Genomic DNA, 54,587 nt, shown 5'->3' on the forward strand with positions numbered 1-54,587 from the left:
TTGTGGTGTACCATACAAAAATTGGACAGCTCTACATTGCTCCAATGAAACGGTGGCAACGTGTCCAGTTATTCCGAAAAAACAGGCGACCATTTGCTTCGAAGTGCTTCGTGCGCGAACAACTTTTGTTGGATTTGTCGTCTGTCACGATCTCATAGACGTCTTTTAAAGTACCGCGATTGAATTTTTTAAACATTTATTTGCACCAATCGACACGAGCTTTTTTTGAGCGATTTTCAAATTATGCGGTATCTAACGCGAACAAATATTTTTGACTACAAAATGTTTATGCAATATTGAATGTATGCAAATGGAAATAATGCCCAACCATGCCTTAATCTCTCGGTATATCACATTTATTTTTATTTGTAGGGTTACTAGCAAATTTATAAATATCACACCAATCAATTCACTTTATTGCCCCTGGGTTAGAAGTCTTTAAGAATATATTTCTCCTGTCTAGTCGCCCCATTACAGTGTACATTCTGATTCAATCGAGCGCGTTCAGAAGAAATTTCTTAAATACATTAATTTTAAACAACATATTCCAGCTGCTTTATTTAATTATAATCAATTGTTATCTTTACCATTTTTTTTTTAATTTTCCAAAAGAAGAATCCTAATGGACCTCATATTACTTTATAAAGTAATCAATTCATTCATTGACTGTCGAGATTTGCTAGAGTTGGTGTGTTTCCGTGTACCTGGTCGACATACCCGCCACAGATCTCTTTTTGTTCTGCAAGTTCTAGGACCAACTATCGCATGCACTTGCCTAACCTAGGCTCCACAAATATGGTAATCAGTATGAGGATACGACTGATATTTAAATTCTGGACTTAAAAGTTATAAAACGAGTCTGATTTTTTTTTTCTCTCGCAATACAATTTTGAAACTTTTCTTAATATTCCTTTTTTGCTTTTTAACAAAGTGCGAACACGATTGAATTTAAAAAACGAGCGAAACACGGTGGCATAACATAGAATTTCATTACCAAATGTCGCAGCAAGTTGATCGACACACTGTTGTTGGTTTATCAATGTCGAAAGTCATAGAAAATCATCGCACGAAAATGTTCACAATTTAGTTGCATTTTTCCAACAAAATTAATTTTTCAAGTATCTGTAAACAACACAAATATCACTCGTATGAGAAAACGTTCTGAGTACGTTTACCATAAAAAATGACAAACTTTACGATGAAAATATTAGATTTGACATATTCACACTGGTGTTGCCATATCTCAAAACTAAAGTCGCAACCCTCGTATAGTAGTAGATGCTGAAGTTTTTGAATATCCACTCCTTATTTAACTATTTTGTAACATGTTTCAATGTATTAATTTTGTAATAGAGAAATACCACGTGTTACGGAAACCGTTTAAAATATATGAATTGGATTTAGAATAATTAATAATTAAATATTTTACTAGAAAAAACGCGAAACGTTTGGCATTGACAGTTGTGATAGTTGTGATTGATAGTGTTGAAGATTTGTGACGATGTTCTGTAAAAAATTTGAATGCTTATAAACAAAGTTAAAAATCAATTCAGTTCAGTTCAGTGCCGAAAATCGGCATTTAATATGAACAAACTATTATCTATATTATCTTTGCAAAACAGTGAAGTAGGTAAAAAATATATAAATAAGCTAAATTAAAATATAAACAAAGCACTGTCTATTCTCACTTAGTATTGTAAATACCTGTTCTGACGTAGAGAACATTTTTTCATTATTATTATAAAATACAACATATTTTTTTTATTACAGATGTCTAAAGAAAATTAATACTTTATTGTATTAATATATAAAAATACGACAATCTTTAGAAAATTATGGAACTAAAAATTGTACTTTGACGAGTTACCGACTTTTTTGGGTGGTGAACGGTGGTTTTAATACTAATGACTAGTAACAGAGGTGCAGCAGATACCGTGGGGTTAATCGTTTTAGCAAAAAAAAAAATTGTCGATACAAGTTTCTTTTTTATATGTCACTCTTGTTGGTACCTTAATTAATGATATAAAACCCATAGATCATCTTAAAATTAGTGTATTAAATTACAACAGATTTTTCGCTTCGAATACTTATGTCGATATCCTTGGCTAAGATAATTTGTTGTGAATGTTTGTTTTCTTCAAGGATCTACTTGAGAGATTGTAAAAAAGGTGGAATTATTTGCATAATGAACGCGAATCGTGACATATTAGGGGCGTGTCCAATGCAATGACTGCTTTTGCGGGAATTAAAAATAACTAATTAAAAAATATTTAATACGCTACTAACAAGTACTAAAAATATTTTTTTTTTACGGGACAGTATTTCATAGACCCTTATTATTTTAAAATGTAAATAAAAAGTTATATTCTTCCTACCTTCCGGATTCCATCTACGCGACACGCATACGCGGAGCGAGTGACTATTGTCCTACTGACATGTCCGTGCGCGTTCACACGAGGACAATGCGGCCGCGCGCGGTTGTGGGGGTTATCCACAGTCCGGTCCTCCAAATTTCTGTTCACATTTGGACAATAATAGGTCAATGAAAGCTTCCACCCCTTCCCGAAACTGTTTATAAAGACTTGTGTCTTTCTTCAGTTTCGCATTTCAATATCAATTTTTTTCAAACTAATTTGACGAAAATTTAATATTTCTTTACAATCAAACCGCGAAAATAACAAAACAAAGAAACTTAAAAAGCTTTCATTGTATCCCTCACTGCAGTATTGTCGATTTGTGATCAATCAAATACACATGGTCAGCACAATCACCTTTTTCAAATGTCCCAGTATAACAGTGAAGGAATACAGTGTTAGTTCCAAATTGAGACCGCGGATGATCCAGATCCCGCCTCGGAAAGGAAGAAGAACGTAGTAATACAAAGAAATGAAAGAAGAACGTAGTAAAAAAATGGTCTCCCTGGTGTAGTGGTCAAGACGCTTGACTCACAGACGGAAGGTTCCGGGTTCGATTCCCGGTGGGAACACAAAAATTAAATGTGATTTTTCTCAAGCCTGGTGTTCTGTGATGTAATTCACCACTGTAATTGGGCCTCCTGGCCTGTTGTGGTGCAAAAATAAAATGAAAATAAAAATAAAATAAAATCAAACAACGACACGTAACCCAAATACATGTAGGAAACATTAAAATAATTTGCCCTATACAACATGCACTCAAGCAACAGAAGAAAAACAATACGTATCTATACCAAATCACAGAGGAACATCAAATTATCAAGACACTACTAGCAAACCCTAACACAGATCCTAACATGATCCCAATCGAACTCAGGCGAAATGACTTCTCGTCATAATACTGCATCCTAGGTTAATCTTTCGGCGCAACTGCATCTAGCTGAAATGCAAGTGAAATTCGTAGTTGAGTAATGTGTCGTGTGCGCGTGTAGGTGTGGCCAGCCGGTGGGGTCCCTGGTCGGATTGGTCGCGCTGCGGGCGGGACTGTCAGCAGAGCCGGACCCGCGAGTGCCTGTCCGGCGGGGAGGGGGCGGGCTGCCCGGGGAGGGACTTTCAGGCGGCGTCGTGCAGCGGAGGCGTCTGCAAGGACGGGCGCACTGAAGCAGGTAGGACGATTTGATTTCCCTTCCGAGTAATATAATTATCACATCAAGGTCATACAAATAATAAAATTAAATGAACAACAAATAATAAAATAAAATTATATTTAAAAAATATATTTTTCTTACTCAAGGGCGCTTCACACAATCCACGTAACACAGTATTCGTCGGTTTATTGCGAGATATTTTTTTTTACACAGTATTTGTCGGTTTTTTGCGAGATATTTTTTTTTATTTTTTTTATAGAGGAGTTGCTTTATTATTTACCTTGCTTATATAATATACAAGGTTTATATTTCAAAAGTGGATTTTTCTGCAATTAAATTTCTTTAAATTTATCTAAAATGTTGGGATCAGGAGGGATATACTAATGTGGGATATACTATTGCAAGATATTATTAAAGTTATGTTTTCATACATAAATGTAAAAAAGTAATTCAATAAAAATATGTTCGTAGAAAAACGAGACGTGGTTGGCCTCGGTTGTTGTGACGTCAAGATTTGTGATAATGTTCTAAACAAATTTCAATGGCAGGAATAAATAAACATGAATCATGACGTACTAGAGGCGTAGCCAATGGAATGACCATTTTTGTGAGAGCTCAAAATTACAAATCTAAAATTGTTTTTCAAGCTTCTAATAATTAACAAAAACAATTATTTTTACTGGACAGTATTTCGTAGATCTTTATTACTTTAAAATTGTGAAAAAAGTTATGTTTCCCAATTGTGTAGTGGCATTCCAAAATATTGATTGAAATTCTACGAGTACAATTTCTTGTATTAGTAGGCTGAGAGGATAAACCGTCTCACACGTCTATCCTGGCATACATTCCTAGCTTCCTCCACATTCATGAAGTAATAGAAATAACTCAAGGGCGCTTCACACAATTTATGTAACACAGTATTTGTCGGCTTATTGCAAGATATTATTTAAGTCCAGTTGAATAAAAAAAATTGTTGGGTTCCCGTCAAATTTGACAGAATGCATTGAATGAAAAGGGTAATATAAAATCACCCATTTTGTCGAAAACATAACAATTCACATAAACGCCCGAAGGGCTTTTACAAGAATGGTTCAAAGATAAAACATAGAAAGTAAGAAATAAAATATAGCATTTGGTACATCCAAACACATATTCCTACATATAAGAAGATTATTTAAAGACAGTACGCCTGTTTTTTTATACGATGTTATGTATGTATGTATGTTCATTATTATATTTTGAAAAAAAACTGTTTTTTTTTTATCTTTAATTTATTTTATTATTGTTGACTTTATTTTTTCAACTATATACGAGTATATGTAGTAGTAGTGTATTTTTTATAGGCAACTTCTAAGTGACCAACATTTCTCAATTTTAAAATGATTTTATTTTGATATCCATAATGTACTATATCAACAGCTGACATCACTGTGGAAAATTTGTATTGACTGTTTTCACAATTTTAGTTTCTATATATTCGTATTTTCTCTGTGCAATATTTTTAAAAACTGTTGTTTTTTTTCCAAATAAATAAAAAAGTAACCTGTAAGAATCTAAAGATGATATGATATACATAATTATTATTGTAAATCATTTAAATTAGTAAATTTATTTACCTTTTAAACTTTTTTTAACTATATTTATTTATTTATATATACGCCCAATGAGCATTTTTAGGAACATGCTTATCGTAGGTACGTGCTTTATTTAATGACACCTATTTCAAAAATCTCGACGAAAACGTTTTAATCGAAGAATACAGTTCTGTTTGTGAGTTAGAACTATCACAAAAAAAATAAAAGGCAGAATTTAACTGCTCTATATTTAGCGAAAATACGTTCTGGTATTTTTGAGAAGGTAGCTTTGTAGTGCGATTCTAAACGCTGTCTAGGGGGTATAAATACGTTGAAAGAACATAAAATTACTTGTGAGCAACGCCTTTTCTACCCCCTAGAGAGCTTTTAGAATCACACTACTGCAACGGTCTGTAACCAAATGTTGTAAAACACTTTAACTTATATGTAACAGTCATTAAATGTTTAGAATACATAATGAGGAAACATCAATGAAAAAGCAAAATGCATATTATATATGTTGAGATATTGTAGGTATGCGGATGCCATTTTGGTACTATTTGCATCGATAATAAAAAGTTCCTCATTATCGTCATTCCCTTTCCGCACCTAATGATGTATAGGATAAGAACACAAAAATTAAATGTGTTTTTTCTCAAGCCTGGGTGTACTGTGCTGTAATTCATCATCATCATTCCCTTTCCACACCTAATGGTGCATAGGGCACTGCATAGGTACACCGATTGCAGCGTATTTTGATCATTTTTATTACATGAAGGTAAGATGATCAGTCTTATGCTTTAGGTACCAGTCCAGGGACTATGAAATATTCTAGTGTAAGAACACATTTTTGAAATAATACATTCATCTCAACCATGTCGGGAATCAAACCATGCATGATAGGCAAACGCGCTGACTGATACACCACGAGGTCGACTGCTGTAATTAGGCGTCAAAGCCTGTTGTGGTGGAAAAAAAAGTCAATAACAAAATTAAAATTTTAAAACAAGTATGATAAAAAATCAGACCGCGTTTCCTCTTAAAGGGGCAATATTGCTTTGCAAATTGGATGTAAAGTAGAAATTCAATTTTTGCAATGAAAGATCAGGAACAAAGTCAATACAGTGCAAATATTGAATGCGAACATGTTAGGTCATATATTTATTTACAATTTAGGAAAAATTAAATATTAACGCCTGATAAATATCGAAAAGGATTTAGTAAAATATGCTTTTGAAATTACATACATAATTTGAAGTAAAATTAATTTTGATTATTACCGTAGTTTGTGAATCACAATTTTCAACAACGACAATGTTACATTAATATTTTCAATACATGTATAATGAAGGTAAGACAATCAGTTTTATGGTTCGGGTGCCAGTCCAGGGACTGTGAAATATTTTTTTTATTTTTAATTTTTTACATATATATGGGAGTTGCTTCATTATTTACCTTGCTTATAATAAACAAGGTTTATATTTAAAAAAGTTGACTTTTCTGAAATGAATTATCTTTAAATGTATCAAAACTTTTGGGATCAGGAGGGATAAACTAATGTGGGCCCATCAGGAACTTTTCAACATTTCCTCTTGAGGATAGGAATTCATTTAACACTTTTTAGAAGAAGCCGGCCTGTTAGCAGTAGTCAACAGGCCTTCCGTTCCACTAGAGGAGTGTTCGGCATTTATTTCCCTACTTTGGTTAATTTTACCAATTGCCTGCATTAAATTGATCATTTATGATACTACCTCTCGTGTTAGTTCATTATTACCTATCACCAATGGGATGTCGCATAAATCTTCACCCAGGCTTCTGCATCGTGCCTCCAGCTGTTGTTTTTGAAAGCTGAAAAAGGAGCAATGAATCAACAGTGAGGAGTTTCATCGTCACATGGGCAACTGTCGATCTCAGAGAGCTTAAAGCGATGCAGGTAGCTCACGAATCCACCATGACCCGTAAGCATCTGGATTAACTCGTAGCTAGCATTCTGCATTTTTCTGAAATCATAGGCATGAAAAATGGTAGAGAAAATCATTTTGAAATATTCTAGTTGTAAGACCACCTTTTTAAATAAATATTTGAAGTCAACTATGTTGGGAGTCGAACCCGAGACGTCTTGCATTACAACACGAGGCCGACTTATACTTTACAAACCTATAGTGTTTGTTAAAAAATAAAAGTTTGATAAGATAAACAACTTGCCGGATTAAATACAACTCATTTTAACAAACCAACCACTTGATTTGAGAAGTTTGTCTCGATCTGTTTGTGTCACCCAAATGCCAAAGTTGAAAAATATATTTGTAAAATAAAGTGGATCTAACTCAAGAAGTAAATTTAATTGAGGTTTTTGCGCTAAGTTTCGAGACAAGAGGAAATTAGTAAATTATTTTTCATAGAATTACAAACGTTAATTGAATGTATGTACATATTATGTTCTCTTGATTTAGACTATTGTTTTCTTAAATATTCAGACGGTAACCAAATAAAAAATATATTTCCGGCATGGTTTGTTTGCAAAAGCCATTTTTCCGTCAAAAGTAATTTAATCTATTATATTCATACGGAAAATCTAGAATTTCTTTGAATTTCAAAATCTTTTTCCGCAAATATTATCTTCTCGCATATCACGTCATCTTTATAAGTAAAACATTTTACGCCGGTGCTTATTAAGGGGATGTTTCGCAAAAAGCCTGTCATGTGTCACGGCCCTTGCTTACAATTCATAGGCGGTATGTTTTGCGGTGGGGGCTGTGTGTTCCCCCATGATCGATCAATCACGCAACAGCATCCGTTATTAAAACAAAGCACAAAGCCACGGCGGACCACCCCTTCCTTCGTGCGGAACTTGTGTCGTGTTTATTCTATTATATGCTCTCATCTAGCAACCTTCCGTTCTGTCCAAGTTGTCGAATACAAATAGAAAATTTGTACTTCAGGCAGAATAGATTACCAGAGCTAAGGGATACTCCTACGGGGTCAGATTTGACTGGCGCAGCGCCAGCATTTTTATTTTATTCTCATCGGTGCGTATTGCATAGGAAATATAAAAATATATGAAATGGATTTAAAATAATTTATTGTATTTTCAAAATCAATATGGATATTGTGGAGAAATGTTTTCATACATAAATGTAAAAAAGAAATTCAATAAAAAAAAAAACGCGACGTGGTTGGCCCCCGTTTTTGTGACGTCAAGCTTCGTGATAATGTTCTAAACAAATTTCAATGGCCAGGAACAAATAAACATAAATCGTGACGTATTAAAGGCGTGGCCAATGGAATGACTGTTTTTGTGGGAATCCAAAATTACAAATTAAAAAGTATTTTTTATGCTACTAATAATTAGCAAAAAAAATTTTTTTTCTGGACAGTATTTTGTAAATCTTTGTTACTGTAAAAAAGTGAAAAAAAACATTCATACTTCTTATAATACATGCTTTTCGGTTGTATCGGCTTTCGGCATTATCAGACTTAAGATTTTAGTTCGCGACGTCTTTCTTGGTCGTCCTCGTTCTACGTTGTATATATGTTGTACCATTGTTTCTTCATGCATTCGTTCTACATGACAAAACCATCCTCAGAGACCTTTTCTTAATCTTATCAAACACACCTGTCTCAGATTTGCACTTTCGCCCGATTTCATCATTCGTACACCTATCATAAATTGATAACTCCACACATTTGTCTAAGATATTTACTTTGTTTTTATCCTTCTTCTGCCAAAAGGCATTCAAAATGTTTAATGAGATAATATTGTATGAAAATATTTGGTTTGACCCAATAAGGTGCTATTTATTCCATAAATATTTTTTTACGTTATTTAAAAGCCGAAAATTGGCATATTCTGAAAATGCAAGTAAACAACTACAAAATTTGCAAATAAAAAATAAAAACCAAACTAAACCATGAAATCACAATAAAAAATATTTTACCCAACAGTGTTTGAGTTTGTCCAAATGTCTGTAAACCAGAACTGGATTTCAGCCCCCGGGGAAGTTATTAAAATTAACACATCCAACAGAGGTAAACATATTTGCGATTGAAATATGGAAGTCTAGACATTTTTAGGGCGTATGATCATTGGCTGGTTTAAGAGGGCCTTAACACACTGTGTAACATTCACCACCCTGCCGATGTCGAAATCAACAGACGGAAGAATCGAAGGAATATGGATATTCAAATATCAGCAGAATAGTGAATGTTACGCAGTGTGTTAAGTGGACTCATTAGTTTTAAAGGCATCCCATATGTTTCTAGTATTTCTCAGAGTGTAGGTCCATACGAACTATCAAACGCTTTTTCGTAATCTACAAAGCAAATGGCCAAGGATTTATTAAGTTCCTTGTTCTCCTGTAGAAAGAATGTTGTGGATATGATCCGCACATGACTTAACAGGTAGAAAACCCGTTCACTAGTCTTTTGGGCACCTCCCATGTTTCCACACTTTGGTCATTAGTTGGTGTAAAGGACCAATAATGCCAGTGATGCTGCTCTTGAGAAATTCTCGATGTATATCGTCATCTGCTAGTGCCGTTCATTTTTTTAAGTATGACACGGCCTTTTTTATTTCAGCTAGTGTCGGAGAACCGTCAGGAATGTTGACTGCCCGCGAAATGCTTGATGCAGCCTCTATGAAAATATCAAGGGTGAAAGAAAAATGAAGGAGGCGGTTAAGTACTCTCTGGAAATGACCACGCCATATTTCCTTTACACGATCTGTGTCTGATTTGATTATTCATCAGAGTTTTTTACTGCTCCTGGTGTGATCGAGCGTTTATCACAGATCTTACGCGTAATTTGAAAAAGTTTCCGTGTGTCATTTCTTCGAACAGCTTCTTCCACAGTTGCAATTGTTAGTCTAGGTGACGGTGTTTATCCAGTATTGCAGAACGTTTAACACAACGATCCTGGTGTATATAGTCATATTTACGGGGGTCCACTTGGTTAGGATCATCTTCACTATCTCTTAGTACTTTCAATTTGGCGCGTTCCTCTATTACTCTATACTTTAGATTAATTGTCGTCCTGAAATATACAAAAACCTCAAAAATTTGAAGAGGTTTCGATCAATAAATTTCAAATTTTTATTTAAAATATAATTACTATTTTTAAAGTACGTTCTGTCTTAAAATCTGTAATACGAGATTGACAGATTATTAAGGAGATGAAACGTAGTCCTTGAATTCGATATTGTTTTGATTCGAAGTCTCGAGCATTCCACTAATTGCGAGAGTTCTATGAAATCAAATTACAGGTTTTGTTATCCTTTATTAAAAATATTTCGGATCGCAGTAAAACACCATATCATATATATAAATATATATATCTGTCTTGATTAAACAAATTTGAATTTTAAAAATATGGTTTAATTATGCATATCAAACAACATTGCAAGGTTAGTCATATTAATATTAATATTATCCACGACAATTCAAACACTATACAATACAATGACAAGAAAGATAAAATTTATATATTTAAATATATATGTACGTATGTGTATGTAAGGGTGTGTATGAATATGTGTGTGTATATGTATGTATATATATACATACTTGTATGTATATATATACATACTTGTATGTATATATGCATGTTTATGTGTGTATATATATGTATGTATGTGTGTATGTATATGAATGTTTATAAAGGTGCACACGTGTGTGTATATACTATATGGAGATAAATAAATAAACATACATATGTGTTAGTCTGCCTTAGCACGGGTCTTCTAATAGGCATTACTTTATAATATATATTTAAAAATATATATTTATATTTATATATATATTATTCTTGCTGGTATTTAAAACGTTGTTTTAAGAATTTTATATTATTTTCGTATTATAAATTTAACAATTGATTCACGTAAAGAAGAACACATTTCGGAAGAATCACGGTGTTATACACTAGTGTATTAAACAATTAAAATAAATGATAAAAAAAAATTACTACAATTAGAAAATGAAACATGAATGTTAATTAGAAAACATACCTTTAATAATAAAAATTAAAACATAAATATAAATAAGAAAATGTATTATTAATAATTGAAAACTGAAACATAAGTATATTTTTAAAAAACATACCGATGAGAATAAAAATTAAACCATAAACATAAATTAGAAAACATGTTATTTATAATTAAAAAATGAAACATAAATGGAAATACTTATTATAATATAAAAAATAAAACAAATGTTGATCACAAAATGCAATAAATGAAAAAGATATAAATAAAAAGAACTAGAAGATATTTGACAATTAAAATCAGCACAATTTTTTGTCATATAAATAATTTACAGGATACAAAAAAGTCTACTTCTCATCCACCTGCTCATCATTTCCTTATAAACATTATAACCAGACGCTTTTATATCAACCCTGGGGCCAAATAGTGTAAAATGCCTCTGAAATAAGGTAGTTTTACTTTGAGGTACCCCAAAGTTTATGCTCATTGCAAATCTTGATTCAATATTTTGTTGTGTTCTATTTTTTACCAAAGGCCAGAATTTTTTTAGATCCTCCCTAACATAAAGCCGTCTGACAGCTAGTAAATTTGTTGTTTCAAATCGAGTATGGGAGGGGTAGGTGGGTGGCAGTTTTATCATTATTTTCAATACTGTTTTTGGAGAATTGCCAATAGTTCTAAAATTGCTTCAAAACAACCATCCAATTATTCTAGATGACGTAACCGATTGGAACAGTGAAAAATATACTGATTTAATCGCTCTGTAATCTTAAACTCCTCGAATGAGTGGAGCACATGTATCAGTTTTTGTCAGAGTTTTTTGGTAGTCACAGAAATGTAAGATTCCTATGTAAAATGGCTCTCTATTTCCAAATATTTCATTTTATGTACTCTTTTTAAGGGAGAGCAGGTACACGGCACTTTATATAGCACAGAAATTTGGTTTTTACAACATGTATGAAGCATAACATTAAGCGATGTGACTGGTTGTGGGTAGCTCCACTGAAGCTAATTGTTGTATAGTTTATTTTTTCAACATTAAAGGAAAGTAAATTTAAGTGTAACCACTTCCTCACCATTTTCATTACAGGCTTGGTTTTTAAAAAAAAAATCCTTGAGCATTTATCGAAAATAACTTCGGTATCATCGGCAAAAGAAATAATCGCTTTGCCAAGTCTCATGTTACAGAGATTATTAATGTACACAATAAATAGTATTGGAGTCAGCACGCTACCTTGAGGCTGACTTTTGCTTCTAGTTTTTTTCCTATATCATCTATTATTTTAGTATGTGATGTCAGATAGTTTTCAAGCCATTTTAATGCAGTTCCCCTTACTCCTATTTCTGAAAATGTTTCTGTGTGTCCAGAATTATAATACTAATTTATTTTTCACACAAAATAATAGATTACATTAATAACTTTGAAAAATTTTAGTCCCAATACTTATGTATGAAAGTGAAAGATGAAACTAGCCGAGGAAGTATGATAGCAGAGTAAAAATGTTCGAAGTTCGATGTCTTAGACAAATGAGTAGAAAATTAATGCAAGGCAGGGTAAATCAGGTAAGAGTGCAAATATGAGATATATATAATTGATAATATTAAATAAAGGTTATTTGGTTGTGTTGAACGAATCGATGACGAAAGAATAGTAAAACATAGATATCCAAATGGTAGAGTAGAACAAGAATAACCAAGAAAGACCAGGTGTGATCGGATAAACCAAAATCTCAAGTCCGGTCATGTCAAAAGCAGACACAACCGAAGTGCATGTATGTCAAAATGTGTGAATATAGAAGATAATAGGAATGTACCCGTATGTCAGAAAAGACTAGTGTTGCTGTTCATTTCTGCCTACCTAAGTAAGACCCTTGTTTTCGAAACATGAAAAATATTGTTTCAACTGAAAAATGTTAAAATTAATATTTAGAATGTAAATATACAATACAGGAATGTGATCAAAATAATCGAAACATCTAATGAATTCTATTAGAACCTAAATTAGAACGGGGTCTGATCAAAATAAGTTAATTAAATTATTTGTAATGGATGCCTACATAAATATAAGTATCGAGATCAATATAAATATTATTTTTTTGGGTTCTTTAGATCTCACTGAAATAACATTAAGTCGTACATAAATAGGGGCTCATCCTTTTTGTATTGTAGGAACAAGAATTTCCTCATGAATAGAGTATTGGAATATATACACGAAATAATGATTGATCTTTTTCAGGATCATCTCTAAATCCCCTCTTTCAATTAATCCTTTTTGATATGAGATTTGAAGTTCATTGTGTACTATAAATTAATGTTTATGTATGTAAATACTATTTTTATCCATGAATAATTTGATCGATTTTTTTAATTTGATAATGACATACTCATTTTAAAAAAATATTTTTAAAATGGAACTTCTGTTTAATAATTGTCACTAACCACTGTCCCTCGCAACATGGGTAATTTGCATAGAAAAAAGTAATAATTAAAATCATTTTTTTATTTAGATTTAATATAAACTTTTTCGGATTAAATTGGCCCTTTGCCAAATGTTCAAAACAAATCAAAATGTACCATGAAAAATATATTGGGTATTAAAAATTTTGGTATTATGGAACATGTTTCCGTCTTCGACAAACAGATTTTTTTCAAAGTTCAAAATGTGGCATGAAAACACTTTTCCCAGGGTCTGAATTTTACCGGCTATTCAGCATTCACTCTGATGATGAATTTCTATAGGATTGTTCCTTTACTCCTAGACTCTTAGCATATGGAACAGTTCTATGTAAAAGTTACATCAATAGCGTTTCTCCTTTATAAGTGAAAACAATAAGAAATGCTGGTAGCTTTTTGATGTCTCTTGTCTCTTCATCCCTCTGCAGTCTGATCGTGCTTCTCCCAGACTAGACATTTACCTTTATCAAACACAACACAGTGCTGGGAGCAGTAAGGGTGCAGAAAGAATGCTTGTTGTTGATCCATTATCATCACAAACGTGACTGCAAGTGACGCGAAGATACATACATAGATACGTAAACATTTTTAAATAACAAATATTTTTGCCATGTAGGGTAGGTATCACCCCTTTGAGTCGTCTTTTGATTTAGACAAGAAACGGCAATAAAATACTACAATACTGTTTTCAAAATACATTATTTTTTCTTACTAATAATATGTAATATTTTTAAAACCAAATGAATTTTAAGTATTTATCTTTGTTAGTACGTACGTAGGGTGTGGTGAAAAAAACACTTTTGAAAATTTTAGAGATGCGAAACGTTTAAATAAAGGTAAAGTAGTAAATTTTATTAAACCTCGCAATGACCGGTCGTAAGTCCTGTAAATGCCAACAACTATTATTATTATTTTTTTGTTTTTTTTTTAAAGATAAATACTAGAGTTCTTATTATTTACTAAAATATTTACATTTTCAGACCATTTCCTAAAAGTCGTAAATAACTTGTGCTGGAAAAATGGAAATCGCTTTGAGGTAGAGTAGGATTTAAACCTCGGACCTTTGGCCCGTGAGTCCACAATACTACCACGGGACCACGACCCGATTATATTTCTTCTTCATCTCTGTTGAAATGCCTGTCTAAAAATTCATTCGTTTTTGAAGAAATATCGTATTGCTTATTACGTCACAGTAAGTCAATCCAAAACTTGTAGACATAAATACGCGTTTCTTAACATCATCTGATTTTAATTTAAAAAAAAAAAAGATTTTCTTATTCTTTCAAATCCGTTTTCAACATGAGGGTCGATATATGCTTCATTTTGTGTACAAAATTTATAATTCCAATAAGTGCGCAGAAACTATAATATGTAATGCGTACATTGAATAAAATAAAACTAACTAACTTAGAGTCAGTTGGACAAAAAAAGATGTTAAAAAGAGTTCAAAATTAGGTAATTGTTGCGTTTTCAACAATTTTTATTTACGTTTGAACTTTACTCTAGTGCAACTGGAGGCTTATTCTGTCAATTTCGTTTCGTAAGTTCGTTCGTTCGTCATAAATCCATCTCATTCTTATGCAATCATAACTATATTTCACTCTCGTTCCGTCTCATACGATACGAATGAATTTATGAAAAGATTTATTTACAGCATTAGGCCACAGATCCTAAATACGGCAAAAAGAAAACATATCGGTGTGATGTCTATCGGGGAAAGGAAAACTGGAATATAACCCAGACTGTCACTTTTAATTTAGTTTATTTAACCCCCTTTAATTGTGGGATTATTATTATTTTGAATATTTTAAGTAATAAATATTGAAAAACACCTTTTATTTCCCTTTATTTTTAGGTATGCATATTGTATTGAGTGTCTGAACTTACTAATTCTTTTAGGGTGTTTTTTATTTTCTTGTCTCTGTTTTATATTTTCCCATAAAATTACATCTTAAAGGGATAAACTGTGTGATAGGTAGTCACTTGCGTACCTACTAGGTACATTAAAATATCCTACCTTTTTAACAATTTTGCTATTGTTATACTCAAAATGTGATGCAAATTTTAGCTTATCATCTATTTTTACCCCTAAATATTATATTTATCTTTATTTTCCCCGTGAATGTTTAGTTTATTGGTCGTTAAATTTTGTCTTTTGACGTTGCAGTACCGTCTCTTGAGGGATTATATGCAGAGTCTTAACAGTTAACTAGGGAGCTGCAATGAGGAAATATATATATATATATATATTTTACATTTTTAAATTAAATAAAAGTCTTTGAAATATGGTACAATAACAATAACAATAAAAAATAATACTTATTAGTAACGAAAAAATATTTAAAAAATTGTAATTTTGAACTCCCGCAAAAACGGCCATTCTATTGGCCCCGCCCCTAATACGTAACGATTCATATTCATTTGTTCCTGACCATTCAAATGTGTTAAGAACATTATCACAAATCTTGACGTCAAAACTATAAAGGCCAAACATGTCGCGTTTTTCAAGTGACGTATTTAAAAAAAATATTTTTAATATGAAAACATTTCTTTACCATATTGATTTTGAAAATGCAATTAATTATTCTAAATCTGGCTTTCGCAAACGAGTGGAGGCGTATATATAAAAATAAAAAAAATCTGGCTTTATGCACATATGGGACCCGACGACCCGCGCGCGCCTTTTTTTTCCGCCAAGATTCTCGTCATCCATCTTTGTTTGTTGGCCGGGGAACGTTCACTTTTCAAATTGGATCGACAGAAAATTCAGTTAGTGCGCATTTGCAATGTTTATCTCGCTTAGGCCCTCCGTAAGGCGGGCGGATAGGTCACGCTGCATAATTAGTAGCAGTAAAGTTGTCAGACGAAAGGGAATACTCGAGACGTCAGCGATGACTTGATTTACCGCGCAATTTAAAATATCGAGTGTCTCCTGAAAAGCTCAATTTACTTCGCGCTGCAGTATTTCTCACTTTATGTACTTCTAGATTCGATGGGCTTAGCGAAGATTGAAACGGGCATGTAAATATTTAAATTGTGTCTGGGTAGGCCGATGTTTTGAATTTTACATATTATGTAAGTCCTCGACTTTCGCACATAATTGGTTCCTGAAAATGCGCGCGAATGTTGGATGTTCGAAAGTATCTGTATAAATTTGTCAAGAGCTTATTTAATACATTTTTTCAATCACCCAACTCATAGGTAATAAGGATGCATATTCTTCATTGGAATGACGAGATGTATGAAAGCTTAATTTATATTTTTGATTGTCAAATTCTCATTTTCATTGCGTATTTCATTTACTAGTTGTTGATCAATTAAGCATTCATTTAACAGAGTTACTGAGTGAGATTTAATCAACTATTAACATCCTTGTTGTTGACGTCTCATTAATTAAGCTATCTATTTCACCTGTGATAGTTTCCAGAGTTTCTAAAGAATTTATAAAATCATCCATCATTTGTAAGCATAGTTTTTTTCTATAAATATTGCATATTGTATTCCTTATCATATTATTATTTTCCTCATATAATATCGTTTATAAGTAGCTATCACTATTTGATCGCCGAAGCAACTGCATGGAAGTGAACATTTTTTTCACTATCGATAAAAACCTGCAAAAAATATAATTTCAAAAAATGTACGAAACTGCGAATTGTACGAAAGTAGTATGTGCGTAAGTCGAGGGCCGCCTATACATTTATTTATTTAAATGTACAATACATTACACTACTGCCAATTACCATATACATATACTAAATAATTAGGTAATTACAAAAACAAGTGGAAAAAAATTACAATAGATTATTAGGGTTCAAAAAAACAATAGTAAACAATGACAATAAGTCATTAATACCTATGTATTATGATACATAGAGAGAAGCAAGGAAAACATCCACCTCTCTCGGTAGGCTGTTTAACAGACCAATCATTCTCCACAATGGCTTCATCAACGGTAAATTTTTCCTGTATTCTGGAAGAAAAAATCACAGTTATGCAGAAAGCGGCCAGCTACAGAAAAGTGCAACTGAGATAATGGCACTTTTATGAAAAAAGTGAATAATAAAATCTACACAACAGTTGGAATGTTTTGTATTATCATACCCTCAATTTTAAATCATAAAATAAAGTGCGTCACTTTAATTTAGTTAGAATGCAAGTTTAAGTAAACAATTGTAAAGTGCTTTCGAGGTGATTTTTCACAAAAATGGCGCTATGTAAATCAGCCAAATGTTATTATTATTATAACCGGGACAATCTTTCCCTTCATGTGCTCAACATGTTCATTCCATGTAAGCTAAGAGTCCACTAACAGTCCCAAGTACTTTTTTACAGTCGTTTTTTTCCTGATAAACATCGCCAATAAAGACATCAATTGTTTTTTTTTCAGTTTCAATACTGCAGAACAGCGTTTTGTTGGTATTTTTAGTAAGTACCGTATTGTAATTAGTTACCCACGAGTCTAAAAACTTTTCGGTGGGCACAGTTTGTTAGAACGGGTTTATTTTACCCACTTTTATATTATATGCATTTATTTATTATCTTTTAACAGTCACTTTAAAGTATAAAACCGGTATTTTTTCAGTTCTTTTTTTTAATTGAAGATCTTCCACGTTAATGATGGTTGCGGGAGATCATTGAACAACCTTGGAATCACGCGATTTAATGTTCGTTCCCCGAAGTAATTTGTAATTCGGAGAACAACTAGAGATGTACAGCGATAAAATTACCCCTGTAATGTACGGTAATTTTACCAGATGTTGGTAAAATACCGTGTTTTGCGGCAAATTTCGGTAGGAAATTAATACGATGAATAAGTTTTAATTTTTGAAGATATAACAAATACCTGTAGCTTTATTTAAGGGAGTGTTACAAGACATTGAAAGCCAGGTTTAGATCCGTCGAGTGGTTGCCCAGATTTATTATGAGTATGGGACGTTCATGGTCATTCGTCATGCGGTTTTTTTTTCTGTTAAAAGGGTTTTTTATTTTTATTTCTTTAGGAAAAACAACAGTTGTTATCGACTATGTTTTGAGTTTGTCCAAATTTTTGTATGCAACTTCTGGATTCAACTCCATATGGAGCTGTTAATATTGACGTATTACAACAGAGATAAATAACTTTTCAGAGAAGCGAATATAGAAGTCTAGGCATCCACAGGGCCTATGACCTGTCATGGCTGGTTTTAGTGACCACTTTTTACACATTCACTATATTTGAACATATATATTCCTTCGATTCTTCCGTCTGTTGACGTTTGTGAAGTAAAAGAACTGAAATCTTTATTGTTGCTGGTGAGATTTATCTGATTGAATTATTTCTCCTGTATACAAGGTAACGCATGGATTAAAAATATATATATATACTTCTTGGACCAGGAGGATTATCTACAAGTTTTGAGTTTGTCAAAATTTTACCACTTAAACCAGCCAATCATAGGTCTTAAGCACTGTGGATGCGTAGACTTCTATATTCCTTCCTCTAAAAGTTATTCATCTCTGTTGGAATATGTTTATATTAATAGCTCTCTAGGGGGTTAAATCCAATCTTTGTCTACAAAAAATTTAACATTAAGATAAATCCAACCCGCAACAATAAAGGTTTCAGCTCTTCAACTTCACAAACATCAGTAGATAAATGAATAGAAGAAATATAGATGTTTAAATATAGGCAGAATGGTAAATGTTACACATTGTGTAAAGTGGCCACTAAAACCAGCCAATGACATGTCATAAGACCTGTGGATGCCTAGACTTGTAGATTAACTTCTCTTAATTTTTCTTCATCAGTGTTGTAATACGTTAACAGTTACTGTGTAAGAATATATAATGAAAAAAATAGTACATACATCCAGTTGAATTTTTTACAAATATGTATAATGAGAGAATATGTGAGAGAACACACAGTAAAGAGAAAAAATAATATAATATAGAAGACGAGAGAGAAAAAGAGCAAGAAAGGATGAGAAGATCGAATGAAGCAGAAGAGGAGAGGAATTTTTCAACTTTTTCACATCAGAACAGCTTTTTTATGTATGAGTTTTTTTTGGCAACCATTGCACCGCTGCGCTGTCTTGATTGTAGATTTTTTGAGGGAATCGATTTTTTTAAACAAAATATCATCATAATCTTGAAATATAATTGTAAAAAAAAAACAACTTAGAAAAAAGTAGAAAAAACTATTTTTTCATTTGTATTTCGCAACTTATAAAAATGACGTCATCTTTATGTCAGTAAAAAGTTTCTGCTCTTCAACTAACATATATGTTCGAACTTATCTAAAGCTGTGCGTTTTTAAAGTGCGTTCGTGTGTGGGTGCGTGGATGGCTCGGAGTGTGCATGCGGTATTTTTATTTGTTTTAATTTATTACCAACGATAACCCCCATGGAAAACGCAAATATTAACAATTATTATTTTCTCACTTGAATTTCTTATTTATTTATTTTTTGGTCACATTTAATGTTTATACCTTTTGCATAATTTATGAAAAATTATTTGGTCTTTTTATGTTGAAAAATTGTATTTTTAATACTTATTATGTATGACTGTATGTTTTCAGAATAAAAAATAAAAAAAAAGATTTTTTTACGAAAATTCTTCATGTTTTTCGGTAAAACTACCGTAATTTACGAAAATTATCGTAAAATTACGGTTATACTTATACTATACGCCTTTTGGTATAGTGTAAAATAAAGTTAAAATAACGTATTTTAACATCACAAAGAACGACGACCTGGAAACCATTTATTTTTAATCTAGGGTTGATTGAATGATTCATTGCTCCTCTTTCAAAATAAAAAACACTGTGTCTTTTTAACATTCAAGCTCAGTCTGTTTAGGAGCAGTTATTCTGTAATTTCTGTTTTTGTGGTATAAAATGAAAAGTAGTTTTAGTGAGCATGTTCCGCCAACTTTTATGTAGTAAAGAATTTAACGTTCAATTTTTCAAAAGTATTCTGAATGTGTATTGCAATTTAATTAAATTTTGGTAACTCTCTGGGGGGTAGAATAATTCAGCCCTTGTCTCTTGTACACAATTATTTAAACACAATCAAAACATTATTATAAAAAATAAATAAAACAACTTTGTTTTTAACCACTAATTTTTATTTTTCACCGACCGGTTTCAAAGCAAACAAGCTTCTTTGTCAAGGTTTACGTAACTAATGAATTGATTCCTTTTTATTTTATTTCTATCATGTTCACTAAATACTACACGTGGACCCAATAAATCAAGTGTTTTTTTTCTTACACGGGTGGTAATCTGATATCATTATTTTCGAAGTAAGCCAGGAGAGGACTAAAAGAAATATTGTTTATTTGGTTATTAATTATTATTTTCTTTTTATGAATTGCTTATTTAATTTCTAATATTTCTAAGTTGTCTAATTTTAATTTTTTATTTTCAACATGAAGTACTTTTAATCCAGTGTCTTTATTGAAGTTATGATTATTTTCTATCAGATGATTTGCGAATTCAGAAAAATTATTATTATTTAAGCATCTGTTCTTTTACTCTAATATTAAAGTTTCTTTTAGTTTTTCCAATGTAGATTGAATCGCAATCATTACAATTTAATTGGTATATTCCAGATTTATTATGTTTATGGACTTTGTCTTTGTGATTTTTTAACAATGTTCCAAAGTTGTGTAGAAAGCCGGTTTAATGTTTGATGGTAGGGAATTTGATAATTGTTTTGAAAAAATGTCATTTATAAAAAGAATCCGCCTCCATTGTTTACGTGGGTTTGCTTTATTTACTGTGGGAGTCGAATATAAATATTTGTTTACAAGTTTGCGTTTTTGTTTTTGATTTAATATTTTATCAATTAAGTTCTCATTATTATTAGCAATCTTTTTTATTGTATAAGAAAATAATGATATCATATTACCACCCGTGTAAGAAAAAAAACACTTGATTTATTGGGTCCACGTGTAGTATTTAGTGAACATGATAGAAATAAAATAAAAAGGAATCAATTCATTAGTTACGTAAACCTTGACAAACAAGCTTGTTTGCTTTGAAACTGGTCGGTGAAAAATAAAAATTACTGGTTAAAAACAAAGTTGTTTTATTTATTTTATTATAATGCATAACCACAAAGTTAGTGCTCCAAATATAAACTTTATACAAAACATGATTGTTTAATTTTTGTTTGTTTGTTCATAGTATCAACATCAACGCCGAGTAAATTTGTGTTGTAGTTTTATGGTAACAATGTTGTCCTCCGAAGTCAGATAAATGTATCAACACATTTAATTGCTCGGAGCGCGTGCGCACAGTGTGCTTGTTATGAAAACAGTTTTAATGAGACTCATTTTGAAGCGTTACTGGAATAATATTGACTCTCCCAAAACATTTATGATGTCATGACCAAAAAATGTCAACTTAATGTTTGTTAGTAATTATTTCTATCTTATAAAAGCAGATTTCATACGATCGTTAATATCCTCACGATATGGCAGCACGATACAATTTGAGGACGTAAGATGGATTGATTTTTATTATACTTTTTTTAAATTTTTAATTAATGGCAGGCAAGCGCACGAACAAGTTCACCATGTGGCCGACTGACCTGCGCTCGATTTCTCGAGTTGAGTTAGCCGGCGACATTGTCTAACTGAATTTGAGTTGTATCAAATTCAACACTGTCTTCATCTTCAGATAAAGCATCTATCACATTAGCGGAAGTGGAAAGACTCTTTTACCAATGATAGAATTCTTCGGGAGTGACTCCTGTTTTGCATAACTTTAACAAGTCTTTTTTAACGCAGTTTTTCGCTGTAGTGAGGTTTCATTAAGGCAGATATTTTTAATTCAATGAAAACTAGCTAAACTCACATAATAATTGTTTTTACTTATAATAAAAACTTTAGATGTGATATTGTTTTAGTAACGAAAACTAGACAAAGACACTTAACCGTTTTTTTCTTGTATATTCATTATTAACAACATAAACTTTAATTGGAAAATAATCAGTTGAAATCATTTAAGTGATTTTCTTTGTAAATATTTGAGAAGAAATGCTATATATACGTTTTTACTCGCTCTACAATTGTCTGAAACTTAGTTAATGGCGGTTATTACGATATTTCATTTAACCGATTATATTAAAATAAAACAAAATTAAATATCTGTAAATAGAGGGGAAAATTTTGTAGTTAGTGGTATTCATAACTCAAATATGCCAAAAACGTAGTTAACCGGTTTTTCTTGTATACCCACGATATATGAAGCCTCACGATTCAAGTGTCAGTCGAAGGAAAGTGAAATATTGCATCGCAAAACGACGCATTAAAACAAATTTTATATAGACTGCCCGGAATTATACACAGGACTTCAGATATGGTTGGCACGAGGCGGGCATATCTTCACCCGATTTAGTTTTTAGTATTTTATTTATTTATTTATTCTATGGCACAGTACCTTATTAAATGCAGTATTTTTACCTGAGAGTGGCCATTAGGTCGAAAACACAGGTTCAGGGTTTTTCTTTTATTTTAAACTAGCGCACCCGACAAACGTTGTCCTGCCCGAACGTTGGCTTGCCTGCTTTTAACTGGTTAAACAAAGGTTTTTTCGCAAGTAAAAACACTCGTTATTTATTTTTGACTTTTTTGAGCTACATATTTATATATTCGTAATAAGAGTTAGTTTTTTGTTTTATCTTATGTGATTGCCTAAGAGTATTTGTCGTGCTCAAATCAAAATTGTGCGAAAATAACTGCTCTAGTGCCATAATCCAGGGAGAAAATAAGTTTAAAAATTCTTTACCAGGGAAATATTCGGCGTATGGAAAAAATAATTTTAAAGTAATAAAGGTTTATGAAATACAGTACGAAGTATTTTTATTGAATTTTATTTTTACATTTATGTATGAAAACATTTATCTACAATATCAATCTAAGCACAGTAATTGCTAATAAAAATATGCCAATCGAAGCTAAACTGGCAGTGCACAACGGAGCTTTAGTCCTAACATTTATGTATGGAAGTGAAACGTGGAACTGGCAGAGGAAGGATGAAAGATGAGTAAACGCGGTTGAAATTCAATCTTTTCAACAAATGTGTGGGAAATCAATGTATGCCAGGGTTACGAATGATAACATCAGACGAGAGTATAAACTGTCAAAAACTGAGTCAAGCACAAGTGATAAGATTAAGAAAAGGTCTCTAAGATGGTTTGGTCATGTAGAACGAATGGATGACGATTAATGGTAAATCAAGTAAATACAGCGAAAATGAACGGTAACGTGAGACGAGGACGACCAAGAAACGTGGCAAGATCAGATAAACCAAAATCTTTAGTCTGGTCATATCAAAAGCAGACGAAACCAAAGGGCATGTATGACAAGATATAGGAATGTGGAAGAAGCTAGGAATATTTGCCAGGATAGACGTGTGTGGCGGTCAATTTTCTCCGAAATGGCGTGATGGTAGTGAAAGTAGTAGTGGTATTCGTAGTATAAGATATTTTCCTATTTGCTCGTCCTCTTTCTGTATTTTGAAATTAGTACGTTAACAATTCAAGTAGTATCTAGTATCTTGTACAAGCACCTAAAGTCCGCGGGTATTTTAACATGTTTAATTTATCGCTAACCTCTGTGATTAATTCATTAAAGCGACTGGAGAAAAACGGAATTATTTAAAATATTATGTAAATCCTCAAATTATTATCGTTGTATTAATAAAATTCTGTCATGATTAATCTAATAGTTGGACCATAAGCTTATTGCTTTCCTCCAATTGACCTGAGTGTAGAATCTATCAGCAGCCATTCAGAGCGTGTAATTAATGGGTTTGTGTATTCAGAATAGAGGAAATAATTATTTATTCCGTTACGTAATTATATCTATATAGTAGGGTGTGTCACGAAAACACATTTTTTTAAATTCACAATTTCAAGTCGATAAAAAGTTGTCACGTATACAAAAAAAAATAGTCAAATTAAGAAATATTGGGTTCTCCCGGATTAAGCCCAAAGTTTTTTTATTTTAACGTACAAAAACTGTTCATCGTTTCCCTATTAAACCACTAAAATAATTAGATCCAGATGTTGGACTGTCGAGGGCAACCACAGCTTTCTTACGTGGCAAATTGTCTAAATGAAGCAAACACAACATTACATCGCACCTTTAGGACGAAACTCAAAAAGTTTTTAGGAAATTGCAAAAGAAGAATGTGCATTGTGAGACCTTTGTATTCTTTCGTTGAGTGCTGCGTATTTTTCGAAGTAAGCACCAAATTTAGAATTAAAAATTACACCGAAAGCTTTCAACTATGAATTTATAAAAAAAAGCGCAATAAAAATAAATGAACAATAAGTTTAAACAAGACATTTATTTAATGGGTCATTATTAGATTGATAAAAAAAAGTACTTTGATGAATAAGATAATGATATAATTTTTATTAGGTCAGATCAGGTACCAAATACATGTTTTTATTTATTCACAAAGTGATATAAACGTAAATAAGTCACTAGGATTATCGGTAAGTAGGAACAAAACAATTACAAATCTTAATTGGTCGTTTTAATATTTTAAAAAATAAAGTAAACGTACCAATTGTATCCGAATAAAATCGATTCAACCGGCTTTCGGTCACTATATGTTTATCTGCGTTGCGTCCTTCACATAGCAATGTATACACAACACTAATTGCGTCGCTTCCGTACTGACGCGGAATCTAAATTTTCAGAGTAATAAAGAGACCGATGTAACGGTTTGTCCTATTCCCATCCAAATGTTGCGTTTTTTTGATGCAGAAAGATGGACAATGTTAATTGATATCGTTTTATGATCTCAACTCGTTTTAACCTTTTTTTTTTGTTAAGTGGCTTTTGTCCTTAACGCACAACATGCTCTGGAAGGTTTAAGCATTTTCAAAAAATAAAATGAATCCATTAGTGAATCTATATATTTTATGCTAATGCGTTATGGTAATCCATCACAACCAATGGCTTTAATAGATTTTACATAAAATTTTAGTTAATATCTTTCCTAGAGCCTGGAGATACGTGTTCAAAATATGTTGAATCTAATTCCTCAACCTAAGGTATGTGTTTTTCTTTCATGTTTATCGCGACAAATTTACAACAGGCCTACATTTTGTGAAAAGGTGATAATTTTATATCTAATCCGGAAGACCTAAATATTACATGATAGTCATATATATTCAAATACTGTTATATAACATTCTAAAAATTACATTTTATTATTTAAATGCAAAAATTATATATTTGTTTGTGAAAAAAACGTTTTAAAAATCTACGTTTTTAAGAAAAAAAATCTAACTTTAGGCCCATTCCAGGAGAGCAAATTTTTTCAATTTTACAAAAAAAAAATTAGTGAACATGGGGTGCCATACAGACTATAGTGACAAATTGAAATTTTGAATCTCCAAATTTTTTTCCTAATGCACCCTACTATACAGGCAGCTACAATAATCTGTACCAATATAAGGAGGTGATACCCACTAGAAGTTTGCTATCAATCTGCCAACCAACGTGGGGTTATTTTCATTTTCTGCCAAGCTTTGAACGATACTAAGACATTGCATAGCGCATACACACTGAATATTATTTGCGTATTCAGCTAACGGCTGATTCATAGTGGTAATAGAACTTTCAATTGGTAATACCGTCTCTTGTCAAATTAATGATAGTTTTATTTTGCATTTCTTAAATTACCTAATAAAGTTTATTATTCGTGGTATGTAACAATACTCAAATTAATAATGCAACGTCTTAGAATAGAACAACGCCTGCAAATCGTGAAAATTTACTTTGATAAACCAGGGTTCTGTTCGCTGAACGTATTGGGATCTTCGTGAAACAATATATTAACTGATCTGACAAGTTGAGAAAATTAATATTTGCGTCTAATGATTTAGTGAAAAATTTAGTTTTAGGGCCACTTTCAACGTGTTGTAAATATATATTTATTTGAAACTTTAAGTGCAAATAAAAAGTACATTGGTCTACTTATTATTAAAAGCAATATTTTCCAGCCAATCAAAAAACAGACTGGTAAAAAATTTGTACTAAAAAACCACAAATACATATCAAAACATACATACATATGTAAAAATATAAAAAATACCTAATTAATTAAAAATAACAGCTATGGGATGTTAATTGGGAGGTAAGGCTTGCAAATGTTAACATTAATTTTAAAAAGTACATTAAGTTATACGTATTAAATGAGGATGAATGTGGGGTAAGATAATGAGTTTTGAAATATCTTCATTTATTGCAAACAAAAAGAGAAAATATTTTTTAGATGGAATTATAGGAGTCCGGGCATTTACAGGGCTTATAAACTGTCATTGACTGGTTTAAGTAGCCACTTTATGCAATGTGTAACATTCACTATTCAGCCCATGTTTAACATTCACTGTTCCTCAATTGTTGTACCTGTTGAGTTTTGCAAAGTAAAAGAGCTGAGACATTTATATATGTGGGTGAGATTTATCTGGCTGAATTATTTCTCTTACTTGGCAACGCCCGAAAATACATTTTAATTGTTTATACTTCTTGTATCAATTAGTTTAATCAACAATGTTTTGAGTATGTCCAAATGTTCGTAGACAGGCTGGATTTCACTCCCTAGTTGTAAATAAGTCAGTATTAGAAAATGAAAATCAAGTTATGGTAGAACTGGGATCAAACCTCGTACATTTTATCTACTCTGGCCACGGGAACACAAACCGGTTCTTTCTTAGATAATAATATAATAATAATATTTGGATAATTTATTTAGCGCCATTTTTGTGAAAATCACCTCAAGGGCGCTGTACAATAAATAAATATCCCAGCACGTCTTGCAGCTACAGAGCGCATGGACGGTTGGGATTCTAGTTTCTCGTCTTCAATTATGATATATAACAATTTTGATATATAGGAGCTAGATAACAGCACGTCTTGCAGCTACATAGCGCATGGACAATAAGAAATCTAACCCCTATTTACATTTTTATTTGAAAATGAAGTTTAGAGTTTAAGTGATATTCTAAAAAACGAAATAAAAATAAATTTATACAATTAGAAGTTAGATAACAACAAGTCTTGCAGCTACTGAGCGCATGGACGGTGGAAATTCAAGAATGACAGTATGACGATAATGCTTGTCTCAACTTTTCATACTGCACAGATCTCGCCATTCATTTGTTAAAAATGATAAATTAAACGATTTTGCAAAAACTCGTGTTTTTACAAGGGGGAAATAAAATCCAACGATTTTATCTGTAGGTACGTAAATTATTGTAATTCACCAATAATCTATGCATTTGGACCCCTATTCATTAATTAATGAACATCGTGTATCAGAATAAATAATGTCCTCAACATTAGTCATTCTACATACATATTGTGTTACGTGTGTGGAGTTGTAGCGCACAAATATATCAGATAACTTTGAATGGAGCACACCGTGGAACGGTTATCTGGGTCGCGGTCAGCTTCATTTAATTGCGATATTATTCATTTATCCAATGGACCAATTGTATCGGGGAATTTTCTCCAAATTAAAATTGATAATTACATTTATCAACCGGTTTGACTCATTCGGAATATTTATATTATATTTACCAGTTTAGTATGTGTCTGGTTGCAGAAGTCGAGGAAGGCCGAGAAAGACATGGCATGATCAAGTACAACAAATTCTTGAAAGTGGTCATGTGGAAAGTCGGAATAATCGACGAGCGTGCATGAGAAGATGTATGAATGTGAAGGAAGCAAAGGAAGTGTGCCAGGACAGAGTGGCGTGGCGTTCTATCCTCTCTGCCTACCCCTCCGGGGAAATGGCGTGATGGTTAGTTAGTTAGTTAGTTAGTATAGTAATAGTACTACTACTACTACTACTACCATCACGCCATTTCCCCGTAGGGGTAGGCAGAGAGAATGGACCGCCACACACGTCTATCCTGGCATACACTCCTAGCCTCTTCCACATTCATACATCTTGTCATACATGCCCTTCGGTTCTGTCTGCTTTTGACATGACCAGACTTAAGATTTTGGTTTATCTGATCATGCCACGTCTTCCTTGGTCGTCCTCGTCTAACGTTGCCGTTCATTTTTGCCATATATACTTGTTTTACCATTCTCTCGTCGTCCATTCGTTCTACGTGACCAAACCATCTCAGAGACCCTTTCTTAATCTTATCAATTATACTTGTCTCAGATTAACACTCTCGCCTGATTTCATCATTCGTAACCCTGTCATACATTGATCTTCCACACATTCGTCTAAGAGATCGCATTTCAACCGCGTTCACTCGGCTTTCATCCTTCCTCTGCCAGTTCCATGTTTCACTTCCATACATAAGTGTTGGGACTAAAACTCCGTTGTGCACTGCCAGTTTAGCTTCGATTGACATATTTTTATTAGAAATTACTGTGCTTAATAGTAAACTAGTAATAGTGAATAGTGCTAGTAATAGTAAACTCTCTTATACTTTCGTGGAGCAAAAAAAGTGAACGAGATAAGTTCCGATTGGTGTACCAAATACCAATGCAGTTTCTAATTTAGCACCTGGTGCGGTTTCGGTAATATTTTGTGAATTTAAATATCCTTATTTACTAAATTTCCAGACAACAATATTTTTTAGCCAGCGACACCGACCCGACGGTGACGATACGACGTGTGCTGGACCAGGGCTGCGATTATGAACGCTGTCGAACCGCACGGACGGTACACTTAACTTCTCTACTATCTCTATCTGCCGTGGTATGTTCTACCGACTGGTCGTCTTGACGTCATATGATCGAATCCAACCAAAGAATGACCCCGAAAATTTAGTCCGCGTTCCTTGCTTCATTAAAATTTTCAAAAGTTCTTATTTATTTGTGATAAAAAATGCCCACTTCAAAGCGATTATAAACTCTAATAAATCCTAATTCAAGCAAAAAATGCTCGCTTGAACATGATTTTTATATGACTTTTGACAATTACCAAGACAGTTTGCTTAACGATCGTTTTTATTTATTTACCGAGTGATAACAAAGCTGACTTCTTTAACCTCTCGATACGTACACTCAGGAAGATTGTAAAACAGATGGAAAAAATATAATTACCAAATTATTTTTTTATTGTGGAAACATTTTATGCCTAGATGCTCTTATATGTTAATTGGGCCTAAATCTAGCTACATTATTTGTGCATCTAGGCGTTCGTTTTCAAAACTGACAGTTGTATTATTACTACTCTTACTCAAATGAAAGACATAACCCCCACAATACATCACATACATATAATATAATCACTAGATCCTCAACACATAAACAACTTAAACAAATACAAACTAATACCACTTTCAGACGAAGGGATTTTGAGTATTATTCAATTAAAATCTATAACCTACTTCCACTATCTATTAAAGCAATTAGTAATGAGAAAATGTTTAAAAAGGCTATAAAAAAATGGATAGTGGAGCTAGGTAGAAGTAAAATGGATTGTCTCATTCGCCCATACCAATGCTGAATCAACTGCTCCACAACTGTATGGCTTATGTTAGGTTTTTGTTGTTTTCATAGTGTGTTTTGTAATATAAATAATATAGATGTATATAAATACCTTGTTTTTAAAACTGTCTGAATATTTGTTAATTATGTTTGTTTTTTAAGTGAGTCTTCTTTGTTTATTCTCAAATTTAATTAAAAAAAACTAAATTGTTAAGTGTCCTCGGCACGGGAAACCCCAGTGAGGTCACATTATTTTTATTATTAATTTATAGTTTGTAAGCGAAAAATATGAATAAATAAATAAATAAATATCAGAATTCAATTCGACATCAAAATTAATTTATTTCTCGCTCATATTCATAATAAAAGTGCCCACCTCAGAACTTATCAAAATGTAAGTGAATTGGAATTAAAGAAAATATTGTTATGTGGACTAAATTTTTTGTCACTTAGAATGCGTAGATATGCGTAATGAGGGGTATTAGACACGTCAGTACAAATCGATGTACTTACATCAAAATTTGATGGTAGTGGGATCGGTAGTGTATCTTCGTAATCGCTTGTGAGAATTTATCTTCGACTGAGACGTCAAAATGAAGCAATGTTACTTTAGTGCGTAGATATGTGTACCGTGACGTACGCTTCTACTTTTACATATCGATGTACCTATCCACATCTTGAAGGTGGGGGATCGGTAGTGTATCTTCGTAATCGCTCGAGAGAATTTATCTTCAACTACACCGTCATGGTGAAGGTATGACGTCCTTAGCTTCCCATCATAATCGCGGCGCTGATACGCTGCAACTGGCGCTGGCGTCGCGTAATGTTTATTTCATGCCCACCCAGGTACTGGCTTCCGACGGGTTTGCTGTTTGCATAAAACTGTTGTATCATGGTTTCCCTCTCGGGGGGCATGTCCGGCCCCCTATCATTTATCTTTCATACTCTTCATTAATTATTCAGAATACCTCCCCCAGATTCCGAGTAATATGTCGGTGTCTCGTGCACTCCTGCAAACTACGCCAGTGCATACTAAACAGCTCGCTACGGTCAAATGTGGCCAAAGTTATGCCACCAACGGATGGACACCCCTATGTACTCGTACCTAGCACTCTCCTTTCTCTAAGTAATATTAGTGTAATACTTACAGCAATATGTACGTCACATTTTAGTCGTTTTGTTTGCCACAGATTTGTGGATTTGTTCTGAATTCAACATTATTTGTTTAGCTAACATATTGTGACACTCCCGTCATTTTATACTCTTAACACAATCTGTTTGTAGGATGGTTTTGTTTATTTCTAAAGCTTTTAAAACATTTAACAGACTTTTTTTAAAGTCATATTAACTCTTTACAAATAAATTTCTTTAAAATTCTTAAACACCTGGGATTCTGATAGCTTTTTCCAAAAAAGGAAACACGTTATTTAAGGTTATAAAATTTTTCATAATAAAATGTAAAAACGGTAAAAAATTGAAGTGTTATATTTATGTCACATCGTGTTAAAATGCCTCTAGTATTCTTTAGTGTCATATCAGTATGAAGCATTTTGAAACCACCATTGTTTTTCTTATTTTAACAAATTATAAAAATAAAAATACGTATATGGTTTTATTCCACTTTTATTTATAATTTTTTACCAGTGACCGGGTTTCGTCGTGACCGACATCGTCAGACTGGTGGAAGACTATTTCCATAAATATATAAAATCATGATTTACAACCCCTGCTTGCACTTGTATAAAACAAAGAAAATTGTTGTCTCCTACCAGTCTGACGATGTGGGTCACGACTCAACCCGGTCACTGGTAAAGCATTATAAATAAAAGTGGAATAAAACTATATTAGTATTTTTATCATTATTATTAAAATGCAGTTCCACCAAGAAATGTCAGTAGAAAAACTCAATATTTTAACGAAGCTCAAAATATATACTAAATAGCAGGTATAAATATATAATCTACTTTTTTTATATGTCAAATACGCGTCTCTATTAGTTTCATCTCAAATTCATCATTCTAACATCATCATGTAATAAAACTATAATATTTGGCTGATTTATATAGCGCCATTTTTGTAAAAAATCTCTTTACAATTGTATACCTAAACTTACATTCTAACTAAACTTAAGTGATATATTAAATGTCCAGATTTAAAATTGAGGGTATGATAGTCTAAAGAAGTGGGATTTTAGTTGGGATCTGAACTGACTGGGTCTGTCGATGATTCGTAAGTTTAAAGGTAATTGGTTCCAGGCGGAGAGGCCGGCGACGGCAAAAGCACGATCTCCAAATTTAGTATTTGGGGAGCGCCGGATTTCGACAAGTTTTCCTCTTCCTGAATCAAATGCTGACCTAAGAGTAGATTTTCTTTGACATGTGTTTTCTCTTATACAAAGGTCCAATAGTAATCATTTGTTTATGAGAAAATGTACTTTAATTGCATGAAATGGTTTATACCTGTGGAGTAGTAACATTGCTTTAAATTGACTTTGCTATTTATTTAGGATTTTTCAACCCCTAAAACGTTTTGTAACAGAAATGTAACATGATGCTATAAAGGTTTAAGGTCGATAAATTTTACATGAAAATAAGTTTTTTAAATATTCGAAAGTAATCCCCCTTAACGACGCGTGAGATTGAGGTCTACGCATAATAAATACAATTATTTATTGAACTAAAAAGTGCAATAATTTATTCCCCTGGCTCGATGTTTGAAATTGAAAAGGAATATCGATACAATACGTAATATTTTGTCGAAGGTATCTTCTATCGACACGTACAAGACGAGATTCAAATAATGTAAGCGACGGGACGCGGTGCTGTGGGTGTCACGGTGAATATTCGGTACATTGGTGTATGTATCGGACATAGTGTTGCTCTTGAGAAATAATAATGAATAATACCGACAATAAATTTTCCGCAACAGCCGCACCACATGTCCGCCGCTGGAGCATGTCACTTCGTGTTAAAGGGAGTGTAGTCATATGTCAAGACCAGATGGGAAGCAGTTAGGGAGGCATACGGTGCCAAGACGATTATCCCGGTTAATATTTATTAAACCTAGTTTCCATCTCCAGGTGAGGTGCAAGGTACTAAGTCAATAAATAGGAGATTATGGTTCCGCGGCGGCGGAAACCGGTTATTGTTTTGACGGAGGATAATTTATATAAAGTGAAGCGCCCTTCATTGAATTTCTTTCTTGAATTACTATTTTCAAATGTTTTTCATGTGAATTTTGTCCAGGAAAATAATAAAAAATATTTTTTGTCAACAGGTGCGCCGGCTTTCAGCAACAGTCAACAGCACGCCCTCATTATATCATTATTTTTACTATCCATATCTCTGATCATTATTCTGGTATGCGCTTATTTGAAATTCAAATGCACCGATCGCTCATTCTACAACAACCGTCGAACAGGTAAGCGAGTTTGTAGTTCCCATAGTGCGATATATGTATAAATTTGTAATTGCACTAACGAACCGATTTAAATTGCGATCACGATTCTTGCAGATGTCAGAGCGCAGTTCTTTCAAGATCCTGACAAAAAAATGCAACAACCAGATTTGATGCACAACTCTGACGGCCCTCCCTGTTACGAGTACCCGCCATTCGTAACACCCAACAAGCAATCGAATGCAATATCAACTTCCGTAACTGAACATCACTATGATGTACCACACTTGAATACTTGGTAAGTTGGTTAATTGGTTATTTCATGTTCAAAAAAAATGTGTACTTTTATTTTATTTCATTTTTAATGCGCGAAACATCAACTTTGTGGAACATTATTAATGAAAGATTCAAATAATGGTTGCCAATTATGTGGGTATGCATTGTTAAAATATTGTCGCAACTTCAACATACTTTGTACCTAAAACAACTGTTCACTTCCCACCTTAGTATCTATTGATCATCCGCCACAATAAGACCTCGTGTAGTGAATCGCGCGTTAATTTTGTTGAACGTGTGCCGCATCATAGACTTTGTTTCCACCAACCACCAGTGTTTAGCTCCAAATTGGGGGCCTGTTCTAGTGTTCTAGCCACCGCAATTCCATCAAGAACAAACCAAGTTAGTGGCATCCATTTCTAATCCATCTAATTTGTTGAGGTTGTGACCAATTGACTCTACATACCGCATATCGAGGATATTAACTTATTTTATTAAAATTAAAATACAGTCCCCTCCGCCAAAATATTTCGTAGAAGCCCCAGGGCTTTGCCTTCCGCAATTTCTCGCTCCGCATCCACGCGAGAATTCGTTTTACTATTAAATAAATTCTCTTGGTTTTTCGTGTACGACTTTATTTTAAATTTAATGACCAACTTGTTTCGGCAATTTCGGTTTTATTTGATTAAAAAAAAAAAAAAAATCTTTTAAAATAAATGCGGTCTCGCGATAGACAATTTTTTATTTTTTACTGAAAGTGACTTGGTTATGCAATTTTATTTACATTAATTTGCAGCAGAGTATATTAAATAATCAAGTTAATTTAGTATCTGCTTTAGGAAACCTTGTTTATTATACTTAAATCCTTTATTTTTCAAAATGATATTTTTATTTTCTTCTAGTTACGCTGTTCCGATTGACAGTCAAATGGTACAAAATGAAACTGAAAGTGAAAATTATGACAGAAAACCCTACAGCGATTCGGAACACTCTTCAGTTAGTTGCTTTACCAGCTGTAAGTATAAAGTATAAAATACAAAATATTGATTTAACTCTTAGTTACTCGTCTGGCACTCCACAAATTAAATGCCAAATACAAAAACTCGTTGAGTAATTAAAATTATAAAAACAACAAGCGAAAAAACCGTGAATTTCTTCCTAAAAATTAGTTTTATTTTGTATTTCATTAAAATTTTTGGTATTTATTTTTTTGCAAGTGGAGTGATTCAAAGTAACACTCTTCACACGAATACTTTTTTTTTCATTGTATTTAACATTATGTAGAAGCGTATAATTGAAGCCCGTTTTAACTAAGCGAAATATCTAAAAAAAGGAAATTTTTCAGAAGCTTTTTTCATGTTAAAAATAAAAATTACGTTTAATAGATATATAAAATCCTTACACATCTATAAAAAATCAAAAATGTAAAATCAGAAAAATTATTTATAAAAATTTTCTAAATTCACGAATATTTACAAAAAAAATATATGTATATTTTTGTGATATAAATGTATGAAAAATTGATTTATGTTGGGAATTAAATAAGTTTACTTGAAGCATGAAATCATTGTAAAATGATTTTTTGTTAAATTATATGTTTACTGACATATATAAGTACCTATGTAAATATACACATTTAGGTATTTACTTCTTATATATTTTTTACATACATAATAGCACAACTAAAGTGATATATTTTTTTTTCAAATAATATTATTTTATTATTATAATTCTTTTTTCTTGGCCGAAATCATGTTTTGTTTGTGATTTTTTTTCGATTTTAAAAACCTTAACACCCTAAAAAATATGTAGATATTTCACTTTGTAAAAACTCTATGGAGTGTAGTTATTTCATTTTGTAAAAGTTTTAATTCACCAATCGATAAAGCTTACATGGAAAAACCCATTTCAATAAAAAAGGGCTTTTGGTTGTTTTATTGAAATTTCACTTTATGAAAACGGTCCTCATTGGCTTTAAATTTGTAAATATTTTTTTGTAATGGCTGGTATTTTCTCGAAATAAATCAATTCAGTGTTTGTAAATATTTTTTCAGTAAATTTAAAAAAAATAGTGTTTTATTTGATAAAATCAATGAATTTCATACTTTTTATAGCAAAATGTTGTTTATTATTTAGCTGACACTACTTACGACGTTGCGAATGAAATTGTGACTTTGAATGCACTCTCTGGAGGACCAGCCTTTGGCGATCTAGTTACGACGGTATGCACTGTCAGCCAAACTGTGGGGTCACCCGGAGGAAGGTTGGACTTGGAAGGAGTGGGTGTTGCGATTTCAATACCGGAAGGAGCAATCTTAAAAACCTCGAAGGAAAATATTAACATCACCCTTGTTAAAGATGATAGATACCGGCCGAAACTTTCAGAAGGTAAGAAAACTATTTACAACACAGACGTTTAACAAATATACACGTTATTACCTTACTAATTGCATATCATATTAACCAAATATTGAGTTGTTCTCGACAATGAGGAATTTCAGTTCTACGGGAAATCGGATACGAAAAATGTTTTCTTAGGCGCGGTAAAAATTAAAGCATTGCATTGTATGGCAAAGTTTTTTGAAAATGTACGAAAAAAATAATTAAAATGCTTTTAATGCAAAATAACTACTTTGAACGACGTCACTAGTTCTTCCGAATCAACCGATGACTGTGTTGTGATAAATTTCTGGTTAACACGAGGCCAATTTGGCAATCAGCAAAACTCACAGAAGTGAATTTGTGATGTCACACGCGGAGTTACTTTAAAAATCAAAGCGCTGAGACAATAGTATGAATATTTGTATTTTTTTAAATTTGGCTTAGTTTGACACAATAAATAAATGAAAAAATATTTTTATTTTAACTACTGAACTTCTTTATTCGATATAAAGAGATAGCTTATTACTGTACAAATAAAAACATTAAAGTAAGAAAGAAAAATACATTTAGTTTCATAACTACGACACTGGTTGTCAGGTTTGCTTTACTTTATGAATACAACTAATTATCTACGTGTCGTCGTTGCGCGGACATCTGTCAAGTAAACTCTAAAAACTGTTAAGGCAATTAATAATACAAAAATCTTTTGATGATGGAATATTTTTTATTGATAGCAAAAAGGAAAAATGAGTCATATATTTAATGAAAACATTTAAGTGTATTTCGTTGAAACAAAATTGTGTAATCTTAATGATAAATCAACAATACCTTTAAGAAAGGAAAATAATATAACCGTTATTCCCGGCGCAACGACGTTATTTATTTAATTGAATTGTGTTTGATTGTAAAGAAAAAACTATGTATAGTCAATTCTGATTTTGACCGTCGTGGTATTTTTTTTAATCATACAAGACATAATTCTGAGTAGCGTCGTGATGGATCATGATAAAAGTCCGTTGGAGCCGAAGGCACAGCAGGCAATCACTCGCGAATTAAAATGCCTTTTTTTGTTCGCGCTTGTAACGTGTCTATTTCATTGTTCATCATTGCTTTGTAGTTCAAGTATTAAATTTGATCATCTCTAAACAAACAATGTTTTTCTAGGTACAACGCAAGTAAGTCCAGTAATTCGTGTAGGACCATCATCCGTTAAAATTGATAAGTCCATCATCATCCAAATCCCGCATTGCGCTAGTCTCAGGCACGGATTTTGGAATCTCTCTTTACTAACTTTGGATAAAGAAAAGGTTCAACCGACTTGGAGAAAGGTAGTAAGTCTCGGAGAAGAAACTATTAACACTCCAATTTTTACGCAACTCGATTCGGATAATGTATTTTTAGTCACTGAAGCATTGTCGACCTTTGTGTTAGTCGGCGAAAGCTTAAACGGAAAGTCAGTCAAAAAGTTGAAACTCGCTATTTATGGACCACTTATGAACTCGAAAACGGCAAAAGACTTCGCCATTCGTGTTTACGTGTTCGAAGACACTGCTGCTGCGCTGCATTATTGCTCAGATTATGAAGCCCGTATGGGTGGAGTACTTATGGATAAACCGAAAACCTTACTATATCAGGACGGGGGAGCTAATCTGTGTGTGATCCTAGAAGATATCGGGTTGGGCTGGAAAACGAAATCTTCTTCCTATCAAGAAATTCAATTTTCGCACGTTTGGCATTCTTGTTCGAATACACTTCATTGCGGATTTACACTCGAACAAACTGATTCAATTAACACGTTAGACTTTAAACTATCAGCCTACCAAAAGCAAAATCTATCTTATAAACAAACGTTTATTATATCATCATCCGAAGAGAACTGTAGTTCCCCCATTCGCCAAAACAGAAGAACTTACCTCAACAGCGAGATGAACATGATTATTACTGAAAACTCACTAGACAATAAATCTTCGCACTATAGAATGGTCGACGAGTATAATGAATCTTTTTTTAGGCCTAAAAACCTGACTGTAAATAACCGAGGAGTCACTACGTGCATAGCTGATACTCCGTTAGTGCCATTTCGACTTCCCAAAAACGTTAAAAAACAATTGTGCAGTTGCTTGGACCCACCGATGTCGCGAGGAAATGACTGGAGGCTTTTGGCTCAAAAATTGAACGTTGATAGGTACATAAACTTCTTCGCCACTAAAAGCTCCCCGACTGAGGCGATATTGGATTTGTGGGAGTGTCGCCATAGAAACACGAGCGCTGTAGCTGATCTGGCGACTGTACTGCGGACCATGGGACGTAATGATGCTGTCAGAGTAATCGAAAGCAGTTTAGGTCCCAGTTGGCTATAAATCAAAACACTTGCGGTCGCCATCTTCAGTGTGTGAGATAGTCCAGCCACTTAATTCGTAACAAAGTTGGGCCGTTTACCGCGAGTTAGGAACACCGTTATATTCCAACTCTTACTTACTTAAATATAACCCGAAAGGAACGACTGTAATTCAGAGCTTTTAATATGTTTTTTTCTCTCCCAAAATTATAATTTTATGTACTCGAATATACAATATTGTAAAATTAGTGTTGAAATAGTTAATGTACTGATAAAATACTTATTTTTTATCGAATTGATAGTGTTTGATGCGAGGGGACCATTTTTTTTATTTGTATATTTTTTTTTATGTTTATTGCATCGATTTTTACATCGAAACATTTTTATCCTATTTTTATCGAAATATATTTGTAAGTAAATGTTAAAAAAAATGTTTTTTAAAAAAAAATTTAACTTATTGTAAAAATGCACATTTTCATAAATTAATCAAAAAGACTCACTATCAAATTGTTTGATTATGACAATTTATTCAATTAATTTGTGTAAATTATATTATATTATATTGACTATATACCTATTCATACGTAGCCTTCTTAAGTATTAATGTGGGTAGTAAAAACCAAATATAATATTTTTGGTAGATTTTGATATTAGGTATATGCATAAATAATAGCATTAGAAAATTATTGATGTAATTAATATCCGCCTTACTTTTCCCAAATTGTACTGTAGGCTGTAGTTGAAACATACGTTATAATTTTTAATTAGAGGGTTTTATGTAATAAAATAATTATTGGTGTTAACTTAATTGGTATCATTGATTATTATAATTTCAATTTAGTATTTATTTCAAAGTTCTTGGATCGTTTCTGTACGTAATGTATAGTAAATTAATCTGCCTTAATTTTTTAACCCACCAAAGATAGTAAAAACTTTATTCGAAAGGATTTGTTTTATGAGTTACCAATTTTTGGATATACCTTTAGAGTCGATTTCATACTTATTATTATACAAATGCCTATTCTGTTATAATGTACCCAAGGTGTATTATTAATAACTTACTTCTAGATCTTTTCTTTCCCACCTGCTGATAAGCCTCTAGAGTAGAGACTTAGTGGGTTGTTCCTTTTAAAAAAATGATCATAATTAGTTTAGAGGTCATCGATATTTTTCGCGAACCAAAAAATAAAATTAAAAAACGTCGATCAAATGTGTAAATTTATAAATAAGCTGCTTGACGACTTTTCAACAAAATTTTGAGCTCTCTATCTAAATCAAGTTGCTTATCGGAGCTTGGGCTGACCAGCGATGCGTATCGAGATTTGCTTTTCCGGTTAACACAAAAATTAAAAACGGTTCCTGGAAATTTGTTCGCCAACAGTTGTTCGCAAGACATTTGTTCCCGGACATTTCTTCGCAGAGACAATTCAAAGCCGAGCGAGTTGTTCACCACAGCACTTCTTCGCCGAATATTTATGATGACATTTTTATATGTTAAACGTTCAATCGCCAATACACTTGTTCTCCAAATATTTAATGAAAATATTATTTTTAACCGAAAACAGAGGATTTCAGTTTCTATGAAGTGTTTCGTACAAATCGCCTTGAGGCTGTAGTCTGGTAAAACGCGCGCAAAATTAGGAAATCATACGATTTTGCCATTTTTAAACAAATTTTCTTTTTTAATCGCGCAATAAAAAAAAAAACAAAACATAAATAAGATAAGAACAATAATTTTGAAAGGTATTTCTATTTGAAAATATACTTAAAAGTTTTATGTAACTAAAATATATAAATATATATAAAATATAACTTTTGAACCGGCAGATTACGCCATTTTAAATTTAGACGTACTTTAGGTATCTGGGATTTCAAAAAAGACTGAAGAAGTGCTGTGGCAAACAACTCGCTCAGCGGTGAATTGTCTCTGCGAATAAATGTCCGGGAACAAATATCTTGTGAACAACTGTTGGCGAACAAATTTCCAGACAAGTCGAAAAACATCTATCATCAAAACATCAGATCGGGTTGTGGTCCTGTAGCTAGTGTCTCGGACTCACGGACCAAAGTTCCGTGGTTCGAATCCCACTTTACCCCAACTAGATTCCATCTTCTAATAGTGAGTTATTTACAACTCGTTGAAAATGGCTATCAAAATTAAATATTTGGGTAAATCATAAGAACGCAAATATTTCTTTTTATCAAAAAAAAAAAAAAATCTCAAGTGTAATCTCATTAAATATTGGTAACTGCTTGTGCAGGTATTGGGATTCAATTTATTTTACCTGTAAACAAACTAAGGGCGAACTGTCTTAACCTGTGTTTGCTCACTGAGCAACCACGTTCCAGATTTTAGTTAGGTACCGTGAGTTGACAAATATAATTTTTCTTTTATCAATATTTTTTTACCGTTTTACCTTTTTCTTTGCCGACCATACGAGTATTTAACTACCCGAACATTTTTATAGGATAAGTAAAATATCAGGACCAGTATTTTAAACGTTGTGAACCACGTAGCTTCTACATTCAAAATATTATACTTTACACAGCTTTTCTCGATACTCGTATGCGATTGAATTATTTATCATTAATTTTATTAAAAAAATTACATTTTATCTATTTTTGGTCTAAAGTCTATTGTAAAAATTATCTTTTTTATATTTGATATACCTTTCACAAAAATAAAAGTTATTGGTTTTCCCAGTGCCAAGATTACCATACAGTATAAAGTTTTATTTTTGTTATTTGATGTTAATTCTTGATTAATACAGGTAAATGTGTTTTTCAAAAAATATTTGTAAAATAAATGTAAATTATAAATAACCCAGTGTAAACTGCATCAAATATAAAACAAATATAAGTGTAATAAACAAATACTCAGATAAACATAACCAATACATGTTAGAAGTATAAAGTATTTATGTATCAGTTATCGATTATACAATAATTTGTGTTTTCAAACGTTTTTATTGACAATTTTAGTTTGTATTATAAACGTAATAATAATAATGTGATTTAATTAAAACATTATATTTATTTTAGGTGTCTATCTGTGATATATGAATAAATATTCTTAGTGTACGATGTCAATACAAATTAATAAAATATGATTCATGATACGATTTCGTGTTTTATTTCTTAAAATATTATCAGATACATTTTTTTTTTTTTAGATGCACCTGTAAGCTAATAAACTTAAACGAATATCGACTAACTGTCTCAATGAGTATTATGATCAGTCTTATTCCAGGGACTATAAAATATGGCGTCCTCCGTGATGTAGCAGTGAAGACGCTTGACTCATGCACAGAAGGATTTGGGTTTGATTCCCGGTGAGAACACGAAAATTTAATATACTTTTTCTCAAGACTGGGTATTCTGTGCTGTAATTTACCACTGAAATTGGGCCTCCTGGCTTGTTTTGGGGTAAAATTAAAATTTAAAAATTCTATAAAAAATCAAACCAGAACCAGCGATTTCATGAAAATGCGCTAACCACTACATCACGAGACGAACATAATAATACATTTAAACATATACATACCTATTTGTCCTACGGGCCTATTTAAAAAAATAAATCATTATGAACTAACATATTAACAATGTATTTGCATCATTATATAGCCTTTTCTACATAATTATATACCCCATGCTTTGGCAAAAAAATGAAAAAAATCAAGATGATCCTACGAAGCTTATATAACGATGGCCACCCCGTCAGGATGGCAACACTCAGACACTTCTGCCACCCCTAGGGTCAGCAGCCTGAAGCTCTACCCTCTCTCTCCTCCTGCAGAACTCACCATGTACGCATCGTTGTTGTGTTGCTCCGTACTTATTTTCTTTTTGTGTAATAAACTGTGTTTTAAGATCTGCGAGTTTTATTAATTGGGATAGATACTCTTATTGTTTACACCTATGTTAAAAGCAAATCGTGCTGCATGATCTGGGCCTTAACTATTTTTAAAAATTATTTGTTTTTCTTATTTTGTTTAATAAATATAAATGATTAAAGTATTACACTTTATCTTCAGTTTTTAAAACAAATGCTTTAATTTAAGCTAATTAATTTTAACTAATGTTAGCAAATATTAGTATATAACCACTTACTGATTTTTATAGTCTATCGGTTTCGACACGTACCCGTCTCTTTGTCAGAATACTCACTACACCAACATGCAAATACTAAAATACACCTCCAATTTCACCATCACCGTAGTATATATGTATATATATAGTATTTCCAAAAATACATAATTCACATGTGGATTCAAAGAGATGCGAACACTACTATGTCTAAACATGCACTAAGCTTAATTAAAAAAATATTTAAACATATATTGAAGAATTGGTTGGGAGTTGCGAGGGAAGGGGGGTAGAGAGGGTGTTACCCGTTTATGCGTCTATGCGCTCTGTAGCTGCAAGACGTGCTGTAATCTAGCTCCTGTATATCGTAATTGGAGACGAGGAACAAGAATCCCAACCGTCCGTGCGCTCTGTAGCTGCAAGACGTGGTGGGATATTTATTTATTGTACAGCGCCCTTGAGGTGATTTCCACAAAAATGGCGCTATAGAAATTATCCATGTATATATATATATATATATCTGTGGCGGGTATGTCGACCAGGTACACGGAAACACACCAACTCAAGCAAATCTGGACAGTCAATGAATAAATTAATCACTTTATTAAGTAATATCAGGTCAGTTAGGATTTTAGGATTATAATTAAATAAAGCAGCTGGAATATGTAGTTAAAAGCTAAGATGGTAATAAATAAGATTGCAAAAAAAATATCAATTTTGGGAAGGATCAGAAGATTTATTGATAAGGACTCCTGCAAAACTATTTTCAAAGCAATTATTGAACCACACGTTAACTACTGTAGTAGCATTTTATTTTTATCAAACAAAGAAAACATAGATAAACTAACTGTATTACAAAATAAAGCCTTTAGAATCATTTTGAAAAAAAACAGATATACGAGGGTAAAGTCGATGGTAAATGAAATAAAATTATTAACATATAAACAAAGAATATTTTACAATACAATGATATTTGTTCATAAAATTATAAACTCTAATTAAAAAAACAGAATTTTGGAAAAAAATTGATCGGAACCAGCATGAACACGATCACAATACTAGAGAAAAGAACAAAATTAGACTTCCATTTAGGAAAAAGGCAAAGTCACAAAATTCAATTTTATTTAAAGCAATTAAAAAGTATTACGAAATGGAAAAAAATACTTATGAAGAAAAAAACATTTTAAAATTTAAAATAATGGTCGAGACATATGTGATAAACAATTTATAAATTAAATATATTTGCAATGTTATTATTAGAACACACATAACAATATGTATGATATGTGTGCCCTACTTTAAGATTTAAATAAAAAAAATTAAAAAAAAGTTAATATATTTTAGAAATTTCTTCTGGACGCGCGCAAGTGAATCAGAATGTACACGATAATGGGGCAACCAGACTGGAGAAATATATTCTAAACGACTTCTAACCAGGGAGTAATAAAATGATTTGATTGGTGTGATATTTTTTAACTCGCTAGTATACAAATTTTACAGATATATACGAGTATATTGTTACCTATCTCTGTTGTTATTTATTTTGATTTCAGCGGTTTTCGTTTTTCGGTTTAGTACAGTTGATAATGTTGGGGCTGCGCCAAGCTTTAATTCATATAAATGATACAATTCAAGCGTAAAGACTTCAAGCATTCTCCTCTTAAGCTTACAATTTGTTCAGCAAACAGCGAACGCACTTACTAATGCAAATCAACAGCAGTCAAGTCTGATTTAATTGCGGTAAAATACCGTCTCCGGTCAGCGGTCAGATGCATTGTTCCTGCATTTAAATAATTGCCAAGGAATCCCGGCCACAGCCGTCTGGAAACAAATTGCTTCGGGTAATGAGAGTATTTACAGGGGACGAGGGACATTGTGCGCAGTGGCGCGAGTGTACAAAAGGTAACAAACCGCGATGGCATGGCGTGGCGCGGCGTCCTGACACTCCTGATACAATGACACAACACTAACTTAACACTGACGAAGGCGCGACTGTTAGGAGAGTTCGTGTCAAAGTGCCACTGAGCTTTTTCAGGAATTTCCCGGTAAGTGATACCCATTAAGATATTTCAGGAATATCTAGACATGATCCCTTCTTTTATTTTCGACGTGATAGCGGTGAAATTTATAAACGGTTTTCGCTGGATTTCGTCAACAAAAGAAATTCTACAAATGTTTGTTTTGGAAGATTTATTTATAATATAAAATCCTAGCTTCAATTTTTGTTGGAATTTTCATTATGTTGCTTTTTCCTTTTAATTTACAAGAAGACGAGCTGAACCCGGCAATGCTTTGCTATTGCTGGATTTTACTATATCGTGGGTATACTGGCAAAAAACGTTAACTGGAAAATATGCGGATTTGACGGATCAGTGTTGTAAAGTTTTGACCGCTCTACAAACTGGCAAAATACAATAAAAGTTATATTACATTTCATAAATCTGTAGGTTTAAAAATAAATTTAAGGTTAAGTCGTATACCGGGTATTTTATTCATGCTTAAAGCTTTAAATAACTTAATATTAAATTAAGAAACGGAAAAATAAAAAACATGTTCTTAAATAAGCACTTAACGTTCTTACTATATTTTTTAAAATATATAAAAGGGTAAAATTGGAACAAAACTTTAAATGCTTGATTTCTCAAAACAAGGATTTGAGAGTTAAAGTTTTTTGCCAGTATACCCACGATATAGTCGTTTATGATATTAATTATTGTATTTAGTTAAATATCTAGACATGATCTCAAGATGATTCGGCCCCGTGGTGTAATGGTGAGCGCATTTGCCTACCATGCAAGAGGTCTTGGGTTTGATTCCCGATAGGGTTGATATGAAATATTATTTAAAAGGGTGTTTTTACACTTAAATATTTCACAGTCCCTAGACTGGTACCTTAAGGGTAAGACTGATAACATTACCTCCATGTAACAAAAATGATCATGATACGCTGCGATTGGCGTACCAATGCAGGGCCCTATGCACCATTAGGTGAGGAAAGGGAAGGATGATGATGATTTTGTTGAAATTCAATATGTTTAATACAATAATACCGTGCTCTCGATGACAGCGGATAAAACTGGGCATTTTATGGGTTTTAGGATGGTTCTGGTTCCCATGATTAACCATTTATCCAAAAAAACAAAGCAATAGAGACACGTCATTAGTAGATACCTATAGAGTGTAAAAAAATCACTTTTCTAGTGCCTCGATCTAGGGAGAAAATGCAGGAATATGTTTGTATGAAGAAAAGTCAGACCGCGTTTCCTCTTAAGATTAAACATTAATAAGTATATTTATAAATCTTTACTTTGTAATGATTTTACGTAACCATAGAAAGAGGTTCGTTGTTCTTAAATAAAACCATTAACAAATTAATGCGCATAGACGCACGAGCTGTTTAAAATTAAAACCGTCAACTCATGCCCAACGCGTGTTTAGTCATTTTTTTACCCCAGCCAGGTTTGAAAACCGTTCGTTATAAACGCAAAACTGTAATTTTTCATTAAAAGTAGGTACCTAGGTACTTTTTTATTATTAAATTCTCAAATTTTAAATAATTTGTTTTCAAATACAGAATTATTTTTCCAAGTGTCAAACTCTCCTTTTGTTACCAACTGGTGCACTTTACAAAAAGTACATAGAAATACGATATTCAACAATTGGTAAAAAAGATATTTCAGGTAATATTGTTTTGGCATTACCAAAAATCTAGTAAAAATAAATAAATGGGCAAAAATTATAAGGAATTTAAGCCGAAAATTTGATTAGGATCCATAAAAAACAAATGGTTTTTGTAAACATTCAATTCCTTTTTTTAAAATACGAAAAAATAACATCTTCCCATTTTTTTGGTACACGCGTTCTCGTCAAATGCAACCCTGGTAGGTCGATGAATAAAACAATTTTGCTTCTTCCTTTTTGTATACAGATTAAATTAAAGATTGTAAGAGCTATATAAACGCCCAGGCTAAAGCTTATCATTTAGCTAAAAACCGTACGTGAATACATAGGTCTAGGGTCTAGTAGTTATTTAGTCTATCGAGGACACACACAAATATTGTCTATGGATATGTACATACTTGTATACGTAGGAAACAGGAATGAATGTAACAAATATATATACCTTTACATAACAAATTATCCCTAATCAAGTATACAAATTAACCCTATTTCTGAAAAATGTTTGTCTTATGTAAAAAGCGTAGAATTATCATATATCAGAAGGCGCGTAGAATCTAGTTTGCATACATCGCCCTGTGTTCAAAAATTGCCAAATGCGCCCCCAAATTATACTCCATACTACATTTAATTTGGCAGTACCTAGGACTAACTCAAGGAAAAACGACTTTTTCTTTAAATCATGTCGTTATTATAGTACTGTTCTCCGGTCACGCAGACATTTGTCATCTCTCCTATATGAAATATAGAAGATTCCTTATAGACAGTACAAACATTTAGTTATACGATGTCAGTAATTATGTATGTACTCGTATGTTTATTATTATATTTTTGTACCTTTTACATTATTTTTATATAACTTTTTTCCTTTTTTATTCTTTAAATTTTAATTTATCTTGTTTGTATTAACTTTATTTTTATAACTGTAAATAAATATATGTATTTTTATTTTATTTACAACTTCTAAGTGCCTAACATTTCTTAATTGTTAGTTGCTTTTATTTTGATACCGATGATGTACTTAATTAATAGCTTACACCACAGTGGAAAATTTTTATTGACTGTTTTTACAAATTTCGTTTATGTATATTCTTATTTTTTGTATAAAATATATGTAAAAACTGTTGTTTTTTTCCCAAATAAAAAAAAAAAAAAAAAAACCTGTCATCAATATCGCCTCTACTGATTCAATAATTAATGTATTATTTTTATGTATACAGGTTATTGTTGAGAGAAAATATACGTTCGTCATTTGCATTATGTGCCAAAATTAAAAATACAAACTTTCTCCTATCTTCATTAAATTGATGTTTTAGTAGGCGCCTAGTACCTAGGAACCGACGCCGTTCTCAGCCAGATTAATGTCCACAGCTAGTCGACGGAAAATATTTACTGTAAAAGCTAATCGGTAATGAAATTTGTGGATGAATAAATTGAATACCGTGAATTGCTTCACGTCTGCGCGGAAAACCGGGCAATAACAACTTATTATCTCGGAAGATATAGGTATGTTCAGTTTTATTTTGTTTTCTAGAAATGCATAGAAAATATTTTTTCTTTCATATCTTTCTACTAACATATTACAACAGAGATGAAGAACATTTAAGAAAAGGTAATATAGAAGTCTAGGCATCTACAGGGCTTATGACCTGTCAATGGCTGGTTTAAGTGGCCACTTTACACACTATGTAACATTCACCATTCTGCCTATATTTGAACATCTATATACCTTCAATTCTTTCACCTGTTGATGTTTGTGGAGTTAAAGAGCTACTACTACTACTACTACTACCATCACGTAGGGGTAGGCAGAGAGAATGGACCGCCACACACGTCTATCCTGGCATACAATCCTAGCCTCTTCCACATTCATACATCTTGTCATAGATGCCCTTCGGTTCTGTCTGCTTTTGACATGACCAAACTTAAGATTTTGGTTTATCTGATCATGCCACGTCTTCCTTGGTCGTCCTCGTCTAACGTTGCCGTTCATTTTTGCCATATATACTTGTTTTACCATTCTCTCGTCGTCCATTCGTTCTACGTGAGTTAAAGAGCTGAAACCTTTATTTATGCGGGTGAGATTCATCTAATTGAATTATTTCACCTACATACTAGGCAACGCCTGAAAATGTTATTTTTTCAATTTCTATACATCTTCATGGACCAGGTAATTTATCAACGATATTTTGAATTAGATGAATCTCACCCGCATAAATAAAGGTTTCAGCTCTTTAACTCCACAAACTTCAACAGGTGAAAGAATTGAAGGAATATAGATGTTCAAATATAGGCAGAATGGTGAATGTTACACAGTGTGTAAAGTGGCCACTTAAAACAGCCATTGACAGGTCATAAGCCCTGTAGATGCCTAGACTTCTATATTACCTTTTCTTAAATATTCTTCATCTCTGTTGTAATATGTTAATATAAACAGCTCCCCAGGGAGTTGAATCCAGTCCTTGTCTACAAAAATTTGGACAAACTCAAAATATTGTTGATATCTTTCTACGTTTGTTCAATTTAACAGTAAAAAATAACCGTATTATTTATCATTTGGAATAGAAAAAAAAAAAACAAATCCAAATAGGCACAATTTGGGGTGTTTTATAGTCAAATCTGTCAGGAACGATGGAAACTACAACACCTTAAAGGATCTAGGTCGACTTAACCAGTAATCCCTTATACATATACTCGTATACATGCCAATCACTGAAATTATCGAAATATTTGATTTAATGTTGCGGGTATCTTAAAAGTTTGTTACTCGTGTTTCTGCTATATTCACCTCAAATAGACAATTTTAACCGTTTAACTACTCAGAGCTTTTCCGGGAGTATAAATTATTAGTGTTTGAAGTTTCCATATCCGAGACCGAGCTTTAAAGTGTACTCGGTAAGCTAAGTGTCACCGACGTTTAGCGTTATTACTCTTTATAGCGCATGTCGGTCTGCGTTCCGGCCGGGCCCCACAGCGGGGCGAGGCTCGGGCGGGCGTTATGACAAACAGCTGGGTTAAAAGGAGGCGACTCCGATTTGTGACACTGTATCACGCGGTATTGAAATTAATTGAGAGGGCTTATGAGTGAAAAATACAGATTTAAATTTTCTGGTAAATTGGGTCGTAACATAACTCACTGACTTTATTTTCGGCGCTTAAAATCATATTTAGGAAAATTTATTTAAAAGTTTATTTGTTTCGTAAAGAATAATTTTGTTCACTGGTTATATATTTTATAGAATTATTTGGGGATTTTATTTTATTTTATTTGAGAAACCAACAGTTCTACATACATATTTATGGTGAACAATAGATATTATGTATAAATTTAAAACCAATAACAGAATTCCACAAATAAAGAACTCCAGCACTACGGGGAATTGGATAAAATAAAAATTTTCTTAGGCGTGGTAAAATTTAAGCATTAAATTGCATTTCAAAGTTTCTTGAAAATGTACGAAAAAAATAATAAAAAACGTTTTGATAGTTCACAGTCCAACCAATGATTATTTTTATGGATAACTTATATAGCGCCGTTTTAGTAATATAAGGGCACTTTGCATAGTGATTCTATAAATAATTATATACATATTTTTTGTTTGTAATGCTTTTAAATTTGTAATTAAATTAAAACAATGTATTTTGTTATCACATGCTACGGATTTATTAAAGAGGTGTGAAGAATATCCGGTTTAATTACCGTAAACGAACCAACCGGGAAAACTGACAGAGAAGAACCTCTGACGTAACACGCGGAGTTATTTCAGAAATACGAAACATTAAAAAATCATAGCGCTGATTATACGATCAAACGATGTATGAAAATAAAAAAAATAAAAATTTGGCCTAGCTTAATAGTCTATTAACAAAGAATACTAAAAAATAAAAATAAAATCTTAACTTTGTCATTTTACAAAGTAGGTAAAGAAAATAAAACAAATATATAGTTTATATGTATGAAAATGTTTTTTTCATTTTTATGATGAAAGAAGAATTAGGACAAGGATGCATCAAAAGAGGATCCTGAATTATAAAAAGTGAGATTTACTGGAGCAAAACAGAGAACATGGTTTAATATATTTAGAGATATATATATTGCTACCAAATAGTTAAATCAGACGCTCAACTGGGCGGGTAGACTGTACATTAAATGCCGGCATTTAAGTGAACGGGTAGACTATTCGTTGAACGAATTAAGATAGCCTAACGCTCAACGTGCTGGCTGTTGAAAAGCCAGGCCTTTGGAAACGGCCAAACTAAAAGCCACCGGGTTAGGTTAAGATAGGGTGGCTTTTTAAATTTTTTTTTTAAAGGGGCGTTACGTTAATTATTTACCTTGCCTTATTATATACAAAGTTTATAATTTTTAAAAGTGGATTTTTATGGTTATCATAAGCTTCTATTTTATCTTTAAGTGTAGGGTTTGAAGATATATTCTATAGTCAGCCAATCATGAACTTCTCCCGCATTTGATCAAGTGAATAGAAAATCATTAATAACTCTCTCAGCAGAAGCCGGCCTGTTGACAGTCATCGACAGGCCTTCTGTCCCACTAGAAGAGTGTTCGGAATTTTAGTCCTACTTTTTTTAATTTTACTAATGTCCTGTGCTAACTTAACCTATAACTTAAAAAAACCGTTCATTACAGCTAAAAAAAAGTATTTTTGCAATGTGCAGGTCTGAAATGAGGCCTCAAGACCTTTAAAACAGATCCGGGTAAGTGGGCTCTCAATGAACTAACTTCATCATGTATGATACCACTTTTCGTGTGAGTTCTTTATGAAGTATCACCGATCCGATGTCGCATAGGTCTTCACTCACCCAGACTTCTGCATTGCGCTTCCTGCTGTTGTCTCTGAAAGCTGAAAAGGGGACAGTGCATCAGCAGAAGGGGAATATATTGAGGTGTTTCATCATCACATGGGCAGCTGTCGAACTCCGAGAGCTTGAAGCGTTGCACGTAGCTCATAATCCACCGTGACACTAACCTTGAGTATATTGGATAGGTCGGGTTAAGTATTTATTTATTTTTTACTTTTTTTTTTATTTGAAAATTTATTTATAAACCCTTACGGATTATTACATTCATATTACATAAAATAATATATACATTTTTCATTTATACTCTGTTGTTCAAGATAATATTTTTTACGTCTTTTGAAAAGTTTGTCTGAGTCTTTTGTTTAGTTTTGTCTGGTAGTTTATTATATAATTTCAGTCCCTGGTTCATTAGTCTTGATTGTCCTTGTCTTGTTTTTAAACTTAACTTAACTTAACTTAACTTAATCCTTAACTTTACTTGATTTATGACTTTATTTATAAAGTAAAGTTCAGTAAAAATTGATTTTTTACTTATCTTAACCTATTCTAACCTAACCAAACTTAACAAAACGAAATAAATATTTAAAAAAAATAGTTTTTGTTCCGGACGTGCTGAAAACGATTGAAGCCACATTTGATTGTATAATTTGCGATATTGTTTGTTTTTAAATAATATGTAATAGTTTAAGTCCTCGGTATATGTGAAAGCCAAGGGCCGAATCCATAATAAAGGCGATTTGTTCCAGTTTCGGGTTCGGCCTTGGCTATACCGAGGACAATGTAGAATAGGAATTTATTTGGATAATTTTATGTTGAATTATGTATTTTGTATATGTTTATTTGTAAGTATTCATTGTTGTATGTTGTGCGCCGCGCGGCATACTGTCGACTAAACCCGCGCGCGGGCGGACGACGCTATTTACGTGGCCGGCCGTTGGGGAGAGTAAGATGGGGGAGGCCGGGCGAGTGGTCGCCCGTACCCCCACTCCCCGGCGGTGGCTCACGTACACGGCGGCGGCCGCGCGCTCGGGCGTCGGGCAGTGCGCTGCGGGCGCTTTATAATGTGTAGACTTTAAATAAACAGTTAGTTCGCTCAGTTCGCTCAAGACACTACTACTCCGTTTTACTCTCCGCTCCTGCCCTCCGCTTCCCGCTGAACTTCGTTCTTCGCTGCTGCCTTCCGCCGTGACTGCCCTGACTGCGCTCGCCTCTTTCGCTTCGCCTCCAACAGGACGCGTTGGAAAGCCCTTTTCAGGGCTACTGAGGTTGACTTAGCGGTCAGTGCTTTCTCGGTGCGCCGGGCTCAGGCCCCCCATTTACGCCGGGTGGGCCGATTGAACGGAACCAGGGAGACGAAGCCGCCATCCCCCCTTGTAACGGGTCGGTTACAGTTTTTATAGCTCCAAATGAATTTTCAAAAAAGAAAACCAAAATATTACACAATATGTACGTAGGCACTCGGTTACACAAACATGCATCACTCAAAACAAACAATAAAAAACTCCGAAAGCCACACAAGTTTCCTCATCAAGGTATAATTTAGTAGTGAATATTGTGTCATTTTATATTTTAAGACACTTTTTAAATTATAAAATAGGATGATATTTTTATTTGAACACATTTGAAATATAAACACACGCCCGCGACACTCAGTACCGTGATCGGATCCTAAGACATCCAGTTAATAGTTTTTAACCTGCCCGTCTGATAGTTCTATTGAACTTAAATTCCGCTCAAAATATTTTTCACGCTGAGATCTATAATATGGTATCTATCTCTTTTCCATGTACCTACAGTTCGCACCAACTATGCACAGAACTCTCCTCTGATTCGCTTGGCGCGTAATCATAATGTATTTTTCAATAACATAGACATATTTTATTGCAGTAAACTCACTTTTAAAACAAAAATTAAAAACTATTAAATGAAAAAAAATATGTTTCTTTATAAAAAAAAAATAGTTTTTCATCAAAAATTTAAGTTGTTCCTATTCACTCATATTAAACACACACTCGCCCTGTCTATAAACCCATCCTCACACTCATTTACACTCACATATATATTTACATACCTACCAAAACCACACTCCACTTTTTTACACACGCATCCTCACACAAAAAAACTCGCACACATGCACTTCTATGAATTAATATTTAACTGAACTGAATTTTTGTAATTGTATTTATGTGGAAAACTGATTTGGCTTCATTTTATGTTTTTTTTTATAATGTTGTGTATGTTTTTTAGTGTTGCTGTTGTTTTGTTTAATAAAAAAAATATATATATATTTTTTACAAGGCCTCCAAGCCAATCAGCAGCTCGGTGTATCTATGGAAAAGTTCTATATTAAATTCTATGAAACACTTTAAAAGCTTTTATCTCAGTTCGAGCTTTTTTGAGATACATAGTTTTGCTATCGGTCGTAAGACACTTGCAATCTGGCGTGCAAATAATGAATGTACGATGAATACATAAGATCCTATTGATGATTCGACTTGCATTTACCTATTTACTTACTTTACAACTTTACTTTATTTGCTTGCATTTGCATTACTATTTGCCATGGCGTGTGCAGAAAGAGTTTAAAAAATGCTAAAAATGTGTAAAAGTCAAAATTTTTTCAAGACGGTAATATATTTTATTTGTTAATTACGATTAATTTATATTTTAAGTCTTTCAAATATTCCAATGAGCATGAAACGATGAAATAATAAATGTTGTAAAAGTGTCTTTAAGATAAGCGTGTGTCGGTCAGAAATATACTGGTTAGACAGTTTGAGCTATAAATGTCATCCGATAATTCAGTTTAATGAATTTATGCAGGTTAACGAAAAGTGTAGATCATCAAGGCGAAGAACGCATCGCTACAGTTACATCCGGCAAATATCTTCTCAGTTTGCTTCTGTGCCACTCAAAGTGTCGACGGGAATACATCTTCAGAAAGGGGAAGAACTATATTTGTATCGCCAGGGAAACTTACTCAAGTATTTAGTTGACTTCTGGGATACGAAACTTGTCACTGGAATATATTTGAATTTGGCAATTTTAAATCAAATTAAATTGATACTCGTGTATAACACACAGGTAATTCGATACTTAGGTATCAATGATTTGTTAACCATTTATACAAAATTTCATTTATTAGATTGGGTTTTCATAGACGACTTAAACACACTTATGATGACGATAAAAAAACGCCTTGAATATCTAATACTACCTTAAAGATATATATTTATTATTATGATTTTTATCCGGAGTTTCGTATTTTTTTACATAAATATTCTAATTGGAAAATCAAAAGTAATTGAATACACTAATATTCTTATGCACTAAGGATTCCGATACTTAAATTGTTTCACCAACAAGAGTTACACATGAGGTAGAAACTTGTATCGGCCACATATTTGCACCTTTATTATCGATCATTATACCACTGCAGTTGGTATTGAAACCAAAATTAACTACCAAAAAAAAACAATATCTTATTAAACAACAATAATTAACTACGATGAAAAAAGCCTACATACAGAATCCTGGACAAAAATATCTTCAGGAAAAGATCCAAATGTAGCAATAAA

General features: G+C 32.7%; 1 protein-coding gene across 1 annotated transcript; it reads left to right on the forward strand.

Moving 5' to 3' along the window:
- Positions 1–3,406: 3,406 nt before the first annotated feature.
- Positions 3,407–38,590, forward strand: LOC148283035 (netrin receptor UNC5C-like; the record flags this gene model as incomplete). The annotated part of the gene is made up of 6 exons (XM_088224142.1): positions 3,407–3,580; positions 33,309–33,452; positions 33,546–33,726; positions 34,607–34,719; positions 35,841–36,092; positions 37,251–38,590. Coding segments are annotated over 6 exons (2,060 nt in total), but the record flags the coding sequence as incomplete, so codon positions are not given.
- Positions 38,591–54,587: the final 15,997 nt, after the last annotated feature.

This window comes from Micrasema longulum, unplaced genomic scaffold (assembly GCF_059751315.1).
Source record: "Micrasema longulum isolate JH-2025_06_02 unplaced genomic scaffold, ASM5975131v1 h1tg000268l, whole genome shotgun sequence".
Classification (NCBI taxonomy): domain Eukaryota; kingdom Metazoa; phylum Arthropoda; class Insecta; order Trichoptera; family Brachycentridae; genus Micrasema; species Micrasema longulum.